Source organism: Opisthocomus hoazin, chromosome 12 (assembly GCF_030867145.1).
Source record: "Opisthocomus hoazin isolate bOpiHoa1 chromosome 12, bOpiHoa1.hap1, whole genome shotgun sequence".
Taxonomy (NCBI): Eukaryota; Metazoa; Chordata; class Aves; order Opisthocomiformes; family Opisthocomidae; genus Opisthocomus; species Opisthocomus hoazin.
The window spans coordinates 3,908,920-3,978,792 of NC_134425.1; the positions used below are offsets into that span (position 1 = coordinate 3,908,920).

The window sequence follows — 69,873 nt, forward strand, 5'->3', positions numbered from 1 at the left end:
TCAATGCAAACTCTTGATGTGTCTTATGCTGCTTTTTTGCTGCAGACAAAATAGAGGGGATTACTACCTGACCTGTTCTTGTTCAAGAGCGTCTATTGACTATGAATCACAAAGGGTCGGACTCTTTAGGAATCCCATCTCACCTCTCAAGAGCAAGTAGTTTCAGCATGCTTGTACAAACAGAACAGATTCTTTCTATGGACATGAATGAAACTGTGGGAGCCCTTTGCTAGATGGGAAGTGCTATTTTGGTCCAGTCTTCCGTGGTGTTTGATCATAAGATAACAATCCGATTCTCTGCATTTATTTATGAAAGCAAATGGAGGCTAGGAATCAACTTTGGAAAGCTTTTGGTGCTAATGTGATATTGCTTCTGGAATGGTTGCTCATGTGATACTTCTAAAAAGATGAATCAGCAGAATTACAAAAGGCAGCATGCCAAACTGTTTTCTGTCTTGTCCTGTTGGCTCTTAGGTGCAAATTTTATGATAGCAGTAGAGGAGGCTGATATGACAACAGCTTTCAAATACGAAGAAGCGGCTGCCAAGGGAAAGGGAATAATCTGTTTTCTATGTTTAAGAATTAATGGCTTAAATAGCAACTAAGTTAGATCAGCAGCCATGAACCTGAAGTCTGTGGACCCCTGGGGTTCCTTTGAAAGCACTCTGGTCCATCTGTCTGTAAGTGTTAGCAGACGTGTGCGTTCTCCGCTTAAGTGTAACTATTCATAGTGTGAACAGTTTCATATATAGATTTGGGTTGTCATCTTCACAGAATCACAGAATAGTAGGGGTTGGAAGGGACCTCTGTGGGTCATCTAGTCCAACCCTCCTGCCGAAGCAGGGTCACCTACAGCAAGCTGCACAGGACCTTGTCCAGGCGGGTCTTGAATATCTCCAGAGAAGGAGACTCCACAACCTCCCTGGGCAGCCTGGGCCAGGGCTCTGTCACCCTCAGAGGGAAGAAGTTCTTCCTCATGTTCAGCTGGAACTTCCTCTGCTTCAGTTTGTGCCCATTGCCCCTCGTCCTGTCACTGGGCACCACTGGAAAGAGCTTGGCCCCATCCTCCTGACACCCACCCTTCAGATATTTGTAAGCATTTATTAGGTCCCCTCACAGCCTTCTCTTCTTCAGGATGAACAAGCCCAGCTCCCTCAGCCTCTCCTCTTAGGAGAGATGTTCCATTCCCCTCATCATCCTCGTAGCCCTCCACTGGACTCTCTCCAGTAGCTCTTCATCTTTCTTGAACTGGGGAGCCCAGAACGGGACACAGTACTCCAGATGAGGCCTCACTAGGGCAGTGTAGAGGGGAAGGAGAACCTCCCTCGTCCTGCTGGCCACACTCTTCTTGATGCACCCCAGGATCCCATTGGCTTTCTTGGCAGCCAGGGCACACTGCTGGCTCATGGTTAACCTGTCGTCCACCAGGACACCCAGGTCCCTCTCCGCAAATCTGCTCTCTAGCAGGTCCACCCCAAGCCTGTACTGGTGCATGAGGTTGTTCCTCCCCAGGTGCAGGACCCTGCATTTGGCTTTGTTGAACCTCATCAGGTTCCTCTCTGCCCAGCTTTCCAGCCTATCCAGGTCTTGCTGAATGGCAGCACAGCCTTCTGGTGTATCTACCACACCTCCCAGTTTGGTGTCATCCGCAAACTTGCTGAGGGTACATTCTAACTCTTCATCCAGGTCGTTGATGAAGAAGTTAAACAAGACTGGGCCCAGTACTGACCCCTGGGGGACACCACTTGTTACCAGCCTCCAACTAGACTCAGCGCCGCTGATGACAACCCTCTGAGTTCTGCCATTCAGCCAGTTCTCTATCCACTTCACCGACCACTCATCCAGCCCACACTTCCTCAGCTTCCCTAGGAGGATCTCATGGGAGACTGTGTCGAAAGCGTTGCTGAAGTCAAGGTAGACAACATCCACGGCTCTCCCTTCGTCTACCCAGCCAGTCATTTCATTGTAGAAAGCTATCAGATTGGTCAGGCATGATTTCCCCTTGGTGAATCCATGCTGACTACTCCTGATAACCTTCTTTTCTTCCACTTGCTTGATGATGGCCTCCAGGATAAGCTGCTCCATCACCTTTCCCGGGATGGAGGTGAGGCTGACCGGCCTGTAGTTCCCTGGGTCCTCCTTCTTGCCCTTTTTGAAGATTGGAGTGACATTGGCCTTTCTCCAGTCCTCGGGCACCTCTCCTGTCCTCCAGGACCTCTCAAAGATGATGGAGAGTGGCTCAGCAATGACATCCGCCAGCTCCCTCAGCACTCGTGGGTGCATTCCATTGGGGCCCATGGATTTGTGGACATCCAGATCACTTAAGCGATCCCTCACACAGTCCTCCTCGACCAAGGGAAAGTCGTCCTCTTTGTAGGCTTCTTCTCTTACCTCCGGGGCCTGGGATTCCTGAGGGCCAGTCTTAGCACTGAAGACTGAAGCAAAGAAGGCATTCAGTAGCTCTGCCTTCTCCGCATCCTCCGTCACCAGGACACCCTTCAGGCACAAGGCTGAACATATACTGAGAAGTTCCTGAGCAACCCAATCTGATTAGACTTGCTTTGATCAGGCGTTGGACTAGGTGACCTCCGGGGTCCCTTCTGCCCTAAATCATTCTGTGTTTTTGTATTACATGTTTTCTGGGAGCTCAGAGACATCTTCTTTCGAGGTGGCAGGGAGAGGCCAACTTTGGGCATTCTTTGTCCCCGATCATTGCAGGAGGGTTGGACTAGATGACCTTTAAAGGTCCATTCCAACCCAAACCATTCTATGATTCTGTGATTTGTATGTTTTTCCCCAGGGGTACTGGGGTTATGTGGCCCATAGCATGACTTTGAGCAGTCTGATGCAAGGTGCACTAACTTCTAATAACTATTTAGGTCCCTGTAAGCTGAGACATATTAATTGTGCTAACCCCTTCCTTTGTTCTCTGACAAGGGCAAAGTAACACAAGTCTAGCTTGACCTCGTATGTAGGACTGCATGTAAAATAAACTAAGGCTCAAAACAGAATACAGTAGTGAAACCCAGGCATCTTTAAGTTAAAAGAATTATTTGGGGTAGTAAAGGGCATTTGGGGAGTTTGATTATTTCTGTAATAGGCATCAATATAATTCAAATTTCAAAGAAGAGCTTTAAATGTAAATGTTGCAGGGAGAAATTGGCACATGGAATGTATCTTCTGGCAGCTAGGTGAGGAGGAGAAGGAAGAACAGTTAATGCACCGTCATCTTTAGTCCTTGACGGGACCCTGCATTTAGATTAGATAATAGGAAGAAAGTCTTCACCATGAGGGTGGTGAGGCACTGGCCCAGGTTGCCCAGACAAGCTGTGGATGCCCCCTCCCTGGAAGTGATCAAGGCTAGGTTGGATGGAGCTCTGAGCAACCTGGTCTAGTGGAAGATGTCCCTGCTCTTGGCAGGGGGGTTGGAACCGGATGATCTTTATGGTCCCTTCCAACCCAAACCATTCTATGATTCTATTACCCAATGTATTGCTGTTCCCCACCGGTCTTGCTGTAGCCGAGAGGAAGCTACAGTGTCAATATCTGGGCGCAGCTGAAGCTGTAGATGTTTCCTCTCACCGTACATTTGCTTAACCCCTCATGTTCCTTTGCTTTGTATTTTGTGAGTCTGGCATAAGACAGAAACCTCTAAAACCGCAGTGGCAAGGCGAAAGAATGGCGTGCCAAACCATAGCATAATTTTGGTACAACTTTGTCAGGAGACTGCAGCTGTGCATTACCTGAACTATTTTTTTCCCTCTGTCCCTCTTTTCTATGCTTTCCTTTGGTTTACAAGGGAGGAGGGGAGAGCAGACTTTGACAGTAGCTTCTAAAATTGTCTCTCTTCTTTCAAGAAGTACAGGTGATATATCTTTGATAGCTCCTAAAAGCACATTGATCATTTTCAATTTGGAAGCTTTTATATAACAAAACTGTGTTTATAACAGAAGACGTGTTCGGGGATGTTTATTGAGTTACTGTCTGTTAGAAAAGGGTCTTAAAGGTTCTCCATTATTCTGGGGGTCCAAAGCTCTGTCCCACTGCACGTGAACTCCTTTACTCCCCAGCATCAGCTCGGGCTCTTGTTCCAGACATGACTTGCTGAAGCTCTGCTCAGAGTTCCTCAAAGTTCTCAGAAAAGATGAGAACTCTCAGACAATAGGAATATAGGAAAATGATGGGTTGGCATAAATCAGGAGTTGACTTAATCATGATCATTTTAACAAGATGCAGAAAAATTCCTCTGCAGGCAGTTGTAAGGCAGCCTGTCCACTGCCAAATGTTCTTTCTAATTCTCTCATTAATGAAAGAAACAACCTATCTTACATCATACAGCACAAGTGCCTTTGTAGCAAGGCCATCCAAGGACTAACCAGGTGTTGTGGAGAGAATTGTCCTGTAGTTGTGCGTTTTCCAGGTTGGCTCATTTCTGTCCTCGCAATGTAAACATTTAAATATTCATGGTCTTTGCTGTAGACCCCTTCTTCAGAAATGAAGGGGGCAGTTTCTGGAGCTGTTTAAACCTAGATAACCAACCGTGCTAAAAGGGTGTGTACCATCCCTCCCACCTTCCCTTCCCAGCCTTGAAATTTGTTCTTGCCCCTCCTTGTGCTGGCTCTGGTGCTCCGTCAGCTGCCCCATGAGCCAGATCGGAGAGGCAGCCTGGGTGAGAACTGGTGTGGGGTCATGTCACGTGGGAGATGGCAGGATGTCCCCCTCCTCCTCCTCGGAAGGTATCCAGGCATGTTAGGTTAAACCCACGGTAACACCTCAGCGTGACATTTAATGAAGGGCACAGGATGCTCGGTATTCAATGCTTGGGGATGGAGGGACAGCAAGGTGGACTCTAAACTGTTTTCAGTGCTCAAGGCTTGTGGTGTTAAAGCTAGCGGGCAGCGTGACAGCCATACATCACGTTAGCAAACGGAGCACTCAGCCCCCCGTGCTCTGTTGGGAGGCAGTGGTTCTGTGGGACACGTGCCAGGCACTTCACCAGCATCCTGTGACCATATATCTGGCCGGGCAGGCAGGAGGAGCGTGTTAAGCAGTAGCCTCACTCACAGGCTTCCAGGATGAGAAATATTCCTTAAAGGAGTCCATTAAAGTAAAATAAACCCATCTTAATGTACGTAGGGAACATTTATAACAAAATATATGAAGCACATGTGTGTATTTGCTGTATTTTAAACCTGAATTTGTGAGAATGGCATAGCATCCAGTTTGTATAAGGTACAGTCAGAGCTACTCAGTGGGAGACAAGTGTGCCTTGAGACAATTTGTCATCTTCCGAAATATGTTCATATTCTGAGTTCGGTAGGTAAGATACAGGACAACAAAGTACTTGTTTTCATGGAGGTGTGATCCAGCTGGTCTGCTGAGCCTTTGGAGAGGGCACTTTATGCTGCTGGAGACTAGATGGCCTTCCTAGTCATGAAGACATGTGAGAAAGTTTTAGATTTTAAAGGCTGACCATCCTCCTACCATACTTGCAGCCTTTGGAGCACCTGGTCTCTGAGTCTGCACAGCTCGTTCTCGGTTCATGAAGTCCTGGCTCCAGACGATGGATGACAAACTGGCTTCGCATGTCTATGGGGCTAGGAAAGACGTGCGTGGGAAGTTCGCAGTGACTTGGATGGAACCTTCTGAATACCCGTGAGAGAATGCCGTGTTCGCTCAGTGCTGATGGAGACAGGCTAGGCTCAGCGTGATGCTGTGTTCGTATGGCAGTTGTCATCACCTTACTCCTAGGGTTTGCTGGCCTGAGTGATGCAGATTACCTGCTTGCTAGTGCTGAGCATCAAACAGAGATCTGCAAAATGCTTACTGGAATAGCAGTAAGCACACCTGTAAATATCACCTCTTTATGATTCGACCTGTACATCAGATGCTTGAGCACGCAGCTATTTAATCCATACTTAGCTGGAATTCCTCACCCTCCTTCCTGCAGGTCATAATGCTCGCAAGTGGGAATATGCTAATAAAGCGTACAGGTAATTCTGATTCTGCAGCATTCTCTCTGAACATTCACACGACTGCCCCGACTCCGCCGTCTCTTCCTAGTGCCTTTAGGAGGCAGATAACTGTACATGGCACCTCACAGTCCTGGCTCTGAATAGCTATTGCCATGAGGCATGTCCATCCACGTGCCAGACAGTGGTACAAGGCACGTGTCCTGCACGTGTGCCAGCGAGTGGGAAGAGCTCTCAGAAAGTCGGGTCCTGAAGTGATGAGCTACGCACGCCTTACTCCCAGTGCAGGAGCCCCGTCAGTTGGGATGCAGCCTGTCCTGAAATGTTGAAAGCAGAGCTTGTCTCTGCGTTTGTGGAGAGGCAAACTCCTCCTGAAGGAGATCTGCCTGATGAGACTGCTTGTGCACAAGCAGAGCTGCAGAAGCAGAAATCTTCCAGCCTGTTTGCTGCCGCTGAGCAGCATGCTCGCTCTCTGCTAGCAAGGTTACAGTGCTTTGTTTACTGAGGGAGTGTTGCACAACTGTGAGGAGATTCTCAAACACTCAGGAAAGGCATTCGGGATGCAAAGTCCTACCAGGATGAGGGGATAAGCACAGTGAGAACGTTCTCCATGTGCTGAAAAAGAAGGTAAGGGGGATGCTTTGGGGGCCAGGGATCTAGTAACTTTGCTGCAATTAAGGCTGTAATTTGTGCCTGGGAGAAGACAGTACAAAAGAAGTACTGGTCATCTGCCCATCGTGCTGGTCTGAAGGTAGGGTGGTGTCACTCCATCCTCACGTAGGGAGCAGGGGAGGCTGCAGCTGTGTCCAGAGTGGCATAGCTGCAGCAGGCAAGGGGAAGTACGGAACGGGGTCGGCTGTAGGTATCAGTGTTAGAAACAGGGGTCAGTGTTGAAGGTGGCAGTGGCAGACTGCGGAAGGGAGAACAGGAGCTTCAGCTTCAGCAGTGAGTATTTTCCAAGCAACACAAAACCCACTGAAACCCCTGGGTGGAAGGAGGAGAGTCAGTAATGGAGAGGGATCTCTGGAGCCGTGAGTGCTGAGGGGTGCCTGGAGACAGGGGCTAAAGACTGAAGGAGCAAAGGACCGAAGAGGGAATACAGACTTGAGAAGTGTGTCAAATCCTGAGTCAGTGGGTTATGTCATGGATTGATGTGTCCTGGTGGCCCAGTGGGATTGAGCTAGAAGGAGATGAGCACAGTACTGAAATCTTCAACAAAAGAGATGAGGACAGGTCAAGAACAGACCTTCGTATCCTGCAGACAGCTTGTCTATGAAATGGAGGCAAGACCCTTGCTACAAGTAACCCTAAGTATGTCGCAGCATCTTCCCTGATTTTAGGATTGCAGGGAAGGAAAGTGATAGCATACTTGCTAAAATCACGGGGGTAAAGAAACCGATTCATGATGTGCTGGTATGAAGAGAGATGAGAGCTGGACTGCAAGAAGGGAGAATGTAGTATGGAGAAAAGAATGGTGAAGCTCAGCTGGTCTCGTCTTGGTCTGGGCATCATGCTTAAGGATTCCTGCAGCTCTCGGTAACTGGTGAAGCTGGTGCAGATGGCAATGGCTCCACCAGCACACGACGAGCAGTATTTGGCTGGTTGTAGTGCTGTCTGGGAGATACCACACTTTCCTGTAGAGACCCCTGAAGACAACAGGCTCTGGGCTCTCAAGAGAGGGACCATTCAAACAATTCGCTTGGAACTAATGGGTTTTGTGCCTTTGATTGAACTCTGCTTTTTTATATACCTCCTGTGTCAGCCTGAAAGTCTGGTGAGACCTGAACTACGCAGTAATCATTTCCACACAAGGCAACAAAGGTTGCTGTTTAAACCAAAATTTAGTCTGATGTACCTTCCTTGGCAAAGAAGCGTGAATAATTACTGCATTTTAACAGTAAAAAAGCATGTGTCTTAATTACGTTTCAGAGGATTAAAATCTACCACCTTGTCTAAGTGCAGAAAGAACAGCTGGCAAAATGAGGTTTCCCTGCACACCCTAAATGGAATCTGTCTTCACCAACCTCAGTTAGTTCTTGGCCTGCTTATTCCTGTGTTAATTAAAGATAGCCCCTCACAGGGACTTAATTGAGGAGAGGGAGGAGGCAGCAGCTATGCTCGCTCTCCCGTCTCTGTGCAGATCCACCCTTCCTTGTCTCGGCAGACAACACTTGGGCTTGCTGCCTTGGGAGGACGATCACTGCTGCAACTGTCTGAGGAACGGGGTTTGTGACGACTGGGACTTTTCAAGCGGGTCTTAGCCCTGCTGGCTTGCAAGGAGAGGGAGTGCTAAAGGGTCGTGAATGCCTAGACCACGTGGGAACTTCAGCCATCCCACCAGACCTGGAATTGTGGGAACAGCTATAGGGATCGGCTTTGATGTGACCAAAGGTGTCGGCTCATCCTACATTAGAAATAATTTCCAGGCCTTCGATTGGCTTCACAAAAATAAAAAATAATCTGGACGGACTTTCATCTCTGTAGTAATAAAACAGCATTGCCCCCCAAAATTACTGTGATTGATGTCTGTATTCTGTTGAAAAATGAGACCTGTCCTTTTCACATAGGACAAAATGCGGACTTTTATTGTCAGTCGCAGTTTCTCCCAGTGTCTGCAAACAAAAAGGTGTTCCTGTCCTCGTGGGCTGCAATCTATTTGTACCTCTTGTACCGCCTCTGAAAATCTTAGTTGTCCTTTGTAAATGTGTTGTGTCTGTGAAGGAGAGAGCTGCTTTTCTCCAGACTTGAGTCAGGCTGGAGCCCTTGAGCTGGTCCAGAGGATTGTTCAGAACAGGGAAGCTGGTGCCTGGGGTATCTGCGCCTTTTCTTTTGGGGAGGGAAGGAAAGGGCTTTGCAGAGAGAGGAATTTCAGTCTGAATCACAAACTGTAATTTTGTTTGACGTGGAAGAGTAGATGCAGTGAAAAACTGAAGAGGGAAGTGCCTTGAACTCTTTGAAAATTCCTGAACTTCCTATTAATAGAGCTCTGTTTAAAATAATGTGAAAAATTAAATCTCTCTAAGGCATTGAATCATGTGCGTTCCCACGAGTGCTCAGCATGTGTCTGCACTCCACATATCTCATCAGATACTGTCCCTCCCATATTGGCTCCAGGCTTACATTGCAGCAGGAGTCTTGGTGGGTCCTGCAGCATCTCAGCTTTGGAGGTTCGTAGCTGGCTTGGCGATTTTATAAAACATTTGTGTTCTCCATACTTTATTAGTCACTGACAGACTCATTGTTTATAACATACTTCTCAGCAAGCTGTTTGCGACTCATCGCCCTGCTTGCTTTATAGTCTATAAATATTTAATTCTTTAATAAACTGCTTATATGTAATATCAAATGACTGATGTACTTCTTTCCCCTTTTCAGCAGTGCTGCTATTTGCAAAACAATTCTTTTGGTTTTTTGAATAGCAATATGTTCCATAAATGCTTGAATTTCCTTTTTCTAAATAGCAATTTCTTCAGGGTGTTTGGTAAATTGACAAGCGGAGAAATGGTTCCTGCAGTGTTATAAGAGCTGCCCCTTCCTAAAGCCTCCGTGGGGAGATTTGCTTCAAGATGGTCACAGACTGGTAATCAGAAAACATCTGGGACACCGGAGGGCACATTTCACACGTGTGCATGTCGAAAAGCAGCAGTAGCCTGTACAGGCAGGAACACCTTTGGCCAGTTTGTGTGAGAGCACGTTCAGGGTCGCGCAGAGCAGGGTGCCCAGCCTTTCAGTGTGGGTGTCACAGAGCGAGCATCCCTGCCACGCACCACGTGCTGCCTCACCACCTCCTCTGCTTCACCCACGGACCTGTTGCATAGACAGCACGCTCCATGCTCCTTTTCCCGGCTGCAGTCTCCCTCCTTCTCCTCTTTGGGGGCTCTTGTAAAAAGAGTGACTCTGGCTAGGCTTGTCCTAAGCTGCTCGACTCCATCCTCCCTGGGGGTTTCTCCTACCCAGGAGAGGGCAGCAGGCTGCATGGAGTCTTCAGGCAGTTCCCATCCTCTCCTTCCTTTGGCCCTCCTCCTGTAGTGCTGGGTGCTCTCCTGCATGTGACGGGCACAGGAACCTTGAGGACTGCAGGAAAAGTCTCAGCCAGGTGAGGCCACTGCTACAGTCATTGATCTGGTTTGCAGCCTGCTCCACGTCTTGGTCAGAAACCCCTCCTAGGCTTTGGCAACAAGCTCTAGTCAGGGTGGACGAGCTGCCTTGGCTGCACTGAGACCTCCAGGCAGAGGGGAAACTGCCCAGCCGTGCTCTGCAGGTAAGTTTGTCCATCAGTGCAGGCACAGGAAGGGGACTGTGAGACTGCACCACCACCGCTATGCCTCAGAGCCTGTCTTTCAGTCCTTATATCTATCTCCTTACCTACCCTCCACCTTCGGGCAGGTTTGTGTTTAGGCTCCTGCCCTGCTAACCCCTCTCCGAATAGGTAAGGCTCACGGCGTGCAAAGGCACTGTTCAGGACTGAGGTCCCTGCTGTGCTGCCAGGGCAAAACTAGGACGGGGCAAGGATTCAATACCTGGAACGCTGACAAGGGCATGGCAAGTGTATGGCCTTTCTGTGGACAAGCTCCTCACTTTGTGTTGGTTTAAGTTATGCCGTATCCCCAGGCTCCGTCTGGTCTTTGACAGACAGCCTCTGCATTAAGCTGCTTTGAGGCCGGAGACCAGAAAGACAGGGCAGGGTCGGGTGGCACCTTCTAGGTTGCTGTTCCGCAAGGTCCAGACCAGCAGTGCCACCGTTCTGGGGTCAAAGAGCGATTGGTTAGGGTGGACGGGGTGGAGGTGATCTGCTCAGATCACTCCAGCTGACCGTGGCTGCTCAGTTCCCTACAGTAGACCGGCTTTGGGCTGCTCGCCTGGGTCTAGGTTGATTTTAGCACAGGTTCCTTTTCATCAGGACAGCAGTATGTCTTAGCCATGCCTTTGAGGGGGCTGAGTGGTCATGGACAGGATATTCACATTTAACTTCTGAGTTAGGTTGATGATGGGGTTATCCCTTGTGTCCTGAATTTTGCCCGCTGTTTGAAACTGCGAGCAGAGAGCGCCTGGATTTAGGATTGTTGCCCAGAGGCAGTACTGGTGTCCTATTTTTGATCAGAACTGGCAGTCCGTTGCGTTCTCCTCAGTCTCCTGGGTGCCTTTGCAGAAGGGTGTGTGCGTGTGCACGACAAGGATGCATCTGCTGAGATGCAGGAAGGAACTGGAGGCAGATGACAGCTAGATGGGCCTGTGGTTAGGGTTCTTTAAGCAGCACTGGGCAGCAGCTTCCCTCTTTGCTACAGGTCACTACATCCTCTGCACGTCGGTCCTTAGACAGATACAGCCTGGAGCATAACCCTCCGGTTTGGGGCTCTCAGGGCTCTCTTTGCGATGGGGCCTGCCTACGGAAACCTGGTTACTGTCTGCTTAGAGGTCTCAGGTTCTCGTGCCACCTCCGTGTCTGTGGCAAGCGGCACAGCTTTAGAGGCAGCGGAGCCAGCCCGCTCTGACAGCTGAGGATCTGTCGGGAGTGTTTCCAGAGCCACAGGTAAAGTCTGTGCAAGCCCATAGCATGGGAGAAGAGGACAACTCCTCTCACAACGGGTCCCATCTGCAGTAGTCTTTCCTCTCTGTCCTGCCTCTCTCTTTTTGGGTAGAGAGGAAAGTGATGCTCCCTCCCTGGAGACCAGGGCTGGCTGCAGCTGGAGCCTTACCCACAGCCAGGGGTGTGGTGGAGGCTGAGGAGGCTGTGAAGGCAGAGCTGTTCAGGATCCGTGCGGGGCAAGCACGCAAGACACAGACCTTCCAAAAGCTGGTGTCAAACACAGCTGAAATAAGGGTGTTGCTGTTTACCGCTGGGCTGCTGTATCTTACTTTGTCCACCCCTTGCTGCTGTATGTAGGTGCAAACACGTGGCCTAGAAGAGCACTCTTAGCAGAACACAGTAGCCAAAGAGCCCTGTTTCCACACGCACGTATTTTTGTACTAGCAATATCCAGTGGTACCCTCCACAGCTCTGAGAAACATGGGTGAAGGCCGATCTGGCCAGCTCCTGGCTCTCTGTCCCCCCGGCAGTCTCCCTGATGGCTCGGCGGCCAGGAGCTGCTCTGCCCCAGGCCCGGCTGCAGCCCAGCCCCGTGTCCGGCTGTCCCATGGCGGGGACGCAGAGCTGCAGGGCAGGGACCCATGGGGCACGCACGCCAGCCTGGCACCATCCAGCGCCATGCCTGAGCACCAGCGCTGCCGCGCTCTCACTCCACCCTCGATGCTATCATCGGACCTGTCCTTTGCCACCGAGCTGCAGCAAGCAACACGTTCACCCTCCGGTTCCTCTTCTCCTGTCCCCCTCCCACCACACACTTGACTGAGATTTCTGAATGAAGACCAGGAATCGTCCATGCCTCCAGCTCCCAGCACTCCGAGTCTCCAGGCAGTGAGCGTGCCTGGTGCCCTGGCTTAAGTATGAGTAGTGATAAATAAGTAAATCATGCAGTGGGCTGTGCTGTTCCCTAATGAGCCTGTTTGTCCCAAGCACAGTGCGAAAAACCCTCTTCTCCTTGGCGATAACCTTTCTGCGTATTAACATTATGCATGTATTCATGTGACTTCCTCTGCCTCACCGCCACCTCTTCAACTCATTTAAATAAAAATAATTTATGTGGACATTCCTTCAGTCAGGATTCCCCCCCTAGTAATATTTCGTTGATGCTGTGCACCCAAATGGGGTCGTTATGCTTTCGCATATCATTAGGGCTTTATAAAGAACAACAGCGACATCTGCATGTGCCGCAGCGCTACAGAGATGGGGGGAAAAATATGGAAAACAAACCCCAAATGAGCTCCAAGCTCGTCTGGCTCTGTCTTTCCTCAGTGCCTTCGCCACCACCATGGACACAAGTAATTGTACAGTGTAATCACATCACGGCTCATCTGAATATTCATAACCAAGACAAAGACTTGGAGGAGAAGTGGGGGAGGGAAAGGAGGAGAATTTAAATATAAAACAGCGTTTCATTTTGAAGCAAAGTTCCGCATGCAGCTCAAGAGATTGTGTTGATACCAATATAGTCTGTCTGCCTGCCGTTCGAAAGCGGTGGGCAGTGGTAGCATCGCACACGTAGCCCCCTCCGTGGAGAAAGAAAATAAAGCACAACAACAAACAGCGACAGAACTGCCCCCAGCGAAAGTGATATTTGAAGAGTCGCCAACGGTGGCTAACCAGCTGCTGTTTTTCCAGGAAAGAAACAGTCTATTGAGGGAGCTTTATAAAGACCCCAATTAATATGTTGTGCATGTATAAGATCTACAAAGAGCCCACTGTGTTCCTCCCCCCGCAACCACCACCTTCTCTTCCCGATCAGTGCCAGTGGAGAAGGATCTGAGCTACCAAATAATTGATTAATCACTTCAGCGGTGACAACACCCCTCTCCAAAATAAAGAGAGAAGAAAAACAAACACAAAAAGAGGCAACTGTTCGCTAATTAGTGTGTAAATTACCGCTGGTTCCATCCTTCTTTGTACCTTTAAAAAGGAAAAGAAAAGAGAAGAGAAGGAGTAGAGAAATATAATCCCCATCTTAATGTATATGTTGTCTTCGTTTCTTTCGTATTACTCTTATATCCTTTACTAGTATTAACCCAGAAGTGTGGCGGTTGTCGAAGCTGTGGCTGGCTCTGCCAGTTCGTTCCCCAAAGAGCTCCTATTTCCATTCCACTGGAGCTTATATTCCTTTAAATGTCTAGCGCAGCATCATTTCCCCCTTTCTAATACATCACTCTGCTGGAATTAGAAGAATCCAAGGTTATATCCAACTTCAAAGGTTTCCAAGTCATCATGATTTTAGTAAAAGTAGAAGACAGATCATGGAACAAGTCCCTGGCTTTTGAAGATAGGCATCATAGGGACCTTCCTCCCTCTGTCTCTTTCTCGCTCTCCCTCTCCCTCTCTCTCCCCCCAACTTTGTACCTCTCCAGCTCTGAATGTCCCGCGCTAGCGTGGTTTAATGATATGCAAATGAAATATGCATAAAACCATTCTACTGTATGATGATTAAACACTGGAGACATTAACAGCCGACGCTTCACTGTTTGACTATAATAATCTTTCCCGAGCATCCACTTTGATTGCGGAGTTATGGAAACCCATCGCAGTTGGCAGAGAGAGAGTAAGAGAGAGAGAGAGAATGAAGGAGAGGTGCAGGGACGCATCACCCATCTCTGCATTTATCCCACTCCAGGAGACGTTTTCCCCCCCTTTGTACTGCGTTCCTACTGCTGTCTTTTGTAATCCATCCATGCGGTCGCACCAGGGCGATTAACGGGAAAAAAACCCTCTTTTCTCTTAATGTTTCAAAGCTCATTAGCCAAACGATTATTCCTCATTAACAGCGAAAGCTCATTCATTAAAAGAAAAAATATGCCCAAAAGATGCCAGCGCTGTTAATCCCGAGCCCTGTAGCTGGGCTGTAAATCCCATGCTAGTATTTTCCATGCAGAAGGGAAGCGCGCCAATCCACAAAAAAAAAAAAAAAAAAAAAACAACCAGGCAAAAAGAAAACATTTTGTGTGTTTTGTAAAATCCGCACGAGAGGCAATTAATATTCCCGTTGTGTGACTTTATTTTTTGTCTCTCCCTTTTGTTCGCAGTGCCCTTCCCAGCGCCCGGTGCCAACAGAACACCTTGCAGGATCCTCAGCAGCGCAGACAACGTAAGTAGCCAGCGGTCCCTTGACGCCCTCTTCCAAAAGCCCCAAGCCCTCCGGACCCTGCAGAGCGCCTGTGCGGCTCTTTCCCTCGCTCACCCTCCGGAGTGCCACCTGGGTTTCACAAGTAGCACCTTCCAAATCTCTCTGTCTTCAAGTTTGTGCATGTCTGTGTGGCATCCCTCCTCCTCCTTCACTCCCATAGTGGATCTTGTAAAGGGCTTCAGATCGGCCCCATTCATCTCCCTGGTGATAGCAGTGAATGTAGATAAATCTCTGACTGCCTGCTTGCTGCTGGAGTATGATTTTTATTTTGTCTTCGGTGTGTACCTAGGTCAAAAAGTGGGATGTATACTGACGTTGGGTGAGTGTGTGTCTGTGTCTGTCTCTGTGCCTTTCTCACTCCGTGTCTTTCTCTCTCACCCAAGCACACAAACATACATCTCCCTGCGTGTGTGTGTGTATTACATGCGTGCACACAAATATATCCACACACAGACGGATGCGTGCGTACACAGAGGTACACACGCATCTCCGTCACGCGCACCCCCACACTCACACATCTACTCTGCAATTATCTGAGGCATTGTGTGCTGCATATGCGTGTGTGTGTCCATACGCGCACTGTTCTGTGTGCGTATGTGCATACACCGGCGTCTCTCGCTACATCGATAAACATTCCCTCTCCTCCCAGCAGAGGCTGTATGCAGCTGTGATCCTGCCCTATAAGAGCGGTATTCCTCCCTTCCTTCCTTCGGCGTGCTATTCGGAGACCTTCACGCTCCCTTCTCGGAGCCTCTCCCGAGCTGCAGAATTGGCATCTTTCCCCGAGGTTGTCCGAATGGCAAATGGCATCGTCCGCAGCTCGCATTCTCGCAGCTTCTTGTGGCATTTCTCTCTCGATGTCGGCTACTCCCTTTTGTTTGTTGTTGACTGGGCTGGGTGTGGTTGGGGCTTTTTTTTTTTGAGTTAATTGTAAACGAACCTGAATGGCAAACACGCCAACAGCTTGCGGAAAAAAAAAAAAAAAGACGAAAAAAAAAAAAGAAAGCCCCGCACAAATGCCTTCTGCTGCGACAGATGCCCATGTTGCCCCTGGCATGGTGAACGGGCACAAGGGGTCTGTTGTTGAGGTTTTTTCTGTTGCTGTTTTTATTGTTCGCGTTTCCCTTTTCCCTTTATTTTGAAAGACTCCAAGATGCCGGCCTCGGCTTGGAACGGAGCGGTGTCATGGCGGAGACGACGGCCTTTGTCTCAGAGGGTGTGAAAGCATCCGTTGTGCTGGCTCCACTGCGGCAGAATGACGTTTAAAGAGGGGAAAAAGTGCTGAAAGTCCGAGTTGTGCGGCGCTGGCAGGGGAGCCCCCGGCCCCACAGCGGCGTGCGTCCGAGGAAGGGCTTGCGGCGGAGGAGCCCGGTCTGTAATCCTGGCACTCGCGCCTCCGGTCGCTGCCTGCCGTTTGCTCCTGGGGGTCTGGATAATCTCCCTTGGCTTTACCGCACTGTCTGGCCCGCGCACAGGGCCCCCGTAACATATACCCGCTGCCGCGATCGCAGGGAGCTGTGGCGTTGCCACTGAATGGATGGCACTGTGCCAACTCCGCTGCCATCCGCCCTTGCAGCTCTTTTCCTCCCTCCTCCCTCCCGCTCTCCCCTCCTCCTCCTCCTCCCGTCGACTTGACGTTAATTAACACACGGGTTAATTGATTTTAAAAGCTGAAGAATTACAGTTAACTTTTCCCACAGGGTACGGACGCCAGCCGCTTGGCACAGTTCTGCCGCTCGCGCCGGTGCAGGGGGGCAGGGAAGAGCCCGCAGCAAAACCAGCGGCTGCGGAGGGATGGACGGACGGTCGTCCGCCTGTTGGAGTGTGGCTGGGGGCGGCTGACGCGCTCCTGCCTCGTCCTCCCAACATCTCACCGCTATATTTTGCTACAAACAATCAAAGCAACCCCTCCCCTCGCCTCTCCCACCCACCCTCCTTTCAGAAAGGCGAGCTCTGTCGAAGTTTAAGCGGCGAAGCCGTCCCCCCGAAAGGCTTTTCGCGGCGCGCAAATGACCAGCCTCTGCGGGGTCTCGCACCGCAGGGCTGCCCACCCCGAGCACCCCGCCACCGCTGAGGTGGGGCGTCGGGGGACCGCTGCCTGTCACAGGCTCGTCTTGTCTTCCAGGGCTCTTTTTCGTTTGCTTAATTGGCTCAGATGCATCGCTTGGGGTGAAGCCTCTCAACCAGGGGAAAGTTAGTTCGTTGTAATTACGAGGGAAATAAGCCATGTGAGGGCTTTGTTTTTTCGCTTTTGCTCTCCCTCGCCCCAATCTCTGCCGCGAGCGCGGGTGAGGGACGGCGCGGCTGGGAGGAGGCGCGGCAGTGCTGGGAACTTGCTGCTTTCACCTTCTCGTGCCTTCATTTTATTTCATTTTGTTTTTTAAAAGCATGAAGCAAGTGAAGCGACGAGAGGAATCCATTATGCAAATCAGGTCACATTTGCATAATGTCTCATGACTGGAATATGCAAATGGGTTGTATAATTTATGAGTGCCAGTGTCTGTCTAAAAGTGTTTCCCAGAATTTATAAAAAGTGAGACGCGGGGAGGGCAGCTGGGCTGGCTGCCCTGCCAGGAGGGCTCTGCGCTTTCCTTTCAAAGTCTTGCTTGAGATCAGCAGCTCAAACGCTCATTAATGAGAAACAAGCCCCCCTTCCACCCTGTCCCCCTCGGTTTATTTTCCGTTTCTCCCTCTACCAAGCCCCCACCTGCTCCCTTCGAACTTCTCCAGGAGGAGTTTGGCGTTTGGCAGCCGGGACTGCGATGGCCGGGCAGTCCCGTGCAGGCTGGCTCAGCCTGGGTCTCGCTCGGGATGTCTCTGGGGCTCTTCCCAGCAGGAGAGACCCTGCCTTTCAGGCAAGCGAGCTCCGTGGGCACAGTGTGCGTCGGGGAGCTGCCTCGAGACGCTTGCCTCCGACAGGCATGGTGGGATTACTGCGGATTTGCAATGCGCCACGTCTAACTTCTGCTCTGAGTCAGAGACCCGTGCCTGACCTTCGGAAGAGCTGCAAGGTCAGTGCAGGGCTGGCAGTGCCAGTGGAGAGAGACCTCGAGCTCCCTGCCCAGAGCCGGCAGCGTTCAGCTTCAGCACTGAAAAAGTCTCCGGAATATCTGGAAATGCAGGACAGGTATCAAGACGCTTTTTCTTTTTTCCTCTTCTCTGCGTTTTTGGAGATCTCGGGAGCATCAGGAGAATGCAGGTAGGCTATTTCACACGGGGACGCCGCTGCTTGGAGCTGTCTGTGCCGGGAGAGGGTAAATAATAACAGGCACCGGCACGTGGAAAGCCGTGGCGTGGCTGTGGCTGTGGCGTGGCTCTGGTGCGTGGCTCACAGCCTGCCCACTGCGGGCAGGGTCCAGCGAGGAGCAGCGGGGTGGGTGAGCCCAGGGGTTGGGGCAGCTCAGCGTCAGCCTCCCTCAGCTCTGGGAGGTTCCTGAAAGGGGTTTGGGGCAAGAAAGCGTGATTTGCTTTTCTCGAGAATCTGCATTTCAACTGTAAAAAATGTGTTTGTCCCTCTGGTTTCAAAACGAGTTTTTTGGTGTTAGTCACCGTCTAAACGGATGAATTTCTAACTTGCAATCAGTTATAAAATAATGTGAGTCTTTGTGTGGTTTATTTAGTAGATGCAGGTCTTGACTCTGACAAGGTACATCATGCTGAACATCTCCAGTACAAAGCAGGGAATTCATAAACTGTACTGTTAACCTGTGACTGTAGGATTCCTGGTGTGGGAATATAAAATGAGCCTCTGCGTTAGGTGTAAGGAAGGCAAAACTGGCACGTCTTCTGACCTGACAAACAAGTGAGGGGCAGCAGCACATCCAGCCTCCACAGCATCCTCTGCTTATGACTGCTCCACTTTGGTGCCTTCCTCCTGCACTGAGGGGTGACTGTCCCCATGCTGGTCCTCACCGGTGCAGCCAGCAGAGATGCAACTGAGTGTGACTTGGAGCCCGTGCAGGGAAAAGGACTGGGTCAGGGCCACTGGGACTAACTGGTGTGTCCGCTGAGGGCAGCGGGAGGCAGGGTGTTTTGTGGGGAGCGGTGGGGTTGCAGCATCAGGGAGGGCTGAGGGGCATGGGAGGGAGTGGTATGGTAGCCCCGGGGAACGTCATGCAACTCTGGGACCGGTGGCCCTGCAATGTCAAGGGTCAGCGCCATTTTTAACCTCGAGGCAAAGCACCCTGCTTTGCCCATTGCAAAGGTCCTGCACGCTGGAGAGGAGAGGAGAACATCTGTTTACTTGTTAGGGTGCTTGGTGTAGCACCAGTGGATCCTGCACCAGGACCTGAGTTGGTTCTTCGGATGGTACCTGTGACGGGCAGTCTTTCAGGGCTGGCTGGCACCGAGGCTTGGCGTCATGGAGTGGGAGGAGGACTTCTGTGGCGGTGGAGCAATTCGCAGGCATCAGAGGGAATCCGGTCTCCGCTGGGGGAGAACCCACAGCTCAGTCTGGAGCCCACCCCTCCATGCTCCGGTCTGCACAGGGTGCTGGCCCTGGTGTCCCGTCCCTGCTGCTGCTTCTAACCCACCGGCACAAGGAGAACACCAACAAATGTGGGGACAGAAGAAGCAGCAGAAGCAACTCTCCTGCTCAGGGTACAGTGCACAGTTCAGGTTCCCCTGCTACCTCGCCTTCCCTCTCCAAGGCGCAGGGCTTCCCGGGAGCCCTACCATGCCATGCTCCTCTGCCCCAATGTCCCCAGGGAGAGCTGCCTGCTGGAGGACTCCCTCCCTTCCAGTGGGCAGGGCCTGCTATCTCTGTGTCGCTTTTTGGTCTTTGTGTAAAACCACCAAAACTCATGAACGTTCTCTTTCGGTTTTGATGCTGCACTGAGGACTGGTGAATATCGTGAGCTTTGTATTTAGGGATGAAACAGCTTTTCTGGAGCGGGAGAATGAAAGCTAATTCGGAATATGCACCGAAACTTCCATAGCTACCAGACAAGATTTTCAGGTCTTCGTAGGTCAAGTACCAAGGGACAGCAGCATCGGGAAGCCCTCACACCGTATTACTCATTTGGTCTCTCTATTGAGGTGGTGCTTTTGCCAGCTGAACAAAGTGCACCTGACAGACCCTTGTTGCTTTCTTCCAGCACGCTCCTGTGCCTGGCCTCTGTGGTTCCCCACCTGCGGCGTTGGAAGGATTCCCTGCAGGGCCCTCCTGGAGGCTTCCCCGGGCCTTTCTCAGCAGTTCTTGCTTTCTGCATCTTGATGGAGGTAAGCCAGCTGAAACACTAATCCAGCAGACTCGTGAGCTGAGGCTTCTCTGCACATGGGGGCCTCCCCAGCAGAGCGTAGTTTAGCCATGTGCCTACTAACATTACCCGTTGTTGTAATTTCCACCAAGAAGAAATCCCACATCCAGTGTAGAGTCCTTGTTTTAAAGAATCACGCCACCTCTGCTATCTTCCATTCCTCCAGTACCAATGCTGCTTTAAGCAACGGGATACAGTAAGAGGTAGCCACTGGGACATCCAGTTCCCTCCTCACCTCTCCTGGGTAAGGCATGCAACGTCAGGCAATGCTGACCTGGGTTGGATGGACGCTCCTGATTTTCCACTCCTGCCAGCGTTGAGCTCTGTGACAGTGTGAGCTGTTGAGGCTGATGTCGTGACCCGCGTTCTGAGCTGCCAGCTTTGTCCCACCCTTTCTCAGTTTTGCACAAGAAGGGCGAGGTGCGGGCAGAGGTCTGCGCACTGCTTTCTGAACAGGTCTGTCAAGGCACTGGTCCGCCATCAGCATCGCGTTACCAGCCTTGGCACATCTGATGGATGTGCCTGACGTTAACAACAGCTTGTCTGCATGGGGCTTATTGCCTGATGGTTGTAGATAACAACAGTTGTAAGCAAAGTGTGTAAAATCTTTAAATCTTTAACAAATCTCTCATTAATCCCAGCTAAGTAGATTAAAGCTGACTGCAGGCTTTAAAAGGAAGCAAGCCGATCACTTGTAGGACAGAGAAAATATATACAATGAAAAACAGTCAGACAGATAGGGTGCAATGTGCAGTACCTTTGTTCCTGGTCTAGATAAAACTGGGATGGCAGTCAGGCCACTGGACCTGGGTTCAGTGGAGCCAAAGATTCGATGAGATGAGACTGTATAGCATGACTCTGTATAGCATGATTCAAGAATATGGAAGATGCTACAGACGGACCTTTATGTGCTGCGGATTCAGGAAAGGAAGCAGTTCTGCATGAATAGCATCTTCAGAAAAACAAGGCAGGATGCTGAAATCCCAGATGAAAATCAGGATCCTTCTCAAGGTTCAGCCTGATGTTAGGGCCTGTTCATGGCCGCTGGAACTCTCTCTGCAGTGGTCACTGGAACTGATCTGTGTTTGTAGACATAACTCTGATTGGCAATGAAGTGGTTAAATATCTTTGCTAAATGCAATTCAGCCAGATATTTACATTTTGCTTCAGTAACTGAAGAATTGGATTTTGTAGGATTAGACTCTTCGCTGGAGTGATTTGGAGTTTCTCTTCTTTAGAACTATGCGTCCCTTTTCTAAACATATATTCCGAGGTGTAAAGTACATAAATGTTGCTAGCTGTAGATGTCACAGGTACAGGTGAAAGCTTTTCAGCAAAGGCCAGACATATCTTTATAACCCATCCCTGTTGTAGTTCGGTGACTTGCCCTCAGCTGGTGCTGTCCCCTGTGCTCACCCGTCTGCCCATCCGATTTGCCAGTTGTCCATGGCTCCTGCTCACCCAGGGCCGTGTACTGTCTGTCACTCTTACTCGTGTTCCATCTGTCCCGCTTTCTTTGCCAGCTCAGTGATTCTGTTTTCTCTGCCTTTGCCTTTGACTCTTGTCACGATGGTGTCCCCAGACCCACAAGGACTAGGACCTTCTGCTCTAGCATCTGCATATGTGTGTTTCAAAGGCAGCACCGTGATGACTGGTGCTAAAAATTGCAGCAGTACCTCCTGCTTCTGTGGTCATACGTCTGAATGGAAACAGTGACGTCAGTTCCTGAAGATTCAGGGTGACAGTCAGGTCAATGGCAGGTTTTCTGAGTTTGGTGGTAAGCAAGGCAAAAAAAGAGATGCAGGATAAATCTTTTGAAGGGACAAATGCTGCTTGACTAGCGAAGCCTGAGCGAGCCTGGGTCCTTGAGAAGGGAGCTCTTGGTGCTTTCCCACATTGGTGGATGGTGTTTTGCTCTTTCGAGAGCAGCTGAAATTTGAGGGTGCTTTGTGAGCAGGGCAGGTGGTCCTGTCCCTCTTCTCTACCTCGACCTGCGCGATGGGCAGAACAACAGACTTGATACAGGTGATTCAGCCTGGGCCTTCACTGTGCGGTTAGATCTTTAGTGGAAGGAGGAAGGAAGAAGCTGGCTGAAGGTTTCAAAGCTGCCATAGCAATGGGTCTCCTAAAACAGTGACACTTCTGTTTTAATAAAGTTACTCTTTGTCTAATCATGTGAGGAGATGGCTGAAAAACAAGGACAGGAGGGCACCCTGCTTCTCCCCCAGCTCTACCAAAATGATGAGAAATTCCTATTGTCGCTGTCAGGTGTTCATAGGATATTGCACTTAAATGCTGAGATCTGCTCACCTTGCTCCCCAAACAGTCAGCTTCCTCACCCTGCAAACTGCCCAAGGGCGCAATAAGTAGGTTAATGCTTGCTTTAGGGTTAGCCTGAGGGGGAGAGCTCCCCATAGGAATAGCAGAGTTGTGTCTGCTCTCTGTGTGTTTGAGTTCATGCACGGGGAAGCCTTCAAGGTGCAAGAACACCTCCTGCTCCCATTTCCTTGCTGTGTGCCCCTGCCTCCTCGTTCCTCCCCAGCAGTGGGAACCTGCATAGCCTTGTGGCTGATTTCCGAGCAGCCACTTGCATCACAGTCCTGCTTACCGTGTTAATTCTGTGTTCACTGATGCCTTGAGTCGTTCTTCAGTTTTGACTCCCTTGTTTGGGAGCAAGTGCAAAGAGCAAGGGACAAGGACAGAGAAACAGAAGAAATGCAGAAGGAGGAGATTGCATCCCTGGGTATGATTTGCATGCTGCAAACATCAATATATTACAGCCTGGAGAAATGGCTATTGCTGTGCCTCCTATTTCCAAGACACAGCCCATGTGCTGGGTTCCCTCGCAATTCTCCATACTCAGAACCTGGAGCACAAGTCACAGGCAGCTGAACATCTTCTTGCAGAGGGTCAAGACAGCCCAAGGCATCTCTTTGGGGCTTTGAAGCCAGGTAGCTCAGGTCAAAGCAGGCAGCACTAATGTAACTCCCAGAAAACTGATTTCACCTCCTTTGTGTCATCTTCCACCTCCCAGCTGGGAATCCCTCTGCGGTGCTGTCCAGGGCTGAGGAATTGCCCTTGTGCCCTGTGTGCAGCTGCCAGGAAGAGCTATGGGAGAGGCAAATGCAGCTCCACATCTCAGAGGTTGCTTGGCTTGGTCGCCTCTTGCCTCGTGCTTGGAGAGAAGGGCTGCCAGCTGCACGGGGCAGAAGCCCAGCAGGCCAGACACTTACTGAGATCCAGAAACAAGATCTCTTCTTCATGCTCTGTGTTTGCTCACCGCTAGCATCCTGCCCTTCTATTTAGGCAGGGATTTACCTGCAGTAGCCAAGCACCCAGCTCTTCCATGGTATCTTCTGTTGTTTCATAAACTCTCTCTTGAAAGACTGAGATGGGCCTGACTGGAACTGCTTTGAGCCCTTGACCCTCTGTATTCTCCACGGAGCCCTCTTACTCAGGGCAGGCTAGCATAGGGAGGAGTAGGGTGTTACATCTTTTTCCTCCAGCTGTTTTTTATGAATCTGAATGATGCTCGTTTTTAATTTCTATGAGGACTGTGGCCCTCATGCTGGTACCTCAGGAGGATGTACAGATATCTCCCTGGACCAGGACTTGCAGCCTGGATTCAGCTCTCTGCCAGACCAGGCATGGTGAGGCAGACAGGACTAAGATTTTGCCTAGGATGGTGACGTACTGAATATTTCAAACAGGTTTGGTCAAGAAGGCTCAATGTCCAGATGGAGATTGGTGACAAAGTGACCCTCGGGGGTCCGTACTGGGACCAGTACTGTTTAATATCTTCATCAATGACATAGTGGGATCAAGCGCACCCTCAGCAAGTTTGCAAATGACACCAAGCTGAGTGGGGGTGGTTGACACGCCTGAGGGACGGGATGCCATCCAGAGGGACCTGGACAAGCTCGAGAAGTGGGCCCATGTGAACCTCACGAGGTTCAATAAGGGCAAGTACAGGGTCCTGCACCTGGGTTGGGGCAACCCCCAGTATCAATACAGGCTGGGGATGAAGGGATGGAGAGCAGCCCTGCCGAGAAGGACTTTGGGGGTACTGGTGGGTGAAAAGCTGGACACGACCCGGCAGTGTGCGTTGGCAGCCCCGAAGACCAACCGTGCCGTGGGCTGCATCCCCAGCAGCGTGGGCACAGGGCGAGGGAGGGGATTCTGCCCCTCTGCCCCGCTCTGCTGAGACCCCCCTGGGAGTCCTGCGTCCAACTCTGGAGCCCTTGGCACAGGACAGAGCTGGAGCTGTGGGAGCAGGGCCAGAGGAGGCCCCAGCAATGATCCGAGGGCTGGAACCCCTCTGCTGGGAGGAGAGGCTGGGAGAGCTGGGGCTGTTCAGCCCGGAGAAGAAGAGGCTCCGGGGACACCTCATTGTGACCTTCCAGTACTTAAAGGGGGCTTATGAGAAAGATGGGGACAGACTTTTTAGCAGGACCTGTTGCAACAGGACAAGGGATGATGGCTTTAAACTAAAAGAGGATAGGTTTAGACTGGATATAAGGAAGCAATTTTTTACGATAAGGGTGGTGAAAGCCTGGCCCAGGTTGCCCAGGGAGATGGTCAATGCCCCGTCCCTGGGAACATTCAAGGTCAGGGTGGACAGGGCTCTGAGCAACCAGGTCTGGTTGAAGATGTCACTGCTCGTTGCAGGGGGGTTGAACGAGATGACTTCTAAAGGTCCTTTCCAACCCAAACTATTCTGTGATTCTGTCATTCTATGATTCTATGACTTGTGTGTGACCAGGAGCAGGCTGTTTGCTGAAGATCAGAGACTGTTCTGTTGCAGAAAAGGAATAGGACCCGAGATTTAAGTCTGTGTTTTGTCACATGAGTCTTCTGCGTAACATAGCATACACAGAGTTGATGCCTTGTTGCAGAACCTAGCTCTTGCATGCTTTTGGCATAGCTGCTCAAGCCCTGAGCTGGCCACCTGGGCCACATCCAGTAATGGTTTGGTTTCTTTTTTGCTTCAGCCTCATTTTACCAGGGCAAATGATGGACCAAGAACTGAGGTTTCAGGTGCTTTTTAAAGAGAAACTTATTTGTTGGTCAAATATTCAACCCAGGTAAGAAAATGACAGCCAGAAAAAGGCAAGAGATTTGTTCTGCCGGCTTTCAGGTACCAAGTTTCTGCTCCAAGTGACCTTGAGCTTTGGCAGTCAGCTTCAGATCAGCGCAGCTCTTCCCACGCTCAGCTGCTTGATCTGTGTATTGAAAGCCCAGGCCTGGAAGAAAGCCTTTGCGATGACGCAGTGATGAGACAGGGCGTACCCTGCCGGCTCCTCAGCAGTGGCGTGTCTGAAGTGGTGGTGTTCGAGCTGGGGCTGAGATTCCCTGGCAGGCGTCTAGCTGGAGGTAGCCCTAGAGGGAACAGAAGGTCGTGTTGGGGAAGCAGGAGCTGCTGCGGGCTGAGAGAGCTTGGGACCAGCGAGAGGAAGCAGAGAGTGCTGTGCTGTTACAAGTGGGAATGGAGTACTCTTGTTCGAAGCGGTTTGAGTAATTCATGCTGTAGCAGGAGCCAGCAGAAGCACTTCTGTCCCGCAGGACTGCATCGTTTCTTTTCTGAATTACACTGGTCTGCACAGACTGTCACACTGGATTGATTCATTCGATATTAGCCATTTGCACCCTCCAGTCAGGTCCTTTCATGGTGAAGTTGTGGAAGCCATCAGTGAATACCCCAATGGATGTTTTAAACGCAGTAAGTGACCAGGAAAGGTGCTAACAGAACTCAGACAGGAGCACCGTGGATTCTGGTGGCATGGGCAGCGTGCAGAGTCTGGCACGGCTTGCGGGTGCTCAGGCACTGCTCTAGCGTTAGCTGGCCAGTTCCACCTGCAAAGACCCGGCCAAGGACAGCAGAAAAAATTAGACCAAGGCTTCAGGATCTTCTCCTGTGAAATGCTGAAATACCTAGTGAATTGTCCTACACAAGAATATTTTAAGACTTTTAAAAATAAAGCAAAGAATTACTCTAAGCCTACTAAGTAAACACCAAAGCACAGGGTGTGAATGTCCACTCGTGCTCCTCAGACGTGCACATGAACACCCAGAAAGTGCCAATATCAACATGTTCAGTAGGTGCAGGAGTCAAGGTTGCAGAAATAGGGGCTGCCCAGACCGCTCTCCCTGCGGAGCAGTAGTCTGCCCCTTCCGAAAAGCTTCAGAGAAATCCTGTGGATTTTTCAGTGGTTTAGCCTTAGATTTTCTGTTCATATTTGTCTAACTAAGAACTTTCTATTTGCTCTGTGGTTTTTCTTCTTCTTTGATGCTTCTTTGAAGCATCATCCATATTAAAACTTGAATTGTCTTTAGAAAAGAATTATTTAACTGGTGTGAAATCCTGTCTAAACATTCTTATCTTCATTTAAAAGACATGCATTGATTAATTACCAAATTAAGCTACTCTGAACCCAGATTAAGAGTTTGCACTAGATTTTGCAACAGTTGCATTTAATCTGTTTAAACCGATTTTTAAGTGATCCTGTTTTTACTTTACACAAGGCTTTCATTTCAGTTCTGTCATGCTTATATGCTTTTCCTTGCATTATTTTTTCATTTCTCATTCATTCTTCCAGTTCCCTGCCTCCCAGCCCTCTGTTCTAACCCTCCAGTGCTGTGGATTTTTTTTTTTCTTCCTAGCTCCTCTCTTCTTCTGCAGCGTCACTGGCAGCTTGCTCCTGTTCTGCTCTCCACTTTCCTGGCTAGCAGTAGCACGTACCTGCCGGTCTTCTCCCCTCTCCTCCTCCCTTGAAATCTGTGGAGACTGTTTCTCTCCTCTGTGGCGTGCACAGAGGTTATTAAAGAAGGGACAGGCTTACCTGTGTCTCTCAACAGTGCACGACACGGAAGATGCTAAGTGGGAGAGACTGCAAAATGCAAGAGCTGATGCCGGGCATCTTTTCCAGCAGCACCTGCCATGCCAACAGGCATCTGCGCTGCTGCCGTTGGGGCACGGGAGCAGAAAGCTGGGCGCCCGCAGACCACCATGAGCACCCGCACCAGCAAGCGTGGGTGTCGGGCTGGCCAGGGCAGGCGGCGCGGGGCGAGGGTGGGAATGCAGCAGAGCTCATTGGGGTGACTTTGGTCACGCTTTGAGCAGCAGGTTGCCCTCTTTTCTCTTACTACCAGACTAATTCGAAAAAAGGAAAACAGACTAAAATATGTCAGTGATTTTGAGTTGCAAATCTGAGTGTTCTAAAAGCCATGAAATAAGAAATTCAAGGTACTTACTGCAACAGGATTCCACCCATGGTGGACATGAGTAGCATTTCCCATTTCTGCTCAGAGCCCTAAATACATATCTCAGTTAAAACAGGCGTCCAAGCTGCTATGGCTGGCAAAAACAGGGTTAGGGAGGAAAACAGGGAGGGCTTTGCTACGTTCATTATTACGGACTTTGACTGTGGCAAGGTAAGTTTAAAAGTGTACCTAGAACTACATGTTCAAAGTTAACCATTGAAATTTTAATGTTTGAAGTGCCTGTGTTTAAGTTCTGTGTAAATATTAACTTGTGACATAAAGGTAGTATTGACATTTTCCATTAAAAGATTATCTTTTTGGTAGCTTGCCACTTCACTACCCACTTTAAACCTGTAATTTTCTCCAGTAATTTTTTTGTCTTGGCATGATTTTTCTTTACTATTTCTGGAAAAAAACAGTTTTGCCAAAATTATTTTAACACAAAAAAATACGCGACTAGTTCAAGATTTGGGGGGGAATCTTACAAATGTTTCTTTGAAAACCACATAAGCCTCTGTCCTTCAGTCTAACGATTTTGGTATTCTTGCCAGAAATATTTTAGCCATGTAGTGCACCTTGCCTTTAGAATTAGCCTTAACTTTGACATTTCTCACCCTCCAGCCCTGCTGGGAGTGCCTGGGATTCTCCTCCACCCCCATTCCCCGTGTGCTCTGTCCCCGTGTGAGCACACCGGTCCCACACCACGGCGGCATTCTCAAACTGTGAATCTTGGCATGACAGTGCAACTTCAGTTCAGGCTCTTCTGGCGTGTGCCTTACCCTGCTGTGCTTTGATGACATGCTGCGTGCATGGGCATCGCTCTGCGGATGGATCGACGTGTGGCAAAGACGGTTGCTCTTCGTGGGATTTCTCACTCAGCTGTTGTGGAAGCCTGGAAGTGTTGGATGAATGCAGGCAGCAGCTTGGAAGTTGTCTCAGTGGGGAACTGCTTTTCGTGACAGGTACAGCCGTGGGTTTGTTACATCGCTGGAGACGGTGGACAAGGCAGGACCCTCGTAGACAGCTCTCTAATTGTCCCTATCTTCAAAGTTTTCAGCTTGGAACATGAAGGTGTTGCTTTGTAGAATTGCTGAGTGCTCACAGTTTGGCTTGAAACGTATGAAATGCTATAAAGTTGTGAAGTGCTTCACAAATCAGAACTAGGCACCCGGAATCAAGCACCTGAAATTAGAGGACACATCTAGTAGTTGAATCTCTCTCTGCCTCTATTCTGCGGTTGTGAAGTGCGGATAATAAAACTTTTTCCTCACGGGGGTGCTGAGATTAGGTAATGCTCCTGGCGAATTTAGATAATGATGAATGTCATAGCAATTCCCAGAAGGAGATTAATAACGATGTTATGTGTGAGGTTTGAAAAGTGTGCACTAAATGCAGGTTGGAGCCACACACAAAGCTGTGAGAGGGAAGGAAATACTGACCGATTACCTTTCCTGGGCGCATTATTCACCTTATAAATGAGTAAGTCCAGGATAGTACAGGATCATTTTTTGGAGACCATATCATATGCTTATACAGAAGGGCCCAAATTATGCTGGCAACCTTAACTCTGTCATATCCAGTGTTCTGATAATGTGTCTTGTAATTTTAGTATTTTTCTAAAATAGTTCTACTGTAGGCACTTTTTTAAAATTGAGAAATCACATCTATTCTCATGCATGCTTCCTTACTTAGTCCAGCTAATGAAAACTGCAAGAGTTAGGCACTCTTTGAAAGCATTCCTCGATAGTAAATGTTAACGGAGACACCAGAGCATTCTCCTAGCTATTAATCTGCAGATAATAGAAGGTCCATTTCTTAAGTACACACAGAAAAGGAGAAGAAGAAATACTGACTATGACACAAAATGAATTGTCTTCCTCCATGCCCTTGTAACCTAGGGCATGTAGTGCAGGCTGCCAGCCATTGCGTTACAGATTTAAAAGTGCTGGAATCTCTCAGTTCTTTAGCAGGTTGCCTGATGGATTGGTGAGTAATGTACTTGTAGAGTGCATTACTAAGCCCCAGACTAATGGCTAGCTCTTGCCCATGGCTTTTGCTATAGATCATTCATCGTGCTGTTCATAAGCTCTCTGCCAGTCTGTGTCTGGCACTTGTGCTGCCGCTGCTAACACCATTTGCCTGATGAATTCTGCACGAACATCCCCCACGTTTTCAGAAGGCGAGTGGTAAACAAGAAGAAAAGAGCGAGTCGCAGTTCTCCAGCAGTTCTCCTCATGCGCTTTTGGAGGGCATGGTAAAGGATAAGGTGGTGGACGTGATACCCGCTCACCCAGTATTACTAGCACAGCAGCCTGTAAAAAACATCTAGGGTTTCTGCACGCCGCAGGGCACCTTCCTGTCACTTTCTGAGGAATTCGTGCCTGGGAGCTTCACTTTCCTAGGAAGACTGATGTTACAGGCCACGGTCAGATAGAAAGGGGAAGGACAGGTGACTGGGTTGCTGAGTACAGCTCCTTGAAAAGGAATGAGTTAGTTGCTCCGGCGTCTGCTCTGGTGTGCTAGAAAGAGATGCCTGGATGTAGTTATCACGATTTGGCTGTCGTGTGAGTCAAACAAGGTAGAACCAAGCCTCACAGCAAAGACCATCTCCAGGGTTGACTTCTGGGCTGGCTTTGGTGCACAGGGCAGATGTGTGCAGAGATGAAGGAGTTGCCCTGCTTCCAGTCCACATCTAGCTCTGGAGGAAAGATCTATTAATATCTTTCTGTGATATTAGTAGGACTCCAAGGAAACTGTCCAGGAGTTGTGGCTTCCTGGTGTGATTGAGACTAGCTGGACGCCTCTCTGCTCGTTTCACTTGGACCACTGCACAGCCATGAGAAAAGAGCAATCCAGTCAACTATCGATTCAAGCTGGTGACCCATCCCACCTCCAGTTGTTTGCGTCAGCCAGGACCCTTTCTGATTCCCGAGGCCAGTCTGGTAACTTTGCCGATAGAGAAGGTTTAAGCCTTGCTCTCCAATTCTGTGCTCTTTGGCACAGAATAAACTTCTGCAGTTCTTTATTAACATATTCCCAATGAGCTTATGGAAAGGATGAAGCCTTCATCCTATGGAATTTCCTCTGCAGCAGTCGTAGTAAAGATTGCTGTAAAACTAGACAGCAGAACCAAAATTGTAAAAACAGTGCAGATGAGGAAAGTTCTTCAGTTCCAGTAGTCCTGTGGAACTAGAAATAGCCCAAACTGAGCAACAAACACTTTAAATTTTCTAATTTACTACACGTGTTAAAAATGTTGTAGCTTTTGAGGGGATAGTAGTGAGGACATCAATGTGCTTGGAGTGATAGATATTATATTCTTTTAAAGAGAGACCTCTTTTTACTGGGGCTATTTTTCTTTATGCACTCCAAATACAGCTTGGGCACCTTTTCTTTGCTTCAAGCAGGAAGCAGATTCTGCTTCTTTGTATTATTTGCATTAATTCTACAACCAAAAGTCTGAGGGTGTTTTGCATACAGAAGCAGGTGGAGGATGCGGAGGGTTGCAGACAAAGGCAATGCTGCAGAAAAGGAGTGTGCCATAAACCCAGAAATTCCCAGTGAGTATTGTCAGTCGGTTTATTTGCATGCTCTTTTGGAAGATGTTTCTGGTAATAAAGCATCATCGGTCTATTATTTCTTTCGACCAATCTTTCTCTTTCCCAGCCTGCCTATATAAAACCTTATAGTGGCCTATATTTAACTGGGAATGTCTTCTGCTTGTTTCCTATCTGCTAGCTTGAGTTTTCTTTCTTTAACAAGCACAACAGCATGCTGCTCTGTCTTCAAAGAGGAAATTAATTCCGTCCGCAAAAGGGTCAAGTGCTAGAAAGTGCATAGCAATGCAGTTTGCGTGGCAGGATCCAGGAGATATGATGCTAATAAGATTCTAAGATGAGAACAGCAGACTGGCTCTGGGGATTCAGATGAAGGGTTCTGTAAATTTTAAAAGAAATGGTCTCCAAAAACTAATGATGTCTGCTTTCCAATTCATTAATAATGTGGAGCAGGGAGATGGGAGTGAGAAGCAGGCCATGCTTTGAAATATCAAAATGTAACAAGGAAAAAAACAGCGAGAGCTCATCTCATCGGGGTCATAAAGCTGGGAGAAACAGGCAGGCTGCAGGGGAACAGAGTGTCGGTGCCTAGAGGGAAGGAAATTGCACTGTGTGTTCTGCTATGCGTAATTTATGCACAGCCTCCTTGCCAACGCTGATGTAAAATTTCTATGCTGAAAAAGATGTTGCTGTATTGACAGAGCTTTTTCAGTGCTCTTGTTTAAGGTGACTTACTACACAGGATGGCTGACGGATTCTGAAAACAGATCTGAATTGTCTTAGCATATTTACAAATGATTCTTGGTAAACCTTCCCCTTCACCTTTTTGCATTGCATGCACGAAACTGAGTAATGAGAACCTGAACCTTGCTTGTAGTTAACAGTGGAAGAAAAACCCTCAGGCAAAGCCTAACGAACCAAGAGCAGTTCTGAGCTTTCCTCTGTAATATCTGGAGAGACGGTGCCTTTGCAAGGGCTGCCTGGACACATCGTGTGACCTTGCTGCTTTACATGATGAAAATTCCCCATTAGCAGTGCAGTGTTTGCATGGAGGTGCTGTTGTGCAGATATTCTGCTGGAGTCTCTCCCTGATGTGTGCGGAGTTTGCAGCTAATAGAAAATGTCTGTGCTTGAGCGGTTTCCAGAGTGGGAAGGTGTGCAGCAGGAGGATTTAGCTCTGACTTTTATTTTGACAAAGCTATTATGATTTGCAGAGTGAGGTTAAGGTTTTCCTCTTATCTTCTCCTTTTATCTGAGTGATATTTTCTCATCTCGCCTCTGAACCTCCCGTCAGCGATGACTGGTGAGGTTCTGGGGAGCAGCCTGTGCCGCAGAGCCTCACCGCTGCCGGTAGCTCTGGAGCCAGCCCGCAGGCTGCCGGCCGGCGGGCGCAGGGCAGGGGTCCGCTGCCAGCCCCGAGCCTTGGGCCTGCCGCTGGTGGAGGCTGCTGCTGCCTTGGGGCATGGCGCTGGCAAGCTCCGGCAGCGAGGGGCACCTGCCACGACCACTGCACTGGCCCTCATCCTGGACACTCGGCTTGGCCCGGCCGTTTGACAGCGCATTTTCTAACCCCAGTAAGACTGGTGTCTTTGCTGCGTTGTTCTGCCCTGAAGCTTTTTTCTTGTGGTCTGCTTTCACAGCCTGCAGGTCCCATCTGTTTTCTTTAGCTCGAGTCACGCTGCCTCAGCAGCGAGTCATGCTCAAGACAAGTCACTTCTCTCAGGTACATAAGCAGCGGGTTCAAAGGAGCGGGTAGTAAGTGGTAGCGTGTGGTTGGGATACCCTGTCCACTCAGAAGAGTTGTTTTCATGAGGGCTTCTGCTGGGTTGCAGAATCAGGTGGCTCACTTCAGTGGCTGGGATGTGGTGGGCAATTTCTGGGAGAGAGTCTGGCCTAGAGGCTTGAGATGAGTTTTGTTTTCTTGCTAAAGCCACAGCCACAGGTGTGGGTGAAGTGGGGCTCTGCATCGTGTCTGGAACACGTTCATGAAACAGGTTTCTCTTGTGGTGTTTATAAATGCTGGGTATTTCTTCCCCAGGATACCATGGGGTCCTCAGTATTGACAGGTATGCCTCAGCTGTCCCTAAAGCAAACCACAAACGCATTGGCACCACCTTCAAAAGCCACAGCCTTCACCTGTGTTTTTTTCTGCATGTTCGTGGTCTCCAGTGAATCAGCCCGACTTCACAGCCATTCCCATGAACTGCAGGGATGATACAGCCATGTGTATCGAATCTTCCACTGTCCTCATATCTGCATCTCAAATGTTTCCTTGGAGAAGAGTTGGGGAATTTGTTTCCTCAGGAAATCTCAAGATAGCTTGATAAGAATTTTCTTGAAGGTTTTCCAGTGAAGTTCCTGCTTGTTATTCAGTTCCTCAGCACAGGGTTACAGAATGACTTGCCTGCAGTCACATAGTCGGTCAGTGGAGCAGACAAGAGTCCACAGCTGCTTCAGTGGAGGTACAGCTGTGTGCATCAGGAGTGTCTTATGGCACGGGTAAAGATATGGAAAACAGATGGTATATGGATGGCCTTTTCGTTGAGGTTCTTCACCTAGCCACTTAGCAGCTGAGTTGACTTTTGTGTCAATGATCTTCCAGCACAAATAATTTGGGCTTGGAGCTTGGCAGTAACGTTACTGTTGCTACCAGGACCTTGGCATGAGCAGTTAGATTTTTAAGGTCTTTGTTTATGGTGAAGGGGAAATGAGCCAGCATTCCAGTGTAAAATATAAAGATTTCATAAACCCAAATTTCCTGAGTTCTGTGCCCCAGGTAGATTGACTGATGTGTGATGACCACCTCGAAAAAGTTGTGCATTCCTTTCTGATATGCATCAGCTTGCTGCTGACTGCTTTTTCCAAACTTTTATCTAAAAGATTAAAAAAAACATAGGTTTTGCTGGAGGAGAAAAAAAAAGCCAAGCAAAACCTAAAGCTTCTGCTCTAATTTGGGAGCCTACCACTGGACACGTTCCCCAGTCTTCCTGAGCGAAAAACATCTCCTGTCCCCATCAAGCTGCAAAAGCCTGCAGAAGAAGAGTTTCTGCAAATCTGTGAAGAAGATGCCTTCTAAATCATGGCATCCAGGCTTGAAACAGCGCATGGAATCCTTTTGAAATACAGTAGGACATGCTAGAAGCCAAGGAGCTCTCGAATACTCTGGATGTCTGCACTGCAACTTGCTCTCCAGGTGAGAAACCCAGCTCTTTGTCCCTGTGCTGTGGTTTCCAGTGCTGCACACTAGCTTTGTGCTTGCGGTAACAGTTAAGGTTGCCTGCATTCCTTGATCGTGCAGAAAATGGAGATAAAGATACTGCAAATAATACCTGTGGTCTCACTGACTCCTGGCACCCTGCTTAGGGAGAGCTGCAGCTGTGTTTCTCATCCCGTAGCTGCTCTTTGCCATCTCAAAGCTCTCATGGAAGAAGAATCCTCAGCAATCCTGAATAAACTGTCCCGAGCATTTTAAAATGCCATCTTTAATTAGAGCAGACATTTCTGGGTCTGTGATGCTGTCACACTGGTGACATCATCTGCATGTCTGCTGTAGCACAAACCAGGCTTACTCTGGCTCAGACACTCACTGAGCTGTCAGAAAAGATACTCTGCACTGCACTTAGGCATTTGATTTATCTTGGACACACAAGTCCTTGCAAACGTCAAGGTTAGGGAAGTATCAGCTGTTTGCTTTCCCGTAAGAAGAGAGCTGCCCTCTCTCACTGGGACTTCGCTGTTCGGAGCGCAAGACGTTTCAGCAGTTGCCTCAGCTGTACCTACGGAGAAAGCGAGTCCTTCCTGCACGGCTCTAGGGTGACAGAAACGCAGGGCTACAAAGAGCACGTGAGGAGCTACCTCTCCATGCTCATACCATCACGTGTGGTATTCCTGACAGGTGGGGTGTATCATCTAATCTTGAAGGCTTCTGAGGATGGACACCTCACTGACTTGCAGCCTGAGACAAAGAATTCAAGTTCAAACTACTCTTTCCTCTAAAAAGGAAACTAACTGATGCTTATGGGAGCTGCAGAGATCCATCACTTCTGAAAACCAGGCCCTGTGCCTGTCACTTCGGAGTGTGCCCAATAACCCTTATTTCATGTGTCATCACCTGATATGCTGGCTGGAGATGAGGGATGCTGCAGTAAGAGGAGATGAGTGGTGGGAGAAACATGTCTACACCCTTCATATAATGAGTCAGGACGGAGGAATGTCAAGCAGGGAAGATTTATATATTCTGAGCTGCCCACTTGTAGATTTCTTCTTTAATCACAAAACCTTGAATTCTCCATTGAGGAGGAATTCAGAGAACTGCCAGAGGGATTGTGTCTTGGTGGTATTCAGCCGTTGCCTTATGATCCTTTTTCCGCTCCTTTTCACACAAATAGCATCTCCCCAGCAGCTCCCTTCCTAGCGCTTCACACCAAGCAGGGCTGTTGGATTATTCCTCGTGACGGCTGTAAAAATGCCTGGACCCGTGGCAGCCCTACTGCAGAAAATCTCTTGTGAAGAGTGAGCTCTCGTTTCAGGTAACGAGCCAAATCTCTGTGGAGGTCTGTACCGGCCCAGCTCACCACCAGGACAGCACGCCGAGGGGCGAGCCGCGGGCCCGCTGGCGCCTGTGCCGCTCTGGCAGCTGTACCTGGGGATGGGCGGTTGTCCCCTGTCTTTCCCGATCTCTCAATTTAATCTACTGCAGACACTTTTGAACATCTAATTACACAACATTTCATACTATGAATTGCTAATTTGTGGGAGAGAGATCTCCAAAGAGCTTTATAAATAACAGCAGAGTGAAGTGCACCTTTTCTTCCCGCTCGTAATTCCTGCGCTCTGCTTCCTCCCGTGTTTTCACCTACATCTCAGACTGGCTTTGCTGAAGCTGGTTCCTGGTGGTACTGCCCTCCACAAACCTCTCCTCACTGCGCAAGGCTTCCTGCAAAGGGAGAGACGTTTGCTGTTCCGGGCAGCGCTAATGCCTTTGTTGGGTCTTTCCTTCGGAAGCTCGGTCGAAGCTGTCGACTCTCCCAAGCCAGTGGAGGAGAAGAGTGTTACAGGAGCAGGATCACTAGGTGGACGTGCCGAGGGGGAAGAACGACAGGTTTTGTGGCAGGACAACGCAGCGTCATGGATCCCTCTGGAACAGGAGCCAGACATCTTACAATGCCACATATGTTGTTGCGCGAGTCACTGAAACCTTTCCGGGCCTCAGTTTCCCCATTTGAGAGAACAGTGGTCATACGTGTGTGCCGCTCTGGGCTGGCAGGGCTGTGCCCTGCAGTGCCCTGTCCTCCGGGTCCTCCACCTCCCCACTGGTGTCCAGGACACTGCTGCTGCTCCGGAGGCCGCTGTGGCATGTGCCACGCATGGCCGGCTCCAGGTGCCCTGCGAAGCCCCGGAGACGTGTTCCAGCTGCCAAGCACCACGGCCCCTTGCGCTGGGCTGCGGCACTGCTCAGCACCAAGACCAGGCGACAGCAGAGGTGGGATGGCCAGACCATCCAGTCCCATCTGCAGGCGCAGATACGGCAGCGAGCGGCTCTGTTACAGGTCCTAGACAGGCTGTGATTCCACAGCAGGACTCTGTTCTCATGACAGATACCCAAAGGCAGATTTTCTTTTAATTATATATGAAAATCTATAATGCAGACAGCATGATGCCTCTTGGTATGTTTATTTTTATACCCCATTTATTTGCTTTTGTTCTCAACATATGCTTTCATTATGAGGGAGATTTTTATACTGACCATCTGTGCGTTATGAATGAATTTCAGATAGGACTGAAGGACCTGGGGAGCAGGATAGAGGTCAGCTGAGTTTTTTAATAACTGAGTGGAAATGGGTGGTGTTTACAGTTGTGGAATAAACATACCAACTAGCCTCCTCTTAAAATAATATTGAAATTGCAAAGTTGACATTTTTAAGCTGTTGTCTTTAGGTTTCAGGATTATCAGGCTTTTGAGATTAGTGAAGTATTTCACCTCATATAATTAATGCTTCACTTTCTGCCTCTACGCTCAGAAAAAATATTTATTGTTTCAATAATATGCTGCCTACATTTTAATATTTTTCTCTGCAGCCAAAGGGCAAAAAGCATTTGATTTCCCCAGCGCCCAAGGTGATGGCACTTATCTGTGTGCTTGTCTGCTTGTAACTGTAGTTCTGTGCCCAGCCCAGTTTCAGGTCTCGGGGAACAGGTTAGATCTCCCCAGGCAGAGCCCTGCGGATGTCACGAAATCAAGAAGGGACCGTGCCAAACCCAGACTGGCACGGCACCTAGATCTGGCCTTGTGTGCAAAGAAAAGGACTGCGACTCTCTCCAGCCTGCTTTCTGCTCTAGCTGTCCTCTTGGCATGGTTTGAAATGATGAAGCGTCCCAGGCGTGCATCTCCCTGCTGACCGCCCGCAGCCTCCGCTTGTGACACACGATCGTGGAAGACCTCAGTGCCTCTGCATCCCTGCGAAGAAACACCAAGCGCTGTTGTCCCGCTCTCCCCGTTCTCTGCCAAGGAGCAGATTTAGAGGCATCGTGGAAACGGGCTCCTCTCGCCCGGTGGAGCGGCACCAGTGGGGTGGGCAGGCACAGTGGGGAACCGCAGGTCCTGCCATGAGTCCGAGCTGTTTGGCAGGACTGCTGCAGGAGTCTCTTCCCATGTGTAGTGACTCCTTCAAGCTTTTAATTCCTCTGTGTCTCCCAGCTTCTGCCCCTCCTTCCTCTTTGCCTTGTTATTTTTTCCTTTTGGCCACTTTTCTATGCTCTCAGGTCAAGGGTTTGCCCTACGGAAAGAAAAAGCTTAGCCGAAAATTAGGAGATTTAATCAAAGCTTCTCCAGACAGCATGAACAATCACCAAACATTGAACTGGACAAAAGGAAAGGCCATTCAAATGGAAACAGAGGGTTACACAGATCTCTCTTAGCAAAGAACTTGACGCCGTTTCCACCACCCCACGTGCCACGCTCATTACTGCAGAGACCCTGGGAGAAGCCTGGGCAGCCGGGCAGCGGTGGGGCAGGGGCACCGCCACGTAGCAGTTCTTCCCCCCGATGCCACCACTGTCAGCGGCGTGTCCAGAGGCTGCAGGAGTTTGCAGGGAAAGTTCTCCTCTGTCCTGTACCCCACACTCAGGGCATGCTCACACGCTTTGGACTCTGGGCTTGCCCTGAGTGTGTCATTTCTACCCCCTCGCCCGACATGAACATGAGAGCAGCAGCACGAGCCGGGGGAGCTTTCCTCACCCCGCAGGCTCACTGGCATAGCTCTGCCTTGAGGCACTACAGAAGAAACATCCATTCCTGGTGGACATAAAACCCCATCTCCCCCAATACGGCATTCCCAAGGCCCAAGGCACCGAGCTGAGCTGAAGGACGGAGCCATCTCGAGCACTGCTCTGCTGGGCAGCTGTCCTTGGAGCTTGGTGGTGGGGTGCAGGCTGCGGCAGACGTGCTCTGCTTACTGCAGAGATGTGCAGTCCTTTTGCAAGAACTGCACTAGATTCCTCTCCAACAAAGAGTGTGTGCCTTTCCTATCCTCTCCTCTCCTATCCCTTCCTATCCTCTTGTATCCTTTCCTATCCTCTCCTATCCCTTCCTATCCTCTCCTGCCCTTTCCAGTGCCATTTGCCTGCGTGGCATCATGTGCCCCGTACTAAGCACATGAATGCCTGGGCACGTAGGCACTACTAATAGCAAGATTCTCCCCTGTTTCCCACCTAAATCAAACGCAGGTTTCCCAACTCCTCCAGCCGGTGCCAGAGCGATGACCTTCTCAGACTGGATGACCTCCTCTCCCTTTACCTGCTGGCTCAGCACCCGCAGCTCGCACGGCACGCCCTTTGCTGTGGTTGCAGAGGTATGGTCAGGATTTGACCCCCTGAGCTGTGCATGGTGTCCTGCAAGGAGACGGGTGCTGCCAGAGGCTGTCCTGCCCGCTGCCCCTCCAGACGTGGCGGGCCTGGTTTGGGCTGGGCTGGCTGCGTGCAGCCTGCGCGTGGCTTAGGGCATCCGTTGTTTGGATGCGGGAGACCCGGGAGAGCGTAGCGAGTGCCCGTGCTCTGCAAAACGTTGTGGTTGTCTGCGGTGCCCTGCAGAGGTGGCCATGAGCAGATCGGGACCTGTCGGGCTGGGGCTGGTTCTGGGCAGCAACGCGGCTCTGCCCCGTCAGCCGCGCGCCTGCCTGCGCGCTGGCGCGGGAGAGCGTGGTGTGAGCTCCGTGCTCCCGCTGTTGGGTTCCTCTCCTGGTGCTGGTGCTGTGCAGCTGAAGGCGAGTGAGGCAGAGACAATGTGCTCGAGCGTTCTGTCTGAGGGGAGTTTGGGGAGGGGGAGAGGGAAAAAGGCTGTTAGATCTATCGCTGGCAATTTAGATTCAGAGACATTTCATCTGCAGTTCCCTCAAGTGTTGAATTGAATAAAACCAGCAGCAGCAGTGGAGGAGGAGGTGGGGGAAGGGCTCTGAGCACTCTCGGCTAAACAAAAAGAGACAGGCAGGTCATTAAAAAAAAAAAAAGAATTGCATCCTTGGGCTGAAAATACGGATTCAGAAAGCAGGGAGGGGAACGCGTGGCCGAGCCCACCCGGCAGGCAGGGAGGGCCCTGGGCAGGCGCTGCCGGAGGCTCCCAGCGCTCCTGCAGCCCGAGCAGATCACAGGATTTACTGCTGGGTTTCGTGATTTTCTGTGGGGTGTTTGAAGCCCCGCTTGTAGAATCAAGCAGGAATAACAGAGTCCGAGGCTTTGCTTGCGGTTTAAAAATATTCCACTTCGCTTTCCAGTGCTTCAGGAGGAAAGCGCAAAAGTGAAACCCTTAAGGGTCGAAAATTCAGAAGAAAAAGTAACTTAGCACTTCTGATTTTGTAAACACTTTGCTGTTTGGGGCCTGGCTCGTGCTTTGCTAATGCAGTCGTGGGGTGGGAAGACTGTCCTCACCGTTAGGTGTTTCCGTCCATCTGCCTTTGAGAGGGAATTGCTGCTGGTTTGTGTTCTGGCCGTGCATTGCAGCGCTTGTTTTTCTCCGGGGTCTGTCGTTCATTCCCCGGGCATCAGGTGAGGACAGCTTTCAGCCCAGCCGAGTGGCAGGAGAGCGGCAGCCATTTGAGAGAATTAGATTACAGCAGAAAATAAATTCTTGGGGGTCTCTCTTGCCGTGTGCGAGTGCTTCCAGTGGCTTGCTACGTCACGGAGAGGCGTCGGGTGTGTCCAGGCTGTGACCTCCCCGCGGGACAACCCTGCGAGACCGTGATGCTGTCTGCGTTGCTGGCGGCACCTCTCCTCGCTGCAGGCTCCCCAGGCGCTTTCCAGCCCACACTCGGGCTTCTCCGGGCTGGCACCCTGCGGGTCCCACCCCAAGACGCAGCCCTTGCACCCGCTGCGGGCCTGCGGCCGGCCAGCACCCCGCCGCGATGGCAGCTCCGGTCCCAGCCCGCAGGAGGGGTGACCTCGGGAGAGGGGCTGCTCTGCAGAGGGAGGGCAGGCCACCCTCCGCCAGACTGCCCAGTCTCCGTCTCGGCGCGTGCTCCTCACCAGCCAGGTCTCCTCCCTGCCCGCAGAAAAAACAGTTGCTTTGCATCCTGCTCAGGTGGTTTGTTCCCTCCCAGCGTCCTGCCGGGCTCCCCGGAGCCACTGGCTCTCCTGTTGTCCTCCAGCAAGCGTCGTGTTGGCCGAGTGGGGAGCAGGACTTCTCTTAGGGTGCTGTCCTGCGGTTCCACTGGGTGCTGCAGCGATTTAATCCAGTGTAGCTGTGCAGAAAACCTCCTCACGGCCAGGCCAGCACGGCTGTAAGCACCTGCTCGGGCACGAGGCAGGGTTCTGACACGCGTCCACTAACATGTGCTTACTGACATGTCCTAATCCTCTCCTGCTCCCCAGTGTGGACGCAGCACGGGGGCAAGGTTTGTGTGTGATCACAGTCCGGAATGCCCTCGCCTGTGCGTGATCTGTGGGCTGCCAGGAGGGCTGCGTGATTCCAGCCTTTGCCAGCCTTCTCTCGCCCATCTCGGGCATAGGGCAGTTGGTGGGGCGCATCGGCTTTTTCCCTGGGGAATATCTAGGTCTGCCTCGAGTCCCGTTAGCTTGCAGCACAATGTCAGGAACTGCTCTGCACCAGCATTTCCAGCAATAGTGGGGGATAGCGAGAAGCCTGCCGGTGCATAACCCCAGAGCAGGCACCGGCTGCTGGGGCAGGACCTGCTCACACTGCTCGGGTCCCACACCCACAGAATCACAGAATGGTAGGGGTTGGAAGGGACCTCTGTGGGTCATCTAGTCCAACCTCCTGCCAAAGCAGGGTCACCTACAGTAGGCTGTAGAGGACCTTGTCCAGGCGGGTATACCCACTGCCTTAGACACGGGGTGAAGCGGCTGGCTGGCGCTCCTCGGAGGTGATTTCTTTCAAAAATATGTTCCAGCCTCAGGTGGAAAGGTAGGGCTTTGCATCTTCCTTATTGACCTCCTTGCCCCCTTACAACACCTTAGTGGCAGATTTCATGTCTTAAGGTTTTGCAAAGCCCTGCTTCCGACCACACGCAGACAGACATGCATGGAGAGAGCACACGCAGACGGCCAGCGCCGCGTTGACCGGAGCGTGCTCCCGGCACAGCGTGGGACACTGGGCACCGGCATGCAAACGGGTGCTGGTACGCAGCCTCAGGGAGAAATGGGTGTAGGAAGGCAGGTAGGATGGCACACGTGGACCCAGCTCTCCACGCCTCACCGAGAGCAGGCTTTTGGATGAACAGCGTGTGAAGTCAGTACCCCACAGCTGAAGCCCGGCCAGCATCAAGTTGCCCAGCACCACCAGCAGTGCAGCCGGACGGCTCAGGCTGGTTTCTGAAACCGTGCCGATCGTGACTTGGTCGAGCACTGTGCTTCTGTTAAAATGTCCCCTGCCTTTGCTGGTACTCACGCAGAAGTGAGGGTGGTGGAGCCCTGGAACAGGCTGACCAGGGAGGCTGTGGAGTCTCCTTCTCTGGAGATATTCAAGACCCGTCTGGACGCGGTCCTGTGCAGCCTGCTCTGGGTGACCCTGCTTCGGCAGGGGGTTGGGCTGGGTGACCCACAGAGGTCCCTGCCAACCCCGACCATTCTGTGATTCTGTGATTCTGTGAAGTGCATGTGAAATACAACGGCAAGAACGAGGTGAGAAGTCAGGACTCCTCAGGGCAGGCAGTGATACCTTTCTTTCGAGTCATTTCAGCTGGAAAACAGGGGTCACAATCTGATCTGCGTCAAAAGGATTTGGGAGCCTGATTAGCTACAGCCTGTAAAAGACTGAAGAAGTCTTACTGTGAATCTAGGGCCAAAGAGTGGAGAAGGAGAGAGGCCCTAAGGGGGCGTGTGTTATACTGCCCTGATTTTCTCCCTATGTTATCGATCCAGCATCTTGCTAAGATGCAGCCCTGCCTGCTGCAGTGGTTTAATTCGTTTTTAAGCATCATTATTTTTTGTGTTGTGGTCTTCCCCTGCTTGGGGTGCTTCTCACTGCCCATCCCCAAAAACGTCCATTCCTGTCTGTGTTTCATGGCGTGCAGTGCTCCCACACGTGTGCGTGTGTGCACACCAGGGAGATGGAGAGGCAGCTTCAGCTACACTAAGCAATTAAACTCCGGTAGCTCAGGGATGAGCAGGAGGCCGTGATTTTCTTTTCCTTTGCAGTAATTGCCTCTGCAATCAGCTTTGATCACCCGAGAGCAGAGGAGATGAGTGCTGCAAGTTGACATCAGTGGTTTTAATATATCCATTTACATATACAGGAGCAGTGCAGCATACAGCTTTCCATAGCGCCTCTGACCTGAAACCATCGCCGCTCCATAGACACCTCATTTAATTTAATACTTCACCGCCGCTGCGGAAGCCACAGGATGGGGATGGGAGGGGGGATAATCAAGCCCTCACTCTCTCGCTCTCCGTGAATGTCTGTAGAAATGACATGAAAGTAATTGCTTTTGAAAAGCAAAGCAGAAATGGCACAATTGATTCCACTTAAATGAGAGGAGAAGGGGTGGGGGTGGGGGATGTTCACCCTAAACATGCCACCTTCTTTCCTGCTGCAAGCAAATCGCTTCGTGGGTCTGTGTGGGGACGGGGGAACGATGGGCTTGTCTCTGAGCAGGGGAGGGAGGCGAGCTCAGCCAGGCGGTGCTGCTCGGAGCAGGGTATGTCCCCTCAGACCTGAGGACAGACGCTGCTTCATGAAGCCATATGACATCCCCTGTTGTCACAGGCATTTCTGTTGCTGGGGACCTGGTAGGGAGCCACATTGCACTGAACACCCTAAGATTACTCTGCCTCCAAAACCCGCTCACCTGCCTTGCAGCCGGGGGAAGGGGGTGTTCACCCCGCACGCTGAGGAGACAGCAGCTCCTCTCCGTCCCTCACCCAGCTCGGATTAGCCCAGTGGATACAGCTTTGTGAGCCCAAGGCTTCGGAAGCCACCCAGCCTGGTGCCTGCTGGTGGACCCCCACCCCTCGCAGCCCCGGAGTGCGGGCGCTGCGGTGGGTGCTGATGGGGGGCTCTGCTGCCCCTCTGCAGCCCAGTGCTGCCGGGCGGGTGGGGGGTTGCTGGGGCAGGCTGTCCTCGCCGCCCTCGCCGCCATGGACCTGTGCTGCCTGTGCCATTTCCCTTGGCAAGCGGCCGGCTGTCTCGGGGGTCTGCCGTCTCCTCAGCCAGAGTGCTGTCAGGAGGCAGGGGTTCCTGAGGCAGGCTGTGCAGAGAGAGGTCCTCTTAAGGACTTTAAATACGTTGCTGCTCCTCGCTCTCTTGGAGAAGGAGAACAAGCGCTCCCTAGATGCTTCACCACTTTGTTGTCTCTTTGTTCTTCATCTCCTCTGCACGCCAGCCAGCTGGTCTGTGCCCTGGACTCCAGTCACAGCCAACGCCTCGCTTTCCCGTTTTCCCAGCTGCCAGGAGTTTCCCTGGCTGCTCACCCAGGCTCTGGGAGTGGGCAGAGGTGGCCGCGGATGTGTCGTGCTGAGGCGGTGAGAGGGATGTGGCACCTCAGTCCCGACGCTACGGCTCGAGGCTCGCAGGCAGCGATGCGGGGCTGGGCAGACCCCCAGCCTGCAGCCCGACGCAGCAGGGCAGGGAGGGAGGGGGACAGAAGTGTTTTCTCCGTGCCAGGCTGAATGAGGTGGTGCATGAAAAGTCCTCCATGCTCTATGCTTGTTCTGTTCTCTGGCAAACGCGGGAAGAAACCACCATGCAGGAGTCTCAGGGATTCTTCCTCGATCTGGAGGACTCGGATGCGTTTGTACCAAGGCCAAGCTGAGGATTTACAGGACGTCTCAAGCGCTCGTCTCGGCCCGTGCTCACGTCGCGATGGAAGCCGGCCGTCGTTGCCGGCAGAGTGAGAGCGACCGTGGAGCCCGGCATTCCTCTCCGCCCGACGTGGGAGCATGTCCTTTGCCCTTCAGAGCACGCGGCGTGCACTGCCGGATCCCGTGTTCAGCACAAAGATGGTCTCCACGGTAGCAGCGTAGAGGCGTGCAAGCACATGCGCACATGCCCAGATCCACTCAGAATTGAAACATTTTCCTTTTTTTCTTCTGGTGGGCTGTTTGCTGGACAGCTTTGACCTTTTTCGCCGTGGGTTTGAATGGGTTATGTGCACACGGAATACAGCTTGGAGGAATGCAGGCTACTGTGCTAATAACAACGTCTCCAATACATCTTTAATGTAGACATTAACGTCATTTTATGTTAATTACATGCAAATTGATTATTAATGTATTTATTGAATGTTGACAGCTGGGTGACAGTCTTCAGTAAATATGTTTTACTCATCAGTTAGCATTTAATTAATATCGAAATTCTCTCTAGGTTTAGTAAGACAGTTAGTGAACATTAATTAGGCCCCTCCGTTGCTGCGTGTGTTGCAGGACGTCTGCAGTGCTGCTGACGGGGCTCAGCCGTGCTGGGCAGCTCTGCGGGCCACGGGCACCGCCAGCGGGACAGACGGACGCATGCCCAGAAGGGAGCAGTCTCTGGAAGGCGTCGCTCCCGGGACAGCCCCACACACGCCACACAGCACTGCAGGTCCCGCGTTCCTGCGTGACACCATGGTCGTGGGAGAGCCGAGTCGTGGGCCCTGCAGGGCTGGCCAGGCTGGCTGCGGGAGCTTGGGAAGCTCCTCCACTCACGGCGTGTGGCCCCTTGTGTCCTTCAAGACCAGTGAGCCGTGTCTGTGCCCTGCGGCAGGGACACAGCTCTGGGCAAGAAGCGGTGGGCACAGAGACCTGGGCACTTCAGTGCCTGTGGGCTCACAGGACCTCTGTCCTTCCTGTTTCTAGGAAGAGACACATAACCGAGACTGGACCTACTGATAGGGGAGAAGAATGTGCTAGATCTCTGCTAGAAATCTGTTCTTTGTATGTCCTGCCTTGTCCCTGCACCCCTGCGCAGCGGCACAGGCACAGCTCTCACCCAGTCTTGGCGAGATGCCTGCGGTGTCCATCCCCTGCATGTTACCTCGTTAGTATTACCAGGAAGCTCTGGAGCTTTCCCCGTGAAACAAGGCTGCTTCCAGTCATTCCGAGCAGTTAAAGCAGCCTGCTGTTTTCACCTGCAGTGATCACTTTGCTGTACGTAGGGCCCTTGGTTGTGGCAAGGCATTGCACAGCCCCTGGCCAGCAACACAGAGGATTTCTTAATGCTGAATTTAAAACGCCACGCAGATCAATTCTTGGGCTACGTCACCAGCGTTTTCTCTTGCCTCCCTGTCATGAGCGGGGCAGGAGCCGTGCAGAGCCCCACTGGCTGTGGCTCCTCTTACCCATGGGAAGCAGGCGAGCAGCACCCCCGAGACGCCCATCGCAAAGGCGTCGGGGTCAGTGGCCGGGGAGCTGCTCCACTGCAGGGCTGCGGCAGCACTGTCAGCTCTGGCAGATCGATACGGGAGTCTTGTCATGCTAATTGCTCCTTGGTTGACATTCATGATCCTTTCCTGATCTCTCCCTGTGTAAACTCTTCACAGCTGGGACGCCAAGGAGTGAAAATGCCGAGCCCTCAAAGGCCACTCCTGTTCAGGCAGGAGGAGAGGGGTGGATGACCAAGCTGCAGGGTACCAGAGCTCCCCGTCCCCTTCGCTCCGTGGATGGTGGGCATGGGCGAAATGCCTGAAGGGAGCCTTGCGCAGGGTAGAGGAGCACAGAGCCCCGACACGCAGCCGAATCAGGAGCTGGTTATTTAGTTATTAGTTAGAATAACTTTGGTTGCGCTCAGTTGCTCTTTGCTTGCCTCACCCAGACTGACACCCCCTCCGCGAGCAGAGGAGGCAGGTACCCTGGTGCGGCGGAGTCTCTGCCTTCCCCGAGTTGGACATATCACCGCAGCCGCAGGGCGTGCGTGTCAGATCACACCTACCATATTGGCTTCCTGTCCCCAGAACATCAGGTTTTTGCAGCTAATGTGTGCGGGGGGTGTCTCCTCCCGACAATCCCCACCCCCAGCAGCATCAGGCCTGTGCTGTTCGGGGTTTTGTTAAGCCGTTTAGTATTAATTGATTTTTTTTTCCATTTTTTCTTTCTTTCCCTGGGCGGGTCAATAGCTGGATGCTCAAGAGCAGAGGATCTATCAACTGCAGACCAAGCAGAGGGAGAGGCAGGCAGAACTGGAGCAGAAATGCAGCCGGATCCAGCAGCTCAGCCAGGACCTGAAGGCCAGCCACCAGCTGCAGGAGGAAGCTCAGAAGCAGGTAGGAGGAGATGCCAGTCCACGCTAGCTTGGCAGCCCAGGCTGGGAAGGGAACTTTATTTAATGCGTTCACAGCAGTAGTGATAATCTCCTGTTGTCTTTTACATAGCAGCATGAGGAAGGGCTAAAGATATGGAAGTGGAGTCTGTCAACTCCCAGTGAGGAGGGGAAAGTCCAGGGAACCGGGGGAAAAAGCTACGGCTCTGCTGCCTGTGCTGGGATTGCACTTGATCTGAGGGTGTGACTGCTGTAACGCGCAGATGTCCTCGATGTCGCTCCTGCTGCTGACCTCCTTGGAGAGCAGGGAACAGGGCGGCTGGCAGAGACAATGCCTCCCAGGACAGCACCGTCCTACCTGGTGGTAACAGCGACGTGTAGTGAGCCAAGAGACGAGGCTTGTTCAGATCTGTTCAGGTGTGCTGCGGTGGATGAGATCCTGTTTGCTCCAGGACACGCAGACAGTTTGGGTGAGAGCGGACCTGACCGGAGGCCTGCTGGGCAGCGCCTCTGCCAGTCCTCTCCGTGCCGGGTTTGTTTGCCCCTGCCCTGCCACAGCTCCTCTCTCCCCATCCCTGTATTTCAGAAGCTGCCGGGAGCCAGACCGCTCGCTCAGACAGCACATCCCTTCTGCGTGTGAACCTGGCTTGGGAGAGCGTGCGGCTCCCCCGTCTCCTCAGCCATGGGGCTGTCTGCCCGACGGCCGCTCGGGCACCTGTAGTCAGGAGCGGGTTTTGACCATACCTGTCAGTCAGATCCGTGTGGCAAACGGAGGTGAAGAGAGCTGATCCCGAAAATCTGTGCAGCTGCTGCTGCACACGGCAGGGTTACTTGCTTAACCTGCGTCTGTCCTCCGTGGTACCCACTCTACTCTCTTTCAGCACCCCATAAGCCAGAAAAATTATCTCTATTTTGACACCTTGATTGTTAAATATTCTGAATGTTTTGGAAGTCTAAGCCAGGTAGTCTCGGTATTGGAGTGTCAGGTACCAGCACGCTGGAGAGCAGGAATGGTCTCAGCACAGCCAGTTCATCCGAGCAGCAGCTCAGAGGGCAGCATTTTAAAATCGGGGGGAGACTGGGGGGTTGTCCACTCATTATTCAAAGTGGAAATACTTCATTTCACTTAATTTGGTGACGATTAATATGTTCACATGAACATATATGAACAATCTATATATTGCATCATATATGAATATATGCAATGATCATGTTCATTGCATTTGAAGGAAAATAATGAGATATTGTTCCGTTTACTGCCAAGTCATCCATTGTTCTCTGTGTGTGTGTGTGTGTGTGAAGCGACAGCACGGCGTGTGGGCTGAGCGCCGTGGCGCGAGCCTGTTTTCTGCTTGCCCAGTGGTGAAGGCTGGGTGTGGGAAGTTTGTGTGCCTTTGTCCGTGCGCATGAATGATGGAGGACAAATGAATCTGTGAGTCTGTCTGCGCGTGCCTGCGTTTTGTTCTGCGTGTGCATGTGGGTGACCGTGTATTGATTTGTGCAAGGACAGCATGGCAGGGTGGGGATCACGCTTCCGTTTCTGCTTACAGTTACGGTGTCTTACCCCCTTCCCCTCCCACCCCTCCATCCCTTGATAAGAGTTCAGCTGAGCCTAGCTGCTTGGCTTCGGTGTGAGATGGCAGATGAAACAGCCCAGCTCTAAACTTTCTTTTACAAAACTCCCAATTAAAGTACTGGACATCAAGCCCTGTGACATAGGAATATAGCACTATTCCGGGTCAAGAACAGCGTTCCACCTGGCTCTGTGTCTGGCAGCAGCTCATGCCCATGCCTGGCAAAGAGCTCTCTTCCCCTGGGAAAAACAGGGACAGCTTGTGAGCTTGCCCCAAGGTGCTCCCCCACCTTCTGTGGTGAAGGGGCTTCCTGAGCCCAAGCAGGAGTCTTTGTGTTTGACAAACTCCTTGAGGAGTTTTCATCCATAACTTGTCAAACTATTTTTGTGACTCGGATATCATCCAGCTTCTGCACTGTCTTGTAGCAGTGCGTTCCACTGCTCAACCACCCGTGGGATGCAGAGCCACCTCCTCTTGTTTATTTTAAACTTATCCCCTGACAATTTCTGTTTTTTTATCAGAAGAGACCGTGCACAGTCATTTCTTAGTCACCTTCCCTGTGGCACTTCTCATTTTATAGACCTCTGTCGTGTTGCCTTTCCATCAGCCTTCTTCCAGACAGAAGGGCCCCAATCTTCTTTTGCTTTTTTGAGCCAGACACAGCTGCTGATCAATCTCCTGGTTCGGGGACTTCGGGCTCCCACAGCTGGCAGTCCCAGGATGCCTGTAGCAAGCTGCACACCCCAGAAGCCCTCTGCAAGGAGCGTCAGGTGTAATTTAGCACTTGGAGAATGAGTTATGGTCTTGCCCTTTAAGGAAAGGCTAGCAGCACAGCCCTGCCTGTCGGCTGAGTCCCCCACCTGATCATGAGCTCTCCTGGTGAATGAATCAGGATTTGGCATATCGTTGTTTAATACAGCCCCCATGCTAATGTCTTTTTGAAATGAAACCGAGAAAGCTGTTAACCTCAGTTAGCCAGCTGTCCTCACCGTGACCTGGATAAATCATCATAGCAGGAGCTCCAAAGAATACTGCTCTTGCTGCTTTGGAAAACGGAGATGGAAGGGAAGGACTGTGCTTCCAGCTCACGCCAGGAAGGCTCCTCCGCACCAGGGCTGTGCAGCCAAAGGTCTGGTGTGTTCTCACCCTGCTGGTGTTCCAGGCTGGGTCTCAGGTCTCTGAGGAGACTGGCAAAGGCTGGAGAGTCCGCTGGCACGCTCCCTCCCCTGGCAGCCGCTGGAGGAGTCATGGCGTTCCACTGCAGGTGGGGGGAAGGCAAGGTGTTGTATCTGGGAGAGGAGAGGGTGGATTTCCACAGGGACACCAGGGACTGGCTCCTTCCGCCCCTCAGCCACCGGTCATGTCTCACCATCCAGCCACTGCTCATGACCACGGGGTCTTCCATGTTTTTTCCCTTCATCTGGAGGCTCGACTTTATGCAGTGTCATCTCCTTCACCACATCTGAAGGCAGCTAGCCTTGAGCTGCCTGCCTCTGTGGTGGGAAAGGATATAAAGAGGCCAATTTTGTGGCTACCACAAGGAGATCTGGATCTACTGGAGTAGGGCGTTTCTCTCCGCAAAGCTGTTTTGACTTTGTGAGTTTTTATCTTTATAAAGGCCTCATTACTTTACCATTTCTCACAGGGCACTCATAGCTGCTGTCTCTGTGTGGCAATGAGTTCTACCAGGCAGGTTTTCTTTTGTCGTTTCTGATCTGGCCGTTTTGTTGGATTTTTTTCCTCCTGTATGACTGAGGAAAATCACACCACCAGCTGCATGTAAGAAACTCCTGGAAAGAGGAACAAAGCCATCTGTTCTCCATGTCCATGAAGGCACACACAAGAACTAATGGGCATAGCCTGCATCAAGAAAGATTCAGGTTAGGAAGAGTTTTCTAATGGGGAGGAGAACAAAGCACATGAACAGACTGCCAGGGGCCTGAGGATTCTGCTTCACAGGAGAACTTTAAGGACAAAAGACAGGGCACTTATAGGTTCCCCTGTCTTAGAACTGGAAGATGGGCTATCAACCTCTTGAGGTTCATGCCAGCCTTGCTCATTTCCTAAATCTATCCTTGCTCATACCTTGAAATCCAGCTCTGCCTTTTTCAGAGCCCCGCCGTAGTCTTCTTCAGTGTTCATGTGATATCAACATATCATTTCCCAGGCCGATTCCCCTTTCTAGCAAAGTGACTGCACTTGAGTCTTATCCGGATGTGTGCTTGCGTCCTGCTGTGGTTCACCCGATCTCCGCAAGACTTAGTCCCAGCTTTGTGCTTCAGGTGGTGTCACATCTCCAGCGGTGCTGGCCGTATTCCCGTGCAGCACTGGGTAGCAGGGTTGGTTTATGGGAGCATTCTTCCACCTCACTGTTTTGCTCCTGCTGGTTTGGTCATGTGAGAGATGTGCTGGGGAGTGCACACTAGCATTTTCCCATGTAAATGTTTTTTCCCATGTAAAAAAAAAAAAACACATCCTTCTGTGTCTTCCTCATTAGCAATGCTCCTTCAGCTCTCTTTTCAGGGAACAGGGTTCTCTGCTCTGAGTGCTGTGGGCTCAAGGTGGGCACAGAGACTCTCCCACTCCCGCTCTCCAACAGGACAAGTGAGCGGACCTGCCTAACCTCTCATACCGAAGCCTTAGCGCTCACCTGAGCATACTGGGCTGATGACTTGGTGCTCCTTCACATGTTCCAGAGGAGCCTGCTGTCCGGGATGCGCCGGCATAAACACGTGCTCCATAGGTTGAGCAGAAGCCTTGGGGCAGCCGGCTGAGGACTGGTGCCAGGGCCCTGACTGAAGCAGACAAGGATCAGGCAAGGGTGCTGCAGCAAGGGACAGAACTGTACAGCCGACAGCCTCCGAGCTGCTCCCTTTAGTAATGCATCCAGCAACCCGCGCTGCTTCAGCTGGACCTGGTAGGTGCCTTGTTTGGTGAGCTGCACCCAGGAACTGGCCTGTGGAAAGCAAGCTGGATTTTGCCCCTTTTACTACCTATTTATCTGGTCATAAGCTACCCAGTAGCCAGAACATGTGCTTTAACATCTGCTGAAAAGAGCAAGCAGAGCCTGGAGGATGTCAGCAGGCGACGAAGGCTCCGATACCACCATCTGTATGACATGTGCTGCTGTGCCTCAGGCTTTGGCCTGAGCACTGCAATTCCACCCTTGGTGGTAAACAGAAGAGTAAAGGCATAAGGCAGAGATGGGAGCATAGATTTGCTATCAGAACTTTTGGATTCAATTTCCATTCTGGGCAGAATAGCTATGTGCAGTTTCTTACATGTGCTGCTTTGCAGATGAGTTGTGCAGGACACGGCTATCAGTCAGAGACCACCTGGAGAGCAAGGGCGGCTGGGTGCCATGTAGTCTCGCGGTGCAGTGGCTGGCCCAGGCAACATGGAGGTCAGGGTCTGACTGATGGAAAGGTCTCGCCTCTGCTCCTTGATGGCTGTAGGAGCCTACTGCCCTTTGCACTCCACTGTTTGACTGCAGTCATGGAACTTCGGCAGCTGGAGAGGTAGAACTGCCTGGGTATCAGCGGTCAGTCGATCTGCTTTCTTCTCGGTAACCAACGGGGTGCAGTTCCCAGCGAGATGTGACTGCCTACCCAGAGCCGCACAGCCGTCTGCCGAGTAGCAGCCGTGTTAGTACTGAGCAGCACCCACTCGGATTATGGGTCCTCAGTGGGAGGGTGGCATGTGCACAGGCATGTGCTGTATACCAGGCCACAGAGCGGCTCACACAGCCATCCCAGCATCGTCAGCAGGTTGACAGGGCTGGACGCACACAGCCAGAACAGCCAGTGGGAACTGCGAGTGAAGGTGAACTGTATTATTGGTGTAGACACTGGTGAGGAACCCCACCGGGTACCTGGGTCTGAGAGCCAGTTCTACAACACAGACGTTAAAGAGGGAATAAAGAAAATAATAGAGCATTGACTAAAATGGTGTGCAAGGCTGATTTCTCTTCATGCAGCCTCTGAAGGAGCAGTCTTTGGGGCTGTGGAGAAATAGGCAGCCTCCAGGCTGTGAGGCTAATGCAGAGCCACGGCTGTTTGTATAGCTGCAGAGCCTTTAAGAGAGACTTGGGAAAACTAGCTTGGATTCCAATGAATATTTACAATTACACTGCTCCAAAGCTGAATCCAATCACAGCACTGCAGTATGCAGGCTTTGTGCATCAAAGAAAATGAGAGGAAAGCAGGAAAGATGGAGTTGCCTTTGGAGAGACTTATAAACACAGATCTCTCTGCTTGTGGCAGAACTAAAATGCTTTATTTCTGGTAGAAGCAATTTATTCTTCAGGCATTTTGCTTGATATTAGAAAGTGCCTGGCTGTTTTTTGAAGTGAGAGTCTTCAGTAGATGGTCTTTAATTCAGAATGGAAAAAGGAATGGAAAGTGTTGCAGTCCATAATTTTGGTATTGTACTAACAAAGTCCAGAAATAGGGGAGCATTTCCAAACTAGAGCTGGGGCCCCTTTCACTCACTGCGTTCCTGGTTACCATGTGGAAGTGGACTAGGCAGAGCTACCCTTGCTAAAACAATGCTTCTAATATGATATTTGGCTGATTACCATGCTCTGCAACTGAACAGGATGATCTAACAGAGAAAGAAAAGGGAAATGCTGGCTGGATTGCCGCTCAGTATTGGCCTTTTTTTTTTTTTGTGGTGGAAGGTATACAAAACAATGGTGTAGGGGAATCACTGCATGATAAAAAGATGGAGGATCTGTGACTGCTAGATCGCTGCAGAGAGCTGTGTGCAGCAGAATAGGAAGTGTGTGGACAAAGCAGAGGCACTGCTTGAAGCACCAGCAGGAGCAGCACCAAGCAGCTCACCTCCAGGAGCTAGCTGCTCTGTGGGCTGCCCACACTGCCCACTGAGCAACTTTTCTACACAGTGCCAAGGGCAATCATCTTGGGTTCTCTGACTTGTATTCCTTGTGCTGGTAGTTGGGAGAGAGCTGTAGGAAAGGGCTTGGCTAAAGGGGCACCCATCTGGATGCTTTCAGAAGACCTAAAATGTGTCCCATCAGTTCCGTACACCGGGAGCTTTCATAGCACTCTGGCGCACTGGAGCAGCCGTGGGAGAAGGTAGGGGTAAGAAGGGACAAAAGCACAGGGCAGGCTGAGAAGTGACAAAAGCACAGGGCAGGCTGGGGGCAATACGGATCACACAACCAGCAATTATGCTTCTCACTCTGGCCCTGCATGCACAGGACCCCAGTCACCAGCGCTGCCAAAGCGTGGCTGCAGCACTGAACGTTGCCTGCTGCTCTGACACACAGCGGCTGTGAGTAATATGTGGCCCTGGTGTAGTCCTACAGCACCCAAACACCACTGCTCTTAATTAATTACAAATATTTAAGGCATATCCTTGCATTCCACCAGATGTTCCCTAGCACCATGAGAGGAGACGCCGTGAGAGAAATCAGGTTAGGATTTACGCTGCAAGAATGTGCAATTACTTTGGCACGGCGTGCACTTACAAGCGCACCTGACCTGGGAAAGCAACATCTGAAGGCTGGCCTCCTCCCTCCCCAAGGCCGCCGCAGGCAGCGTGTCTGCACCCTGAGCAGAGGGCAGCATCTCGCTGCTCTCAGGCTGCGCTAATCCCTTCGTGTGTTCTGAAGATGACGCTGTTTCCCGGTGCCTTGCACCTTGGGGCTGCACAGATCCCTTCTGCCGGATGGCAATCTTAAAGGACGCTGGTGGGAAATCCCGGGAAGCTGGTCTCTGATCTGAGTCGCGCTGCTGGTGCCGGGAAGCACTCTGTCACATGCAGGCATGGCGCGGGGTGTTCCCTGCAGCTTGGCGCGCACTGAAGTCGATAGCCCTCAGCAGGAACTTGCGTTCAGTGTTATACTGTCTAAGAAGCTTAAAATCGACTGTGAAGTTTCAGTATAGCAACAAAAAACCCCACCTGCTTTCAGTTTCTCCACTGGTAGCTTGCTCCAGGAGGAGATGGTGCAATTTGGTGATTGATTCCTGGAAACTGGCTAGTGCATCTGCCCTGGGGTATTCAGAATCACGTTGTGTAATATGAAAAACAGTCATTCGTTTCGTTGGTTTGAAGCTGTCTTGCGGGAATGGCACCTGCCCAGACAAATTCCACGCGAAGATGAGAAATGTGACAGAGAGCCCAGTACTGCGCGCAGCAGAAATAACGGTGCAGTTTTGCACCCACCAGGAAGCCACTGTGATCCATCTTGCTCTCCACAGCTTATTGTAGGTTCTTACACCAGCTCCTGACAGACACCGGTTGCTGTGGCCCAGACCAGCACTCCGGTTGACCGAAAGAGGAGTAGCACGCTTGCACAAATCTGGTTAAACCCACAGCCTGCTGGAAAACTACCAAGTAGTTGCTAGTGTTAGAAGCAGATTAAAGCTCGAAGCAGCAAACGGTGTTGGAGCGGGACTTGGGGCTCACATCAGCGTGTGGCCACACGGCTCTGCCCATGTCTTCCAGTACTCCACCTCCTCCCTGCTCGCCTGTGTGTGATATGGCTGAGCGCTCTTCAGGACAGGTCCCACGTCTCCTCCTTCTAAGCCCTGCGCCGGGGTCCCACGTTTCCATAGTGGGAACTGTGTAGTAAGACTTGCGCTGGCTGGGACAGTTGAGCAGGCTCTGCCCTACTCCCTCATCTGCATGAGAAGGTAAGAGCCATTGCTGGCGTGGAGAGGGATGGGAGAGTGGAGAAAGCGCTGGCAGTGATCTCTATTAGCCGTAGAGAATCACAGAATCACTGAATGTTTGGGGCTGGAAGGGACCTTTAGAGCCCATCTAGCCCACCCCCCCTGCAGTGAGCAGGGACAGCTTCAACCAGACCAGGTTGCTCCGCACCCCGTCCAAATGGGCCTTGAATGTTCCCAAGGATGGGGCATCGACCACCTCTCTGGGCTACCTGGGCCAGGGTTTCACCACCCTCACTGTAAAAAATTTCTTCCTTTTATCTAGTCTAAATCTACCCTCCCGTAGTTTAAAGCCATTGCTCCTTGTCCTATCGCAACAGACCCTGCTGAAAATATTTTCCCCATCTTTCCTACAGGAAAGACCCCAGAGCGGAGCTCCAGCTCGTCATAGAGAGGGACTGGGACACAGGGGCTTCTGCTGTCATCCCAGCCAGCTCTGCCACTGCTACAGCGAGCATTGTGTAAAAGTGGGCTGGTCTTTGAAGGCTCACCCGTGGCAGGGCAGAGATAGAGTTACTAGCCTACCACCGCAAATTTTTAAGCTAGGCTTTTTGGATACAGCTCCTTAAAAAAGGAGAACAGACTGATACCGAGACAGGGCAGGATCAGTCCTTGCAAAGCAGCCTGGAGCAGTGAAGGAAAGACAGCTGCCTGCGATCAGCTGAAAGTCTGTCTAGCTCACTGTCTCGTCTCTGCCGCTGTCTCGTCTCTGCCGGTAGCCAGGAACTGCTCTCTTGGTCAGTGTAAGCAGAGGGCATAGACGCTGCAGCACAGCGCAGAGTACTCTGCCAGCCTCCGGTGAGCCGCAGCTCAGAGGCTTCAGAAGCAAAAGTGGGGTCTTGCATTTAATCAATGTAAGTGGGTTTTCTTCTCCCATTAAAATGTTTGATTTCTTTTTGAATGCATATAAACTTTGGGAGCCTACCACATCCTGTGCGAAGCAGCCTGACACAAAGCATGACATTAAAAAGAACTGGGTTTTGCTTTGTAGTTATTACCTGCTAATTTATGGGGTGTTGCCGGTTCTTATATGGAAGGGACAATGAGGAATCATACTGCAGACAACCTCTATATGCCAAACTTGATTTTATAATCCTCTTCAGTCATTTCTTTTCCAGGCTAAAGAGACTATCTACTTTTTTCCTCATATGGAAAATATTCTTTGTATTTGATCACCCTTGCTGCTCTTCTCTGAAATCCTTCCAACTCTATTTTTCTTGAGCGAGGCAGACCAGAGCTGCATGTGGTAATCACAATGCAGCTTCCACTACGGATCTATTCAGTGGCATAACTGTGATCTGCTTTCCATTATTTTCTTCATAATTCTTAACAGTCAGTTTGCCTTTTGGGCTGCTCCTGGGCACTGAGTAAACATTTCCATAGAACCATCTCTCCATCTAGATCTCGTTTTATCTAGTACAGCCCCAAACCCTCCGCTCCTGAGGAGGGAACAGAGCTACAGCCGCTGGGACGGCAAGTGAAATCTCCCAAGAACGAAAGTGCAAATGCCCCAGAACTTTGGCAGGGTTCAGACCACCTGGCTGTGCCTCGTACCTTCAAGATTGGGGACAGCTGCGAAACATCTGAAAAACAAGAAACGATGAGTTTGGATGAGCCTCACAACGCTGCAGCCCTGTCCTCTCCCAAGCACGGCTGCCCTCAAGTACCAGCCCTGCCCGAGAGGCTGCATAACCCTGCGGGAAGAGCTCAGGCGCCTGCTCTGCGCTGAAGCAAGACGCAGGGTCCGGTGAGGCAGACCCACTAGCGACGGCCCACGTTTGCCCTGCGCTTGGAGACGGAGCCTCCCCAAACAGAACACCCACGCCTGTTGAATGTGGGCCCCCTTTCACCCCTGTAGCAAGGATTCCTTCTGAGGTCCCCCCTCCCCTCACCAGACCATGCACGAAGGCTGTCGCTGTCGGGGACAGGCCCACGCACGCCGCTGACACAGCCTGCACCGCTCAGCGGCCGGCTTCATCACTCGGGTAAACCTTTCGCCGTCCAGCACCTGCACGCATGACCAGTGAACGCAGCTGGAGCCCCACAGACAAACGCTGATGTTCAGGCCCTATGGAAGAACCCAAACAATGGCATCTTCTCTTGGTCCTTCTGCGCGTTTTCCTTCTGCAGACTCACAGCGAGCAGGAAGGGATCATGCAGGCTGACCTTCTGTACCTGCAGTCAAGAAAATTTCACCATGTTACTGCTGAATTCAATAACTTGTTTGACAAAGGCAGCTTCAGAAGGGCATTTGACTGGACTCGGAGACATCAGAAGATGGAAGATGCAGTACTTCCTCCCTTGGCGGTCAATCCCTTTGCGTCACTCCTACTGACTTTTTTTTCCTCTGATTAATGCTGTGCCAGTGGGGCTAATGAAGCTTTCTATGCAGCAGCAGTATGGTCTCAACTTTGTTTCTCCTGGGTTTTATGCTTTATCTTTTCTGTATCTTAAAATACTCATTTCTTTTTGGCCAGAGACTGAAGGTTAACCATAAGGAAAGGAAGGGCATGAGGATCCTCTCTTTCTGCCTCTATTTCTGCATTCCCATGCTCACCCTGTGGAGGTTCTACTCATGGTCCTCACCACAAAAATCTTTTTCCACTTACCCAGCTCCCTCCGGCTTCTGTCTCCCCTCCACCTCCCTGTTCTCCCCTTCTCTTTCCCGCCCGCTGTTGCCTTTGCTGCTGGCTGGGGAGAAGCCCCCGCAGCCCACACCAGCGTAGCTCTCCAGGTGCACCATCCGCCTCCCAGCAGCTCACTGGCCCGAACTGCAAGCACCACCGAGGCATCATGTTCTGCGACCAGACCCAAGCAGTGCCGCTTTCCCTTCCCTCGCTCCTCCCTTCTTCCAGCAAGACCTCTGCTTTCTGCTGATTTCTGGATCATGGTTCCTTACAGAAACGTGCGGCAGCTCCTACGCAGCTTATGTAAGTCCTTAACCCACAGACACCAGAAACCAAGACGCCGCTTGCAGCAGCAGTGGTGGAAATGGCTGCCATGATGGTATAACCACGCGACGGCACCAAGAGAGGCATGGCCAGTGCCCAGGCACTGGGCAGGAGGCAGCCCTGGCGGGCTGGTCTCACCTCGGGGTTTGCGGGCTTGCTCCCAGGCCGGCACCTTCTTTTTCTCCAGGGCTGGAGGTGCGTGTTTCGGACCCGACTGGACACAGCCCTGGGCAGCTTGGGCACAGGGCAATCTCAAGAGACCCCTACTCTGCACTTCCATGACACCGCACCCATCCCCCAGGGCTGGAGAGGCACGGGAGGCCTCCGTGTCCCCCAGTGTCCACCGCACCGGGCCAGGGGTGAGTCCAGATACCTGGTGCTGGAGCAGCAGCAATGTCAGGGCCTGGTGATGGCTGGGTGGGCCCCCCCCCGCACCACCTCACCCCCCCCCCCCCGCACCACCTCACCCCCCCCCATCGCCCCCCGAGATGGCAAGGGAAGCGATGGAGGGCTGGAGGCACGCACCACGTCCGTCTGCCCCGGGACTCGGCCTGGGCCCTCCGCTGGTGCTGGGAAGCAGCAGGGCAGGTTCCTAGCTGGTTTTGCCGCCATAGCTGTTTCCTCCTACGCTGTTTTTACACATCCAGTGCGTTCTTTCTCCCTTCTCTGGAGGAGACCCTCTCCCAAGAGCTGCAATGTTTTTTTAATCAGTACTTTTCAAGTCGCTGGCTGAGACCCTGGAAAGGATAATGAGATCGTTGTCACTGCGGAATGCCAAGCCCCGCAAGCCTTCCCTGTTGGCGACTCCTCCCCTGCAGACTCTGCCCGTGCCCCTCAGCATTTGCCTGTCGCTGCTCCTCGCCCGCACGCCCAGCCCGCGCCCGCACCGTGCCCGCAGGCGGCCAGCCCGGCTGTCACCCGCCACGGCGCAGGGCAGGGCCAGCCTCTGCGCCTCAGCGCAACGTCACCGGCCCAAACTCCGCGCCCGCCTTGCCCTCCGCGAACCCGGCCGGCTGCCGGCCCTGGGCAGCGCCACGCGACCCCGACCCTGGGGCCTTGGGGGGGGGGGGGGGTGGGGTATGAGCAGGCCGCGGCCCAGCCGCCCGCTCCCCCCGGCGCGGGGCTGCGGGAGAACAAAGGTGCGCGCGCCGCAGCGCGGGCCGAGGGCGACCCCTGCCGGGCGGCGCCGGCAACGCGCTGCGGGGGGGAGGGGGCGGGGCCGGGACGTGGCGGGGGCCGCGCTGAGCCTCCGCGCGCCGTGGCCTCTCCCCCCGCCGGCCCCCCCCGGCTCCGGCCTCCTCCCGCTGCCCGCCGGGAAAGGGGGGGGGGGGGGCTCACATGAGGGGGGGCTGAGCAGCGGGAGGAGGCAACAAATGTGCGGGAGGCCAAGGAGAGAGGAGAGGAAGAAGAGGGGTGGGAGGTCAAGTGTGGTGAGGACGCCAAAGAGGAGCTGAGGGCCAAAGGGGGGTGGGAGGCCCAAAAGGGGTGGGAGGCCGGTGAGAACGCAGACGCCAGAAAAGGGTGGGAGGCCGAAAAGAAGTTAGAGGCCAAAAAGGGGTGGGAGGCCAACAACAAAGCAGAGGCCAAGAAGGGAATGGAGGCCAGGAAGTCGTGGGAGGCCAAAAACGGGTGGGAGGCCAACAACAGAGGCCAGAAAGGGGGTGGAGGCTGAAAAAAGATGGGAGGCCAAAATGGGTTGGGAGGCCAACAACAAAGTAGAGGCCAAAAGGGGGCTGGAGGACAAAAAGGCATGGGAGGCCAACAAGGGTTGGGAGGCCAACAAGGGGGTAGAGGCCGAAAACGGTTTGGAAGCCAAAAAGGGGTGGAAGACCAACAACAAAGTAGAGGCCAAAAAGGGGCTGGAGGCTAAATAGGGGTGGGAGGCTGGGAAGGGGTGGGAGGCGAACAACAAAGTAGGGGGCAAAAAGGGGGGTGGAGGCCAAAAAGGGGTGGGAGACCCACAGAAAAGTGGAGGCTAAAAAGGGGATAGAGGCCAAAATGAGTACGGAGGCTGGAAAGGGGTGGGAGGCCAAACACCGAGTAGAGGCAAAAAAGGGAACAGAGGCCAAAAAGGGGGTGGAGGCCAAAAAGGGCATGGAGGTCGAAAAGGGGTGGGAGACTGAAAAAGGCTGGGAGGACAACAAGAAAGTAGAGGGCAAAAAGGGGTGGGATGCTGAACAAGGGTGGAAGGCTGAGAAGGGGTGGGAGACCAACAAAAAAGTAGAGGCATAAAAAGGGGGCAGAGGCTGAAAAGGGGGTGGGAGGCCAAAAAGGGGTGGGAGGCTGAGAAGGGTTGGGAGGTCAAAAAAAGGTGGGAGGCCAACAAGAAGTTAAGGGCCAAAAAGGGAATGGAGGCCAAAAAATGATGGGAGGCCCACAACAAATTAGAGGCCAAAAAGCAGTGTGAGGCCGAAAAGGACTGGAAGGCCAAAAAGAAGTAAGAGCCCAAAAAGGGTGTGGAGGCCGAAAAGGAGTGGGAGGCTGAGAAGTGGTGTGAGGACAACAACAAAGCAGAGGCCAAAAAGGGAACGGATGCTGAAAATGGGTGGGAGGCCCAAAAGGGTTGGGAGACAACAAGGACGTAGAGGCCAAAAAAGGGGTAGCGGCTGAAAAGGGTTGGGAGGCCGAAAATGAGTGCAAAGCCAACAACAAATTAGAGGCCAAAAAGGGAATGGAGGCCAAAAAGGGGTGAGAGGCTGAAGAGGGTTGGGAGGCCAACAAGAGGTTAGAGGCCAAAAATGGGGTGGAGGCCGAAAAGGGGTGCGAGGTCAAAAAGGGCTGGGATGCCGACAAGAAGGTAGATGCCAAAAAAGGAGGTGGAGGCTGAAAAATTGTGGGAGGCTAATAACAAAGTAGAGGCCAAAAAGGATGTGGAGGCCTAAAAGGGGTGAGAGACCAAGAAGGGGCGGGAGGCCAACCAGAAGGTGTACACCAAAATGGGTTGGGAGGCCAACAAGAACGTAGAGGCTGAAATGTGGCTGGAGGGCAAAAAAAGGCAGGAGTCTGTGATGGGTTGGAGGCCTGAGAAGAAATGAGAGGCTGCAGCAGGGTGGCAGGCTGGACAAGGGTGAAGGCTGCAGGTGGGTGGGAGGTTGAAATGGGACGGGAGGCTGAACATAGGTGGGAGGCCAAAAAGGGGGTGTAAGTCTGAAAAGGTGCGGGACAGCGGAAGCCAAAAAAGGGTGGGAGGCTGACAAGAAAAAAAAATACAGAAGGGTGTGGGAGTCCATAAAGATTAGGAGGCTGAACGAGGGTGGGAGGCCAAAAAGTTATGGGAGGCCAACAAGAAAGTAGAAGCCCGACAGGGGTGGAGTCCAAATAATTGTTGGAGACCAGAAAGGCGTTTGGAAGCTGGAAAGTGCGGGAGGCTGGAAAGAACATGGAGCATGGAGAAGGGTGAGAGGCTGACAGGGGACGGGAGGTCAAAAAGGAAGTAGAGGCTGAAGAAAGATGTGAGGCTGAAGAAAGGTGGGAGGCTGAAGAAAGGTGGGAGGCTGAAGAGGGGTGGGAGGCTAAAGGGGGGTGGGAGGCCAGCAAGAAAAAAGAAGCCGAAACGGGGTAAGCGGTGGAAATGGTGTAGGAGGCTGTCAGGAAGTTAAAGGATGAAATGGGGTGGGAGGCCGGAAAGGGGTGGGAGGCCAGAAAGGGATGGGAGGCCGAGAAGGGCATCTACTGCCTTGTCCTTTTTGTCGTCCTTTTTATCCTCTGCTTTCTTGTCGGCCTCCCGCACCATTTTGGTCTCCCATCCCTTTTTGGCCTCACAGCTTTTTTCAGCCTCCACCTCTATTTTGGCCTCTGCTTTCTTGTGGGCCTCCCACACCTTTTCGGCCTTCCATATCCTTTTTTTGCCTCCTGCCCTTTTTCGGCCTCCCACCCCTCTTTGCCCTTTTCTTTCCCGCTGACTTCTCCCACTCCTTCTCCATCTCCCACCCTTGTTTGGCCTCCCTTCCCTTTTCATCCTCTTCTTTCTTGTTGACCTGCCACCCCTTTTCAGCCTTTCTTGATGGCTTCCCATCCCTTTGCTGCTCTTCCACCCTTTTTCAGCCTCTATTTTTTTTCCCACCTCTTTTTGGCCTCCACTTTCTTGTCGGCCTGGCTGCCCTCCTCACCCTCCCACTTCCTTTTTGCTCTCCCGCCCTTTCTTCCCCTCTTCTTTCATTTTAACCTCTTCCCCCTCTGTGGTCCTTTTGTCAGCCTCCATCTCCTCCTGGCCTCTAATTTCTCATCCGTTTCCTGGCCTTTTTTTGGCCTCCCACCCGTATTCAGCCTCCTGCTCTTTTTTGGCAGCTTCTTTCGTCTCGTCCTCCTGCCCCATGCTGGCTTGTGCCCGTCGGGCTGGCACGGAGTCGCTCCTCGGGCTGGACTCGTCTGCCGGGGAGCTGGCACGCTGCCGCCGCGCGGCTCCTCGCAGCGAGCTCCGCATGGCCGCCATGCGTCACCTCCACTAAATTCCTCACTAAAATCAATAAACAACCCTCAAGCGCCGCAGATCGCCGCGGCTCCTCAGGGAGCTCTGGACTGACCCTTCCTGCCCCCCCCCAAAAAAACATTCTGGGGCGCTTGGGGGTATTTTGGACGTGGCGCAGACGCTCCTGCTGTCGAGGAGCCGACGTCAGTCAATGGCCACAGAGGTGTTTGTACTCCTCTTCCCGGTGGTTTCTCGCATTGTCTCTGTCCATTGAGGTGGAACTGCTCCCTAGCTCTCGGCGCACGCCATTTGCCTCCTATTTTCCAATCGGACAATGAACACATTCCCCACCAAACCCTGCTGGAGAAGCCCAGCTGTTCCCTGTGGCCCCGTCCCGTGCCTCGGGTCCTGGTGGCTCTGGGTGCTGACACCACAGACCACCTGGGAAGCCTCCCCGGGCGAGCCATCTCATTATCAAGGCCAGGTTGGATGGAGCACTGAGCAACCTGGGCTGGTGGAAGATGTCCCTGCTCATGACAGGGGGGTTGGAACCAGATGATCTTTAAGGTCCCTTCCAACCCAAACCATTCTGTGATTCTATGATTCTGTCTCCTCCGCGCAGACCACTACCCGCACAGACCCACAGCGCAGGGGTCCACATGCCCTGGTCCCGCAGCCTGGGGTGCACCCACCGCGTTCCCCCTGCTTCTGCACCGCAGGCCCTGGGGGTGCGGGGCACCTGTGCCCAGGGCCGAGCTGACCTTCACACCACCGCTGGTCCCAGTAAGCTAGGACGCACGCCGAGTATGGCTAGAAAATGGCAGAACGATCAAAAAGCGTGAAGCCTCTGAGCTGTGGGGTGCCGGGCGCTACCACTGCTGCCGGGTGCTCCTGTGGCACCTGCTTGATTTCTGTCCTGCGTGCAAGGGGGGGTTCTGTTCATTTTAAGATATTTTTTTAAGCTCATGGAACATCCACAGATCACTCCGTGGTCAGGTTGAGGGAGACAGTGGGATTAGACTGGGGTTCCCTCAGCTTTGACTCTTTTTTTCCCCCCCTTTCTTTTTCCTCCCACCCCCTCCCCCCCCCCCGAGGCTTGGCATATGATCTCAGCACGCTCAAAAGCTTTTTTGTTGTATTATTTGCAAGTGTTTGTTTCTCGGGAAGGACTTGGGCCACGTGAGGATGAAGTCTGGTTAAGCTACAAAAATGCCGCTATTTTTCCTCTGGTTAGAATTATTTCGAACACCAGTAATTTTCTACATGCAAGTATTTTTCCACTCGTTCCGTAACTCGGAAATAGTTGCAAGGAGGTTAATCAAATATTTGAATTAAATGCATCTTCGGGCAAAGGCTCAGCGTGGGAATGTTGAGCTGCAAGGCAGAAGTGCTGCAGAAGGAGTTCAGCCCGAGTGTGCCGTGCCCATGTCCACGGTCCCCCAGCCTGCAGCGCACCGCTGCGCACGTCACCACAGCTCGTCTGCTGCACAGGAACGGCCCCGCTGAGCAGGACTGCAAACCTGAATGGAGCTGCCAGCCCAAAGCCCCTTTCAGGATTTCTGTGACAGCTTGCCCACATCCCCCCCTTGGAGCACGAGCCCAGCAACGCGTCCCCGGACAAGCCCAGAGTGGGTCTGGCTGGCTCCGGGCACAAAGGCAAGCAGTGGACACCCGGCATGGTGTCTCCCACTCCAGCGCAGGCCCCACCAGCATTAACGTCTGCTTCAGAACCAGTGGCTGGGTGAGCAGAGACGGAAACAAGCTGTCCAAACCCTGTTTTCAATGCCTGCTGATGGCACATCTGCTGCAGCGTTCAGTTTACCCTGCCAAGAATGAACTGTTAATGCACGTGCTTCATTTCCAGCTGAAGTTTGGCTGTTTCACCTTACAGTCATTGGATTGAGCTGAACTTCCCCCCACTAGATCCGAGAGCCGCCTGTTATTGACTCTGTTCTCCACAAAACCACTTACACACCAATGTCTGAGCAAACTGCCCCCCACTCTCCTCTCCACTGAGCTCCACACGCAGCGTCCCTTCAGCCTCGCAGGCTGTGGCAGCGCCCGCGGCCCCTCCTGGAGCCCTTCCCAGAGCTCCAACGTCCCTCTGCACCGTGAGCACCAGGAGCAGGCGAGCTCCTGCCGCTGCGAGGAGACCATGATGTGCCTGTCGCTAACGTGGCAATCGTGTTGACTCCTTAGCCCACAGCTTCTGCTGAGCACCCACAAGCCGCCGACTGATCTCCAAGACCACCATGTCTTCCACCAAACCCGTGGTCCCAGGCCGGGTCGCTGCAGTGCTGGAGCAGTGTCGGTGCTTTGCTCCGGAAAGCGGGATTTTACAGTTTGCAGTGACCTGTGTCCTCTGCCCATGCCTGGAGCACCACAGCGTCCGGAATCTTTCTGGCCTCCCACCCCTTTTGGGCCTCCCACCCCCCTTTGGCCCTCAGCTCCTCTTTGGCGTCCTCGCCACGCTTGACCTTCCACCCCTCTTCTTCCTCTCCTCTCTCCTTGGCCTCCCGCACATTTGTTGCCTCCTCCCGCTGCTCAGCCCTCCCCCATCTCCGCCCCCACCCCTTTCCCAGCGGGCAGCGGGAGGCGGGGGGAGGCCGGAGCCGGGGGGGGGCCGGCGGGGGGAGAGGCCGCGGCGAGCGGAGGCTCAGCGCGGCCCCCGCCACGTCACGGCCCCGCCCCCTCCCCCCCGCAGCGCGTTGCCGGCGCCGCCCGGCAGGGGTCGCCCTCGGCCCGCGCTGCGGCGCGCGCACCTTCGCTCTCCCGGAGCCCCGCGCCGCGCCGCGGCGGGCCTGGCCGGGACAGCGTGGGGCCGGGGCGGTCGTGGGCCCGGGGCTGGCGATCGTGGGCCCGGGGCGATCGTGGGGCCGGGGCGCTGCCCAGGGCCGGGCAGGCGGTCGTGGGGCCCGGGTGAGCCGCCCCCGCGGAGCCCCGGGCGGCCGGGCAGAACGAGCGGTTGGGCTGCAGCCTGCTCAGGGTCCCCCTGCCCCGGGCCTTCGGCCTCCCCCCGCCTCCCGCTGCCCGCCGGGAAAGGGGGGGGGGGCTCACATGAGGGGGGGCTGAGCAGCGGGAGGAGGCAACAAATGTGCGGGAGGCCAAGGAGAGAGGAGAGGAAGAAGAGGGGTGGGAGGTCAAGCGTGGCGAGGACGCCAAAGAGGAGCTGAGGGCCAAAGGGGGGTGGGAGGCCCAAAAGGGGTGGGAGGCCAGAAAGAAGTTAGAGGCCAAAAAGGGAATGGAGGCCAAAAAATTATGAGAGGCCCACAACAAATTAGAGGCCAAAATATGGTGTGAGGCCAAAAAGGGGTGGGAGGCCGACAAGAAGTAAGAGCCCAAAAAGGGGGTGGAGGCCGAAAAGGGGTGGGAGGCCAACAACAAAGTAGAGGCCAAAAAGGGAACGGACGCCGAAAAAGGATGGGAGGCCCCCAAGAGTTGGGAGACAACAAGGAAGTAGAGGCCAACAAGGGTGTTGAGGCCAAAAAGGGTTGGGAGGCCGAAAACAGGTGGGAGGCCAACAGCACAGTAGAGGCTGAAAAGAGGGTAGGTTCTGAAAAGGGACGGGAGGCCGAAAATGAGTGCAAAGCCAACAACAAATTAGAGGCCAAAAAGGGAATGGAGGCCAAAAAGTGGTGGGAGGCCAAAAAGGGCTGGGAGGCCAAAACAGAGTGGGAGGCCAACAAGAAATTAGAGGCCAAAAATGGGGTGGAGGCCGAAAAGGGGTGCGAGGTCAAAAAGGGTTGGGATGCCGACAAGAAGGTAGATGCCAAAAAAGGAGGTGGCGGCTGAAAAATTGTGGGAGGCTAATAACAAAGTAGAGGCCAAAAAGGATGTGGAGGCCTAAAAGGGGTGAGAGACCAAGAAGGGGCGGGAGGCCAACCAGAAGGTGTACACCAAAAAGGAGCTGGAGGCCGAAAAGGGACGGGAGGCCAAATTGAGTTGGGAGGCCAACAAGAACGTAGAGGCTGAAATGTGGCTGGAGGGCAAAAAAAGGCAGGAGTCTGTGATGGGTTGGAGGCCTGAGAAGAAATGAGAGGCTGCAGCAGGGTGGCAGGCTGGACAAGGGTGAAGGCTGCAGGTGGGTGGGAGGTTGAAATGGGACGGGAGGCTGAACATAGGTGGGAGGCCAAAAAGGGGGTGTAAGTCTGAAAAGGTGCGGGACAGCGGAAGCCAAAAAAGGGTGGGAGGCTGACAAGAAAAAAAAGTACAGAAGGGTGTGGGAGTCCATAAAGATTAGGAGGCTGAACGAGGGTGGGAGGCCAAAAAGTTATGGGAGGCCAACAAGAAAGTAGAAGCCCGACAGGGGTGGAGTCCAAATAATTGTTGGAGACCAGAAAGGCGTTTGGAAGCTGGAAAGTGTGGGAGGCTGGAAAGAACATGGAGCATGGAGAAGGGTGAGAGGCTGACAGGGGACGGGAGGTCAAAAAGGAAGTAGAGGCTGAAAAAAGGTGTGAGGCTGAAGAAAGGTGGGAGGCTGAAAAAGGGTGGGAGGCCGACAAGAAAGAAGAAGCCGAAAAGGGGTAGGAGGCGGAAATGGTGTAGGAGGCTGTCAGGAAGGTAAAGGACGAAATGGGGTGAAAGGCCGGAAAGGAGTGGGAGGCCAGAAAGGGATGGGAGGCCGAGAAGGGCATCTACTGCCTTGTCCTTTTTGTCGTCCTTTTTACCCTCTGCTTTCTTGTCAGCCTCCCGTGCCATTTTGGTCTCACATCCCTTTTTGGCCTCACAGCTTTTTTCAGCCTCCACCTCTATTTTGGCCTCTGCTTTCTTGTGGGCCTCCCACACCTTTTCGGCCTTCCATATCCTTTTTTTGCCTCCTGCCCTTTTTCGGCCTCCCACCCCTCTCTGCCCTTTTCTTTCCCGCTGACTTCTCCCACTCCTTCTCCACCTCCCACCCTTGTTTGGCCTCCCTTCCCTTTTCGTCCTCTTCTTTCTTGTTGACATGCCACCCCTTTTCATCCTCCTTTGATGGCTTCCCATCCCTTTGCTGCTCTTCCACCCTTTTTCAGTTTTCTCTCCCATGTGGAGAGAGTGAGGTGGTGCCTGAGGTGAGGGAAAGCGTGTGCACAAATCGATGCGCTGGCATTTGGTGGGAAGTTCCTTGTCTTAAAAGGTGTTTCCAGCAGAAATACTGCACTGGCGGAAAAAATCCCAAAATCATTCCATCAGTGGGCTTGACCCAGTCCAGGGGGGGTGTATATTATTCGCATACACATGAAATACTGGAATTTAACTGACCTGACGTACAGTGGCTGCAAAAGGCAGCATTCCCCCCATGCTGTGGAGGGGCCCGTGAAGAAGGGGCTGCCAGAAGAAGGCAGGCTAAAATCCAGGAGGAGACTTCTGAGCTATCGAACAGCTCTCATACTTGGAGAGTTCTCCTTTTAATTTCAAATAAAACCCGCGGGTGCATTGTGGAGTTGGAGCTCAGGACACGAGCACCAGGCATGTCTAGACAAGGTGAGATAAGAAAGCCAAGAAACCAAGGATTTAAAGTCTGCCCGGTCTGGGGGATTTTTGCTGTTTCCCACGTGCAAAGCGTGATCATTGCTTTCTGAAGACTGGCCGTTTAGGATGGCTCTAGGAAATCACACCCAGCCACGGAGGCAGCCGGCTTTGGTGGGCTCTGAGCGGGGGCCCCGACCATCTGCGGGGCCACCCACAGCCCCTCCGCCAGCGAGAGCTGCCCGTGGCTCGCCGGGCGCCGGGTCTGTGCGAAGGGGGCCAGGCAGTGTTTGCTACCGGCTCCCTCCAGAGCTGCTCCTGTTACGCAGCTGAACACAGACACAATGCTTTGACCCGCGTTTTGTCAGCTGTCTGCAGGGACGTTGGCAAACTGGCCCCTTGTGTGTGCCATGGCTGATTCTGCCGCAGTGGTGACCGGACGTGTGGCTGCACAAACAGCCGTCGGTGTGTCCCACACACTGCTGGTCTGTGGAAACCCGGCCGGCTGCTGCTGCGCGAGCTGTTCATGCATTGGCGTTGTTACAAGCAAGACCTTCACTTATCTCTGCTTCGGCTTCCCTGTGCAAAATGGGGACAGTAACACCTGCTCGTTTTGCAGAAGGGCTCTGCAGTTCAGTTCATGAATGTCAGGTAGCTGGAGATCCTCTGATGGGAGGTGCTGGAGATGGAGGCACAAAGCTGACCAGGTCCCCAGCACTGGTCTCACCCAGTGGTACCGCACTTGCTAATCCCACATACATGATCAGTGTATGCGTAGGCGACGCGTTGGTCCGGGCTGTGTAATGCACAGCAACGTCAAAGCACGCTCTTGACACGAGCTCATGCTTCCCGAAAGGGGCAGGCAGTCTCTGCACGTGCAGCCACAAAGGACTGGCAATGTGTGGATAGAAATGGAGAGCTGGCTAGTAGCGGGAGTGCGAGATGGGGTATATCTAAACACAGACACCATGCCGCTCCTCGCAACAGAAAACATCTAAATCTCTCTCCTCCCTCCCCACCTCTGCCTGTCAGCTCTTCCGAATGAAGTCTCATCTTTGTTTTCCTGATTTCCATTTTGTATCCTGAAATATTCACTCCAAGTTCCGCTTGACAGACATCCCTAATCTAATCTCCATGTCTGCTTTCTAATTTTTGCAGTCAGGATAAAACAAATTGGCTGGCGTTAATTGCCTGTGCAGCGGCCTGGAGCTTTGAGCCGTGATTTACGAGCTCAGAGCAGGCGCTCTGCAACACATTTTTCTTAATTTATTTTTAATGAGTCTCTCAATTAATTTTCTTGGAAACATCTTAATGATGTTGGAGGCGGGTGTTAATGAGGTTTGTACCACCGCCTCATTTTGCATACTTTAAAGTACTGAACGGCATCGCAAGCAAGCTCCTTGTCCTAAAACAGAGGAAAGCTTATGGTTGGGGAGGGGCATGCTCCCAGCGAATCCTGCTGTCTCAGCTCAGGCTGTCGGGCTGTGGGCCGCTTGGTGACTTTGAGCGTCGGGAGGGCAAAGCAAGCTGAGCCCGCAGGGACGGGACGACCCCAACGGTGCAGGAGGGACGGGGGTGGCACAAGGACATGGCCAGCGGCTGGATGCTTCTCAGCCCACGGGACTGAAGCTTGGACTCATTGCCTGGGCATGCCACAGTTCTCCCCGACACCCCCGTGCTGGCATCCCCCGCGATGTGGGCACCCCGTCCCAGCGTCCCCCTGGCCAGACCCTTCGGGTGGGAGCTGGCGGCTATGGGGTGCTCTGGGGCGTCTCCGCCGGCTTGCGGGGTCCCCAGTAGCTGCTGGTGCGTGTGCCGGCGAGAGGCAGCAGCTGGATCACCTTTGTTTTCTCTCAGCACGTCAGTCTTCATTAAACCAGAGGGGAATGAAAAAGGATTCACTTTTGTTGCAGCCAGAACGTGACAGCTGTTTAATGTCAATTAACGTGGTACTGAAAAGAATAACATTACGACAGTAATTAAAGTGAGACAGCTCCCACACATGGCACAACACAGCACAGCATTGCAAGTTGCACAATGCAACATGGCACGGCACAGCTCAGCACGGCACGATGCGGTGCAGCATGGCACAGCACAGCTCAGCACGGCGCAGCCTGGCATGGCACGGTGCCGCAGAGCTCAGCACAACGCACCACGCATGGCACGATGTGGCACAGCATGGCGCGGCGCAGCGCAGCGCAGCATGCACGGCACGATGCGGCGCAGCACGGCGCGGCACAGCTCAGCACAGCACAGCACGCATGGCACGGCACGACACAGCGCAGCACGGCGTGGCACAGCTCAGCACAGCACGCATGGCACAGCAGCGCGGACCATCACAGCAC

General features: G+C 52.3%; 1 protein-coding gene across 3 annotated transcripts; it reads left to right on the top strand.

Annotated features, from left to right (window-relative positions):
* Positions 1 to 16,463: 16,463 nt before the first annotated feature.
* LOC142362793 (uncharacterized) lies at positions 16,464 to 57,090 on the top strand. Of its 3 annotated transcripts, none has more exons than XM_075433380.1 (4): positions 16,464 to 17,900; positions 19,798 to 19,921; positions 46,313 to 46,459; positions 56,142 to 57,090. In XM_075433380.1, the coding sequence occupies exons 1-4, from the start codon at positions 17,464 to 17,466 to the stop codon at positions 56,451 to 56,453; spliced, it is 1,020 nt and encodes a 339-aa protein (XP_075289495.1). In that variant the 5' UTR covers positions 16,464 to 17,463; the 3' UTR covers positions 56,454 to 57,090. The 3 variants fall into 3 exon arrangements, with proteins under 3 accessions (XP_075289495.1, XP_075289497.1, XP_075289498.1); XM_075433382.1 differs by having other exon boundaries at positions 16,464 to 17,828; XM_075433383.1 differs by having other exon boundaries at positions 55,081 to 56,222.
* Positions 57,091 to 69,873: the final 12,783 nt, after the last annotated feature.

Excerpts from the sequence above, each read along its gene's own strand:
- LOC142362793 (XM_075433380.1), top strand. The coding sequence starts at position 17,464 with ATGGCCGGGCAGTCCCGTGCAGGCTGGCTCAGCCTGGGTCTCGCTCGG. Across the intron at positions 17,901-19,797 it reads GGAGCATCAGGAGAATGCAG|CACGCTCCTGTGCCTGGCCT; the intron begins GTAGGCTATTTC and ends GCTTTCTTCCAG. Across the intron at positions 19,922-46,312 it reads CTTTCTGCATCTTGATGGAG|CTGGATGCTCAAGAGCAGAG; the intron begins GTAAGCCAGCTG and ends GCGGGTCAATAG.